Genomic DNA, 67,588 nt, shown 5'->3' with positions numbered 1-67,588 from the left:
TTTTTTGTTGTAGCCACAAAACGGTCGGACAAGTATCTTATGGATGCCGAACGGGCAACGCGCGTGTTCGTCGGCAAGAGCGGAGGGCGCAAGGAGAAGGGAGAGAAAAGCGGCAAAAAGTCGAAACGACGTGGCAAAAAGAGCAAACGCTATTCGGACGAGTCTGACTCGGAAAGCGACGGTAAGGCAACATATATGATCTTAAACGTGATAATTGGACAGCGATTTTAATGGGATATTTCTCTCTCTTTCTCTGTCTCTCACTATCCTCCCTAAAAAAGATCCCAAGCCGCTGCACGTGGTGAACACGGTGATTGAGCTACCGGAGGGTGCAATACTGTCCGACACGGAGGACAAAAACAATGCCGACCCGAACGATCCGCACCGGGCGCTCGACATCGATCTCGATGCGTAAGTCGCACCACCAAACAATCCCCCCCACTCTATTGCTAATTGTGTCCTCTTCCATCATTCCATAGCCCATTTGAGGACGATTACCCCCAGGAGATGAAGCGAAAGGCGGCCAACCAGCGCAGCGTGATGCTGCTGCGGGACAGGGACGGCCAGACCGCCAAAACCAACCGAAACCCGGCCGACGAGCATCAGTCCGGCGGAACCACCACCACCACCTCCGACAGTAAGCACCGGTCGCGGCGTCGTGGTACCGCCGCTGCCACCGAGCGGTCCGGCTCGAAGCACGCGGATCGAAAGCACACCGATCGGTCCGACGAGCAGCAGCAGCAGCAGGTGGATGGTGGTGGAGCCGGCCGCGAGAAGCAAAAAAAAAAGAAAAAGAGCGCGGGAAAGGAGCGGCCGGACGAGGCGGACGCGATCATGCTGATGATCGACGAGGAAACGCCGGCCAAGGGACGGACGACAAAGGAGAAGAAGAAGCACAGCAAGCCGCCCAAGGACGGGGTAGCGGCGGACGAGGCGGTCGAGGACGGGGACGTAAAGGAGAAGAAGAAAAAGCACAGCAAAAAGTCTTCGAAGCACCATCACCACCACCACCACAGCAGCAGCAGCAAAAAGTCGGGCTACGAGGAGATGCCGGTGCAGTCGTTGGGTGGCGTTAGCAAGGATGCGATTTAATGCCTTTGCCTTTTTTGTGTGTATGCGTGCCCACGTTCCCCTCCTCCTTCTCCTCCACTTGTGCGTACACAGATTTTGAGAGAAAGATAGAGAGAGAGAGAGACAGTGAGAGAGATAGTGAGAGATAGTGAGAAGAGGGACTAGAGATTGATGGTAAACAAATCGTGGAATGAAGCTGTAATGTTACAACTTATTGCTTGTCCCTTTAATTGTTATGTCCCGCGTGTGTACCAATGAGAGTGTGTGTTTTTTATCATTTTCACACACACACAAACACACACACATGCATTATCGAATTAACATGTTGTGTAAAATAAGCCGTTGAGTTCAGTAACGCGAATCAAAATTCCCCGTTTTTCGTTAGAACAACGCTTGCAAGCGAACAAAAAGAATGGTGTCAATGATGAAATACTCGCCCTCCCACCCCACACACGTGTTTTCAAAGGATCATCAAAAAAAAAGGAACAAACAGAAACACAATTTAAAAAGGTGTAAACACTCTGTTATGTGAGTCCAGTGGGTGGTGGGTTGCGGTTTGGTTTCTCTTCCCCACGCCACAAAGAACAACCAGCGTACGATCCTGATGCAGTTAGAACGATTACGCTAGGCGTCGGTTTCGTCTCGATGTTGTCTCATAATTAATATTGTATTGCGATAAATTAAATTTATTATTATTATTATTATCATAATTGCCATTATGAGATCTGTATTACTAATTAAAATGCAAATGCATCTTCCTTCCATCTTTCGATGCTGTTGTGTGTTTTGCTTGTGTGTATGTGTGTGATCAAACTGTTCATTTAATTTAGTAACAGAAAACAGAACGCGCGTGTGATTGGAAGCGTTATTGCCGTACCAGGCTCAGGCTGCAGGGGGTGCAAATATCCATCACTGCTTTCGATGGCGCTCTCTTTTTCCCTTTCTCTCTCTCTCTCTCTCTCTCTCTCTCTCGAGCCAAATATGAAGAAAAATAAGAGTTGTAAAAGATGCACTCCTCCCTGTAAAGAAATAAGCAAACGCAACTACATACACAACCCCGAGAGAACAAACATTGTAATAGTATGGAAGCGCTTCTTCGCCTTAGTAATAAAAGCCTGCACTCTTTCTTCTCTTCCTTCCATCCGCTGTTCTCCAATTTGTTCTATCCTCCCCTTCCCCCCGACACTGTGGAAAGCTGCGGAGCGAAAAACAAGCTGTCCGCTTAACACACACACACACCTACCATGGAACAAAAGAATTATGTTATTTAAAACAGATTATTAAAAAAATATATAAAGAAAAATCATCATTTAAGCTGTGTGCGTTTGATTTCTTTACTGAATCAATCTAAGCGTTTACCATTTTGCTTCGCTTCACTAAATGCATACCCTTGAGTGACCTTAACATAACAGACCATGTCGAGCTGCCAGACTCCTACAGCTCCCTTTTTTGTTTGCTCCTACCTCGATGGAAGAGGAGATATCGAGGGGTAGCCTCGGCTCAATACGGACTCTCTCTATGGACAATACTGTCCACCAGGCATTCAAGGCCGCTTTAGTTCGACGAACAATGTAAACAAATGGCCGAACGTAAGAACAACGCATACCGAGCAATGGAGCTACGGAATAGAACGCGGGAATGTGCAGAGGAATGTCAGCCGCAAGTAAAACGATTTCACCGCTTCAAGAAACACTCTTGGGAAGAGCAAAACATGCGGAGGGTATTCGAGCAAACCAGAGTGGTGGACCACGAACGAACCAACGAACGAAAGTTTTATCAAGCGATAGTAGGTCACCGAAACAACGTTATACTTAAGGTAACCTGCTGTCGCAACAAAAATGAGGTCTTCTCACGGTGGGCTCAGCACTTTGATGCATTACTCAACGACCAGACCCAACGAGCAGCTAGAGGCTCCACTAGCAAGGTAGTGTCATGCTATTGCAACCTAGCATCAACGAAATTCAAAGAGCTATCCGTCGACTGCAAAATAAAAAGGCACCCGGAACCGACGGAATCACAGCTGAACTGATCAATAATTGAGGGTATACATATACAAGAAGGGAGACAGGTTGGACTGCAACAACCGCAGGGGTATCACCGGGTTGAAAGTATATTTGAAAGTCAAGTCGAAAGTATAGTTGAAAATTATCAAATAGGATTCCGAAACGGAAAATCTACCACTGATCACCATTCGGCAGATCTTGGAGAAGATGGCAGAATACAGACACGAAACATACCATCTCTTCATTGACTTCAAAGCCGCATATGATAGCAAAGCCAGGGTAAAACTATACGACGCTATGAGCTCTTTTAGAATCCCGGCCAAACTGATAAGGCTAGTTAGAATGACTATGACCGACGTCACATGCCAGGTGAAGGTGGATGGAAAACTCTCAGGGCCTTTTGCTACCACCAAAAACCACCAAAGGTCTGCGCCAGGGGGACGGGCTTCAACCTATTCAACCTAGCGTTAGAGAGGGCCATCCGTGTCTCGAGGGTGGAGACTACGGGAACCATCTTCTATAAGTCAACCCAGATTCTGGCATACGCTGATGATATAGACATCATTGGTCTGCGGCTCTCCTATGTAGCAGAAGCCTACCAAGGGATCGAGCAGGCGGCAGAGTACCTTGGATTGCAGATAAACGAGGCAAGGACCAAACTGATGGTGCCAACATCAGCGACAGCGACCCTACTATCAACAAATCCAAACTTTGTTCCAAACAAACACTTTTGAGGCCACTCCAGAATTCACTGAGCTGAGTTGCGCGCAAGGATGCTGGATGCCAACCGGTTATTCTACAGCATGAGACATGGACACTGTCCAAATCTGACGAAACCCTCTTAACTGCGTTCGAGAGGAACACAGCCGGATGACGGATGACACAGCCTGTAAAGTCTTTTCAGGCCGTCCACAAGGACAGAGGAGGCATGGTAGGCCCAAATTGAGGTTACAAGATGGCGTGGAGGCGTCCGCCATTAAGGCCGGGAAATTATTGATAGAGCGAACAGAATGCTAGGATTTATACGCAGGCAGTCGAGAGAATTCTCCGACCCACATTGTCTTGTCGCACTCTACAAATCACTAGTCAGATCCATCTTAGAATACTCCTCAGTAGTTTGGTGCCCATCGTCGTCGTTATGGTCGAATAACATTGAGTCAGTGCAGAAAAAATCACCCATTTAGTGTTACGGTTCACACCCTGGCGTAATGTGGCAGCGAGACCTAGTTATCATGCTCTGTGTTTATTTTTTGGACTCGAGTCTCTCGCTACTCGTCGCGAAACGGCGCAAATCTTGTTCATGAAAAAATCATTCCACGTACCTGCTCGTAATTTAAGCAGCTATAGGCTACTAAGAGTTGACCAAACTAGACCTGCATATAGCGATAATGAACCTTTGACTGCGATGGCTATCAGATTTAATGCACACTGTGCGACACATAATGCGACTCTTTTGAGTGGAATTCCCTGTGTTAATCTGTATTTCTTTCTGTGATACTCTTTGCTATTTATTTTGTGCTGATGTATCATTGTACCGTGATGCTTTATGTTATTTATTGCTACCCCAGACAACTTAGATAGTTTATAAGATCAGTGATAAGGCCAATGATGACCAATCACTTAACAAATACAAATAACCAAATAAACAAATATCGGATGGGCAGATGAAGGCGCGAGACCGTGAGCGGTTTCGGACAGTCCTGAGGCAGGCCCAGACCGCAAAGCGGTTGTAGCGCCGGATAAGTAAGTAAGTAAGGTGGTCTGGTGACGATTAGAAGAAGGTAAGGCCTACCTAGTGGCAGTGAGGCTTATTTACAGCCTAGCCAGAGAAGACTGTGTGGTTTACTTACTAACTGAAAGACTTTACAGATCATGGTTTAAAAGACTGCGTAAGCGTTTTGATAAGGAATTCGAACTAATGGTTCACTTGGCGTCGTTTCTTTCGTACACTTAACATACACATTAACACACTCGTATCACTCAAACAGATGTAATAAGATTTAAACGGTTTTATTTCTTTTTTTTTTCTTTTGAAATTTTGTTAGCAGAGTTTTGTTTAACGTAACACCAGCGCAATACAGGGGTATGGTATGGATGTGGGTTTGTGTGTGTGTGTGTGTATGTGTGTGTTGTAGATAAACAAAAACAAAACTGTGGGTTTACTTTGGATGGGGTTCGTTCTAATATATACCTTTTTTTACTGCTAGTTTCATTCTCCCTCTTTCCTCTTTTGCAGTTTTTTGTTTGTTTGCTGAATCATACTTCTCGTCTTTGAATCGATAGCGCAACGAGCAGAGCGAGAGAAGACTACTAACTCAGATACAACAGTCGGCCACCATAAGCAGTGAAACTACTACGACGGTACAGCAGTGCAAGTTTCCTTGCGGGGGGGGGGGGAATGGGGAGCAAATTTTGTTTCCTAAATGCAACACACACTTTGAGTTTCGTATATTTGCTGCTACTAGTAAGATGTGTGTGTGTGTGTGTAGGTAAACCTAAATTTCAGTAAGGAATTAATAAATTTTTTTTATCTTCTCCTGTCCCTTTCCTTAATAGTCTCCTATGTCTTTCTTCCCAGAAGCTCTCTCACTCTCTCTCTCTCTCTCCTTCCTTTGCTTTGCTCTGCTGCGTTTCGTGCGCTTTCTTGTGCTTTGATTACTTCGCTCGGTGTGACTGGTGTTGCTACTGCTGCCGCCTTTCCTTCCTTCTCTTCATTGGTTCTGTAACGTTTTGTAAAAAAAAAATCACTCTCCTAAATCGCTATAAACACGTTTCTTCTTTTCTCTATCTATCTAGCTAAAACGTTACCCAGCGCGCCCACTTATGTTTTACCGACGCTCGTTGTTTTTTTCTTTTTCTTCTTGCAGCACAACTCTCTCTCTCTCACACACACACACACACACACACACACACACACACAAACATTTCCTTCTCCTCCTCTCCTGCTACTTACTCGATAGCAACCTTCCATTTCCCCCCTCCCTTGGTGTACAGGCATTTTGTTGTCTTACTCGTTTCTGTTTTGTCTATCATATATTGCATTTGTTATTAGTAGTGGTTTTGTGTTTAGTTGTTCGGTTGCTTCTCTGTCTCTCTGCTGTGTTTCTTTAGTCCTATATACTTGCAATTGCAAACATTGTGTGTTACAACCCGCGTTGCCTCCGTCCCCTCTTTTCCGTTCGCGATACAATTGGGTGAAAGTGTGAGAGAGATGGAGAGAGAGAGAGAGCGAGAGAAAGGGATAGTGCTGGTACAATGGGGGTGTCCTGTTCCTTTCTGCTTCCTGCTATTTAATAATAAAATCATTCCTAATTGTTTGTGTGTTTGTTTATCTTTTGCAATACTTTCCGGATTTCTTCACATATAACCCCTCTCACCTCTCTCATCCCCCCCCCCCTATTCTAGACGTAAGTGTGTTGTTACAAAATTAAGCGGCAATTGGGAACAGGGATAGGGATTTCTCTTACACGCTACGTGTGAAAACCAAAAGGTCGAACACCTCCCGCTACAACAAAGGTATAAATAATGTCTTTTTCATCTTCTGGTCTTGTCCGGTCCTGTCGGCGCGGCTTACCGCGTTTGTGAAAGGGGGAGGGTTGTTATTGAACTGCAAACTAAACTTACAACAACAACAAAAATCCTCTCATAGCACTATCACTATCTCCCTAGAAAAACACTTTTAGTATGGGTGATGAGATGCAAAACCTAATTTGCAATTGTTTTTTTCTTTTGCGTTTTATTTGCGGCCTGTTTCCTAATTACTGTTGCATTACAACGGTTCGGTTAATTCGGTTTTTCGTGTTCATTTCAGTTCATCTAAACAGAGAGCATATTATTTTACACTGCGTGTATGTAAATCATCACCAATGAGTGTGTCTGCGTGTGTGTGTGTGTCAATGAGAGAGAACGAGAGAGAGGGATATATAGGGAGAAGAGAGAAAGAGAGAGAGATGGAGAGAACAGAACAGAGTAAATAAGAAAAAGGAAACGTTTATATCACGATGGAATAATTGGAACAGAATTTAAAACAAAAATCTGGACTTTCAAACCACGCTAGCGTGATCTATAAGTCTTGTCTGTCCTAAGAAGCTTACTGCGATTGGAAGCGTAGCCTTCTTCCTCCCACAATATCCTTATACCCACCCCTTCAAATCGCATTTGTAGCTAATTACGAATATGTCATTTTTACATCTATATGCGCCTTCAAAGTATTTCAACATATTTAAGACTTTTGTCCGTCTCTCACTCTCTCTCTCAGTCTCTAACTCTAGCTTGTCTTCTCTTTCTCTTTCTTTCTTTATCTATCTTTCTTTTTTCTCTCTTTCTCTTTCTTTTTCTCTTACTTTTTTTTTTCTCTCTCTCTCTCTCTCTCACACACTTTCTCTCATTTTCTCTCTTTCTCTCTTTCTCTTTCTCCCTTTCTCTCCCTCTTTTTTCTCTCTCCCTCTTGCTTTCTCTCTTTCTCTTTCTTTCTCTCTCCCTCTCTGACCGGAGCTCCCATAGGGATCCTTATAAAGCGTCCCCTCCCCCATTTCGTCCTCTCATTTTCATACACTCACCCCACACACACACACACACACACACGCACACGTCTCATTCTAAAGAAATTTCTTCACGTCACGTCTCCATTCACGTATGTATCTATCACGTCCAGTCACGCGTATGTATATATATATATTTTGCTTTTCTCGTGTAGTTTAAGGTGTCGGTGCGCGTGTGTATGTGTTATTTGTTGTCGTCTTGTGTTGTCTGCTTTCACCATATTATCACGTTAATTTGCGCGCGCAGCAAATGCCTTTTGTTTTTTTTTTTTTCAAGTGAGTATACACACACACACACACGTGCACCCACACACACGCACACACACCAGCCCGTACCAGAGACGTGTTTTACAGCTACATTATTTAATGCAATAATAATAATAATCATCATAATAGTAATAATAATAATAATAATATCTTCCATAGTTCATAATAATAATACAACAGTAGTGGGAGTGATTTGCCGCATTTATCGTTAATCTGTCTTCTTATCGCTGAGTGTTCCCCTGTTCCCTCTACATTTTCGTATCACTCGCACACACACACATGCAACAACCCATAAAACACACATGCCAAAGAAAAATAAAACACACTCACACACTCCACGATACATTATCAACGTTTGTGTGTGTGTGTGTGTGTGTGTGTGTGTGTGTGTGTGTGTGTGTGTGTGTGTGTGTGTGTGTGTGTGTGTGTGTGTGTGTGTGTGTGTGTGTGTGTGTGTGTGTGTGTGTGTGTGTGTGTGTGTGTGTGTGTGTGTGTGTGTGTGTGTGTGTGTGTGTGTGTGTGTGTGTGTGTGTGTGTGTGTGTGTGTGTGTGTGTGTGTGTGTGTGTGTGTGTGTGTGTGTGTGTAGAGTTACAATACGCGACGCGCGATTTAGTGTGCCACCCAGTGGTCCTTGGCCGCGCAGAACCTGCTGGTTGTAAGGGATACTCCATTGCTAGCATTAGTTAATGTGATTTTTTTTTTTCTTCAAATTTACCACCCACCACTACTAATGCGCGGCGCGTCCATGTCCCGAAAACGCGAAGAAATTATGTATTCAGACAAGAAGATAAAACTAATCCCTAATGGATGGGGGGGGGGGGGGGGGAGAAGGATGTGAGGGGTGGGCGCGGCACGCAGTGCAGGGGGTAGATATTGAAAAATGAATGATTTTGATAATGGGGGCGTGAGTTTCAGGAGAGAATAGGGACGGAGAGCATGTCACGCAAAGCTTGAGACTCGTTGAAACGTAACATCAGTTTAAATTCTAGTTCTAGAACAACATGAAAACAAGCTCCTCTCTTCCAGTGCTGCTTCTGCTGCTGCTGCTGCTGATTTTACTTGCGATGGCTCAGTTTGGCCGCTTGTGACACCATCTCCTCCTGCGACAGCTTCGTACGGAACTCGGACATTAGTTCCTTGAACGCGTTGGCAACTTCGGCTAGCTGTGCGAATAGCTCCTCTCCGCGCTTGCAGTAGGCTAAAAAGAGAGCGAGCAAAGCCATACGCAGGTGGGGATGAGAAACTATTGAAAAGATCATATACAATGTGCATTTTTATACCCTAGAATGTTTATCGATAATGCTATGTTGCTAGCTTCCGGATTTATTAATTTAGTCGTAAAAAACTATACGTATAGATTCTGGTGTTCTGTTTTAAAACGATTAATTTGCCACAACCGTTCAACTGGAACCGTTGAAGATGTATCAAAATTATCAAAATATTACTAATTATGTTGAATTTTGGCCTAAATAGAATGTCAAATTTTTCTTCAGTAGAAAATATTAAGATCTACTAGGACTGTTTCCCCGGTCTTTGTGTTATGGGTTGCTTTCACTGTGCACTGTTTAGAGCATAAACATTGATGCTTCGAATTACTGTCTGCTACAGTTGATTGAACATGATCTGGAATGTCCGTTGCATAGATAGTGTCTGAAGAACCAGACCTTTTAAGTGATGGGAGCTAAGAATCGGACATATCCGATTCCAAATCCGTATTCAGAATCGATTCCGGAGCTAATCCCGATGCGAGTCAATTCCGATTCCGGAACCGCATCCGGATTCGGTTCCGATTCCGATTTCGGAACCAATTCCGGAACCGATTCCGGAACCGATTCTGATTTCGGAACCGATTCCGATTCCGAATCCGGAGACGATCCCGATTCCGGAGACAATTCCGATTCCGATTCCGGAGACGATTCCGATCCCGGAGCCGAATCCGGAGCCGATTCCGGAGCCAATTCTGGAACCGAGTCTGAAAACTGATGCCGGACCAACTATCCGGAATCGATAACAGAATTGATTTCGACGAAATCTTAATTTTTTCAATCATTAGACCTTTTTTCACGATGAAATCCTTACAATGACAAAAAAAGCAGGGAAAATAATAGTATAACGAAGGAAAACACTTTGACCATTGAGAATGTGTCACCAAATTGTCACATTTAGACTTCCATTTCCACTAAACAAAAAAAAACCCCCGCACGAACCATGCGCGGCTTGCTTACCGTCCTGATCGTAGTCTACCAGGTTCGTGAAGTTGTACAGCTCCTTCGCTTCGGGCAAGAATTTTTCCAGAAACTCGTTCACCCGCTGATGATTATCCAGCACCTCCTCCTCCTTCTGCTGCAAATCCGATATGGCCTTATGCTGATTGTACAACTCCATCGTCATTTCCTGTTCCTGTGAGGCACGAGAATTAGTAAAATGCCAGCCAGCTCCCGCATCCAACAAGCCCACTTACGTTGAGCGAGCGCAGCTGCTCCAGGTCGTTAAAGTTGTGCGTGCCCCCGTTCGACGGTTCGTCGCACTCGATCAGATCCTCCTCCGGGTCGACCCGGTCGTCCGGATCGACCACCGCCAGCTCCTTGACGCGGTACGCGTACCGGAGCGTGTTGAGCGTGTGCTCGCAGGACGCCATGCCGGGCGCAATCATCGCGATCATGCACGTGCGGAGGTTCTTGCCGACGAACGAGTCGCGCAGCACCTTGGTCAGCACGCTGCCACGGTAGGGCAGGTGCCGCTTGCGCCCGAGCGCCCGGATGCACTCCTTGAGCGACAGCAGCGATTTGTTGATCTCCGAGCTTTCCGACCGGGTGCGCCGGTCTTCCGACACCGTGTCGGCGCCCCGCTCGTTGCCGGCCAGATCGATGAACGAGAACTTGCCGTGCACCTTCGGGCTGCCCTGCACGCGCAGCGTGAGCGAGAAGATGGCGTGCGAGCGGGATGAGTTCGAGTTGGCCGCGGTCTGGCCGGAGGTGCGCAGGTTGCTGCCGCTGCTGATGATCGCCAGCACCTCGTCGACCGAGTTTACCTCCCGCTCGGTCAGCCCCACCACCTGCACCTGCTTCTTGCCATCCTCGAGCACGCGCGCCTTGTTCTTGTTCGCGAGCAGATCGTACACCTGCCGTGGAGGGGAAGAATGGTAAGCATTAGCGTTAGATAGAGAGAAGCCATCACCACCACAACATACGTACACTGCCACAGTAGATCTCGTAGAAGCTGGCCGACACGACGAGATTGTTCGACTGGTACTTGGGGCTCTGCATCAGCTCGAAGATGTCCCGCGTGGCCAGCGCGTAGATGCCGGTCATGCTGTCCTGCGACTTGCCGTTAAAGGTGCCGCCCATCGTGTGCGTCTTGCCCGACCCGGTCTGACCGTAGGCGAAGCACGTGGCCATCGCACCCTCGAACACTGCCTGCACCAGCGGTTTGGCGGTGTACCTGTGTGCATAAGAGAGAGAGAGAGAGAGAGAGAGAGAGAGAGAAAAAAAACGCCTTAATTAAAAATACCCCTTCCTTTCACCCTTCCCCAAGCGCCCAATCGCTTACATGTAAACCATCTCGTTCGAGCACTTGTCGTCGAACGTACAGTCGAAGCGGAACTTCTGATTGTCGAGGTACTTGGTGAGGTCGACCTTCGCCTTCGGCTCGTGCACGATCACCGTGTCCTTGTTCGGTATGCACACCACGTCCACCTCCTTGCGCGTCAGCTCGTTCTGGTTGAGCGGCCGCTTCCGGACGCACACCGTGATCTGGTGCTGTTCGACCGACTGGCCCTGGACCAGCGGCCGGAAGTCGATCGTGCTCTGGTACTCGCGGATCATGTTGATAAACTCCCAGTTCGGGTTGCCCCCGTCCTGGTTCATCAGCGCGTTCTTCTTCTCCCGCATCACCTTGAACATGTCGCGCTGCTTGATGCGGTTCTCCTCCATCATGCCGACCGTCACCACGCAGGACGACTTGCGCGGGATCGAGTTGGCGACAGCATTGTTCGCGTTCGCGACTGCCGAGGCGGGGGCGGCCGCCGCCGCTGCCCCTGCTGCCGGTGCGGTCGTCTGCTGCTGGCCGGTGGCGATGCTCGTTTTGCCCAGCGCCTGTGCGTTCGAGCGGATGGAAATAGTAAAGATGTAGGTGAGTCTGTGTGTGTTTTAGGCTTTTGTGGACGTAAGTACCTTTGGTTGCGTTCTGGTTTCCGCTGGTTGTTCGGCCGCGCGGTTGTTGATCATCGTGCTACGTCCAGTGTTGTTGCTGTTACCAAGGATCCGGGACGAAACTGCAAGCAAACAAGGACAACGGTCCCAATTGTATTAGGTACGTCAAACAACTAGTCCCTTGGAGTCGTATGGCTCCTCAACACTACTGTACTGTACTACAGACTGTACTAGCTACCTTCCCAACACATACACATCTACTGTACTTTCATACATAAGCAGGCGCAGGGAAGCAACTATCATGCATTGTGACACATTATATGATGAGCAGTAGCAGAAGTTACCACCAACTCCGCAGACACGATGTAACACAATATTAACACCAATATTTCTTCCCAAGACAGCGATCCGATTGAAACAACAGTTCAACAAACAATTGTGGTGTACAAATACATTACAGGGTTCCCTCCCTTGGATTTCGTAGGATTCGATTTATTGAACATTTCCTATTTTTTAGACCGATTGTTTGAGGTTTATTAAATTGAATCGTCGGAACGATTTAAAACTATGTGAGAAAATATTTATTTATTAATTTAAAATTGTCTGCCAAAGTGGCTCAACAAAGTGTGTACTAAATGCTAGTTGTCGAGAGGAAATAAGGTTGACGGGCACAGATTACATGGACTGGAGAAAGGAAAATCACGAAGACGTAAACGGAAACGAGACACTGGGACATTTAAGTCAAACAAATGGTAGAAGTTGTTGAACGCCGATAGAGCACGGAGAAAAGGATCGTTCGCGAGCTGTAGCGGGTCTGGCGGGATAGAATAGATAGGGGAAGTTGGTCACGAAGACGACGAGAGGGGGCATATAGAGGAATGGCGGATAGGAGGGATGGGATATCAAGTTCATTTAACAGGAGAGCTGAGATGAAACGTGCACGGATGTCTTTCTTCGATGGGGAGTAATCCAAGAAGACGACAACGGATATGAAGGAAGGGATTGATGAGAACCGGGAAGGAAGCGTCAAACAGCTACTCGAATGAACTTACGCTGGACACTCTCCAGCCTGGCCATGTCGAGCCTGAAGGAGACTAAGCAACAGCGGCGTATTCCAGGATAGGACACAGCAGCAGTACAGAGCAGTGCTGCAAAATGTCATGAGCATCACGAGATGTTCACCAACGAAAACAATGAACATTTCCGAGATAGCTTGATGCTCATTGCTGATACTCAATGACAGTGCGTCATGACATGCCGAAAAAGGCATGCGAGTGCTTGAGTCAAATGAGTAAAACTCTGGCTGACAAGCTAAGCTTAGTGTCGTCATAAGCATAATCATGACTTTTTCTGGCAGTGGACAGTGCTGCGAAATGTCACTGTTTCAGTCATCAACACTTATGACTGAAACGAAGCACAAATCAGATCACGTACACAACTGAGATGATCAGTGGCGATACTCAAACAGTTGGAGAATCAATCACATGCTTGGTGATATTTTGATTAGCACCCAACTCTTGGTCACTCACTTGGTCACGACATTTTTGTCGGCGATAATCACGACATTCTTGGAATGTCCCAGTGACTTATTGGTTTTGTTGATGACATGATCAACATGTGTATTAAAGAACAGCTTCTCGTCCAGCCACACACCCAGATCCTTTACCGACGATACTCGACGTATGACAGTATCACATATGGAGTAGCTGAACAGAATTAACGCGAATCTGGTAAACGAAATATCGCAACACTTATTTGGACAAAGGTGAAGGCTATTGTAGTTGCACCAAACAGAGTAGGAATTCAGCACAGTTTGAAGATTACCACAGTCAGTAGACGAGGACACCGGGAGGAAAATCTTGACGTCAAAAATCAGAGAGGCCCACGAAGGAATCTGACAGGCAGGTTGAAACTCTTACTCTATACGATCTTCCGCACAGATAAGGCTTAGACTATGACAGTAACCGACCTCCGATACCGAGTCTTTCGAGGTTGGCCATCAAAAGGTCAAGAGGTAAACGATCGAAAGCAGCCTTAAAATCCGTCTACACGACACATCAGTTTGTCGATCAGATATCGTATTTGAGAGAACAGGGGAAACCAGACACATAAGGTTGGAGGAGGTTTTAAGGATTTGTGGATCAAGGATTGGAGGACCTTGGATGGTGAACATAGTATAGAAATGGTGAGGTAGTTAGACCCTACAGATCGGTCCCCCTTTTTATGTATGGAAACCAACCACGCAGACTCCGAAACGGATGGAAAGGAACCCTCATTCATGGATCTTGATAAATGCTATAAAAATTCCCGATTATTGAGGAGAGCACATTGCGTACCCAATGTTAAAGAACGTTCGATTCTATATGTTTTTTTTTTCTTTATATCCACAATAAACATCTCTACTACTCTACTCTACTACTACTCATGGATCTTGAAGTGATACTGTCGGAACCAGGAGAAAAGGAGAGTTTAAGTTTGGTCCGGCAAGACAATACATAGGGAATATCCACAGCAATGTCAGTCAAGGCACCGCACGGTCGCCGGTATCAACGAACACGCTGGAGAAGTGTCTAGCGAAGAGGGAGCATTGTTCGAAGGGATTGGAAGCGGATTCATCATTAAGGGAGATAATAGAAGGGATCCTATGAGGTTGACGACGCGCATTTCTTAAACGCCAGAAAGCTCCGGGATCGGATATAATATCAATATGAAGGATGATTTAAAAAATAGTTCGGGAAACACCAAAAAAACCTATGAGGAAATCTATTACAATGTTTGCATATAAATAGTGGCCCAAGAAGATCATTGGAACAGTCATATTTTTGCTACCGTTTTCTTTTCTTTTAACTTTCTGCAATTTGTTATTTACAACAAGACAAACAGCAAAGCATTTGCGATTAATCCGTGTTGTTATATGCGATAAAATAGTCCTATTGGATGAAGAATCGAAATATCCGGTTCGAAGGAACCAAACAAAAAAAAAGTTACTGTGTCATAAAGGCAAGCCAGTTTGAAGCATATGGTTCAAACAAATTCTGCCGATCTGAGGCGACGACGCCCGAAAACCGGCTGCATCGTCCGGCACGCAGCAGCCCCCCGCGCCGACCGTAACCCTAATTTCCAACGCCCCAAACTCTATGCGCCAGCAGAACGCCACAACAGCACGGCAACTCTTGCACAGCTTTTCAAGCCACCCACTCAAAGCAGCAGTTAAATCTGCTCCCATTCGAGCAAAGGGTGGCGCGCGCAGGAAGCACGAAACTGAAAACTGGTTTACCCCCGAAAGCGACCGAGATGAAACGAGATGATGGTGTGACGTTCTACACAAACGCGCATCCAACATGAAGCACAACCGGCCGAACGGGCAATAAATCTAACGGATTTAGTGGAGCGTGCATATATAAATCAATACGCATTCCCACCACCCTTTCTCTCTCTCTCTCTCTCTCTCTCTCTCTCTCTCTCTCTCTCTCTCTCTCTCTCTCTCTCTCTCTCTCTCTCTCTCTCTCTCTTGGCGCGCGTGGTTTTGTTTTTGTTTGGAGCGCAGCACGGGGATGTGGTGACGGGCGTGCGCTGTGCCAGGGCCCCCAAAATCAAAACCGAAAAGAGAGTTCGAACGGGATAAAGAGCCAACACAGCTGATTAGCGGATGTGCTCCGCGGGTCGGGTTTGCGCCTCTTTAGGTCAAACGTTTGTCACGCGGCTCGGAGGGTTCCTCGCTTACAGCCATATGTGGGAAAAGAACGAAGCTTGCAGCACGGACGCTCGGAGCAAACAACAAACTAGATATGTCTCGCACCCCGCGCCGCTTTCTAGCTCAACCGAAGGGGTGGCGGCGGTTTGGTTGGGGAGAGGGTGGTGGGTCACGCGACATGATATTTTAAGGAGAAATAAAAAAAAACACAAACAAATTAAAAAAAAGGAAGGTATTCTAGACCAGCTTTTCCCAATCCCATGTCGCGAAGTAAAAGCAACAATCCCGAAACCCTTCGTGCTAAATAACCGTTAAGCGGCGTGCGAAAGAGAGAGAGAGAGATAAGTAGACTAAAAAAAACAATAAGTTGAGCTTCACGCGGCCACCAGTGTGGAACAGAGGACGAAGGTCCCCGCCTGCCCCGTCCCAGGGTGAAAGCAACAACCAACCCTGCCCCACCCACGGGAAGAACGTGCGAAGAAATTGGGAACAATAGAGGCTGCTGAGGCCAGGGGTGGGGGGAGGAGGGGGTTTGCTGTCACCACGATCGAACACGATGATGATGATCAGCCCCCGCGCGTTCGCCCGAAAGTCCCAAACCTGTTTGGGAATTGGGACCGGGACACAGCACCACAGGGCAAGCGAAGACATCCGACCGACCGAAAAGGTATAAATGAAAGTGGAGAGGCGATTTTCACCGTCAGAATATCGGCACGCCCTGGGTTGAAGAGACTGTGCTGCTAAAAAAGCATAAGCGTTTAAGGGTTTTTATAAGGGATCCGGAAGTGCCAGCTGGGGGTGTTGTTTTCGGCCAGCCAAACCGATCAGACAGAGAAAAGAAGGGCATTGTTAAACGTGTGATTATTAATCAATCCGCGCAGTGTTTGAGTGAGTGTTTGTGTGTTTTTGAGTGCTTAGAATAAGTATTTAATCCGCCCCTCAAAATGCAACGTGCGTCAGTGCTCCTATCCCTGCTGCTGCTGGTAGTGGTGGGTCGTGTTGCGACGGAAGCGGACCCAGAGTCGCAGGGACAAACAGTGAGCGTACCGCCGGCAGCACAGAGTCTCACCGATCCACTCCCGTTCGATGGTAAGTGTGAAATGGGGGTTTTGTTTTAGCCCCTTTTTCCCCTCCAACTCCTCTTCTTTACACCGACCACATCAACCAAACATCCGCAGAGCCCACGGTGGAACGGTTCTTCACCGCCGTTAAGAGCCAGCTGCGCTGCGGCTATCCCATGTTCGGCATCCCGTCGCTCGTACCGCTCAAGCTAAGCTACACCCTCAAGACGTCGTTTGATCTGCTTTCGCTTAAAAAGTAAGTAACGGCCCTGATCAGTACAGGCTACTCCTGCTGTTGTGTTGGCTGTACTAACTCATGTTCTGCTTCATGAATCTTTCGTTGCGATTCATTTATATGAACCATCAGCAATTCAAATCTCGAATCTCCATCTAAAGATTATTGAATCTCCAAAGATTCTCAGATCCATGAAGATTCATAGGTATTTGAGGATTCAAGAATCTCTGACGATTCAAGAATCTTTAGAGGTTAATGCTTATCTGATCTGATCTGATTATGATTCATGAATCTCCAAAGCTTTACAGACCCATGAAGATTCATAAATCTCGAAAGATGCATAGATCTCTAAGGATTCAAGAAACACTGAATATTCAAGAATCTTTAGATGTTAATGATCATCTGATGTGATCTGAATATGATTCATGAATCTCCAATAATTTACAGATCCATGAAGATTCATAAATCTCCAAAGATTCATAGATATCTGAGGATTCAAGAATTTCTGAAAATTCAAGAATTTTCATTACCTGATCTGATCTGATCTGATTATGATTCATGAATCTTCAAAGATTTACAGATCCATGAAGATTCATAAATCTCCAAAGTTTCTTAAATCTCTGACGATTCAAAAATCTTTAGAGGTTATTCATTATCTGATCTGATTATCATTCATGAATTTCCAAAGATTTGCAGACCCATAAAGAAGCATAAATCTCCAAAGATTCATAGAAATTAATGATTTGAATATTGAATTTGGGGTGCTCCCGTGGTATACTCTTATGGCTTAACATGCCCATCGTGAGTTCAGCCCCAAGGTTCTTTCGAGATCCATGAATCTTTGAGATTGATGAATCTTTCAATCCGACATTCGACTTCATTCAATCATTTCCAAGATTCATTGAAATTCATGAATCTAAATCAGTTACACCCAACATTATTGCTAATACCTATATCCCACTCATCGCCCCAGAATCAATGTGGTAGCGTCCAACTTTACCGTGTACGGGCTGAACGATTTCACCTGGGACCCGTCCCGGACGCGGTTCACCCGTACGTCCGCCACCGTGCCGCTCTCCTTCCCGAACGTGACCGCGTTCGCGCACACCTCGCTGAACGGTGCGAACGGTACGTCGTACGTCCAGCTGCGCAACGTCACCGTCCGGCTGGATGCGCAGTACGAGGAAAAGGACGACCTGCTGTACGTGACCGAGCTCGGCGGTTCGATTCTGCTCGAAGATGCGAAGGTAATTTACCAAAATTCTCTCTGTCAAACACCCAGACATACTCATCTCTCCTCCCTTTCCTCACTGTGCCAGGTAAAGATTGCCTCGCTCTTCCCGAAGAGCGCCAAGCTGAGCAAGATCTGGAACAAGGCGATCGGCAAATCGCTCCCGATACTGGTGGAGCTGTTCAACGGTGGCAAGCTGAAGATCGAGTACCTGAGCCGGCTGCTGAGTGGGGCCAAGTTCTACGCGATGAACACGATCAACAACGCGCTCAACACGCACGGTCTCAGCTTTGACCGGCTGGTCGAGAGCATGGCCAAGTTCGCGGACGGTTCGCCCGACTCGCTGCAGTGCGACGGTACGGCCAGCGACACGCTCGTCGGATGGCTGCGAGCGTAGGACGGGCACAAGTGTGTTCTTGTGTGTGTGTTCTATGTGTGAGTGTGCGTGTGTGCTCGTTTGCTTTTGCTAAAGGATAAGAGACTGCCACCCCAAGTGTCCCTCTCATTGACTCATTGACAGTGTCGCATGTTGTGTTTTTGTGGAGATGGCACACATGGGAGGAGGTGATTGTTTTCCCCCAATAAAGTATACTGTAATGCAATATCCCCCAGATGTAACACACACACAAACACGAACCGAACCAGTGCCGAAGAACTTACAACCTCAACTGCAAGTCAATCAAGGTGGCTATTATACGAGATGCGGTTTCATCATCCTTCAACCACTTCAAACCTTTGGACTTCAAAACTTCAAATTTTTTGATTCATGAACCTTAATCAATCTTTTATATGATTAAATCAATCTGAGATCTCGGATCGATAGATTCGTGAATTGTCTAAGGTTTCATTAATCACGCAAAAATTATCTAGAAATCTCGAAAGATTTATGAGATTCAACAACATTCAGAGATTCATGAATCTACAAAAATATTTGCGGAAGGTTCAGAGATCGATTCGAGGTAGAAGTGAAACTAATTTCTGAAGATTCTTATGAATGAATCTCAACGCATAATTCATGAGGCACAAAGCTAGTTCAAAGCAAAGCAGTGTTAGTTCCTAACATTTTCAAAGCTACAGTCTGGAGACCCCACTTGATGTAACGGATTTGGCTCCAGACAACAAGAAGCACACACTTCTTGTGAAGTTTCCTTTCTTGATCCGTAAAATTGGAGTTGATTGTAGCAAAAGGTGGCTTGTTAGCAAACCACCAATCTTTTGCTGTCGGACTCCACTACACTGCTGCTGCTGCTCCTAGCCATCACAACTTATATGTAGTAATGTATCCTCTGCATTTGTGTTTTCCACCTGACCCGAATTCAACAAAATTGCCCATATCACGCTGATTCACCACAATCCTTCCACTGTGTAGCAACAATATCGAAACGGGCTATTTCAAGATTGAAGGCTGTCTGCCGTCAGACCACAAATCGATCACAAATTGGTCCACCCACCAAAACTAGCTACGACGACGACGCCGTTTTCACCGTATTCAGATTATGACTCACAAGAGGCGTATGTGTGTGTTGTCTCCTCTGTTCTATCCACTATCTGCGCATTCGTTCCCACCCGGCACGGATCGAACCGAGAGCCAACACACATCATCAATTTTCTCTCACCCGATACAAACCCCTTCCGCTGAGCACCCTGGTTGACCGTAAAACGCGACAGACGATAAGGACACACGACACACGGCAACGATTGTCCTCTGCACCAGTCAACGATTCTGCAGCTACTGGTGGGCGCGTTCTCAAATGCTTCGCGCGCGCCTGTGGGAGAAGCAGCAGCAGGAGCTAGTGTGTCGGATTTGCTTGGGGACAGCGCGCGTCAACCGCGGGAAAGCACGGGGGAGTGTGTGATGACGCGCACCGAACCGACCATGAAGCAATTTCCTTATCCTTTTTCCCTCTCCCCGGTGGTTGCATATTGGCCGGCGCACAACAACGGCAGCAGCGACTGGACTGGGGAGAGAACCCACAAACGCTTCGCTTTAATCGTTTTCGCCTCGTTCTCCTCCTCTTCCAGGGTTCCCCCATTCTTCGCCTCGCAGGCTATGCCACGTGTTAAGGGGATGTGGATGAGGTCTGTGTGTGTGTGTGTGCGTGACCGGAAGGACCAGTAACTACCACCACACAACCACGGGGTCCCGCGCACGTTTTTTCAAATCATTTATGTTTTATCCGTTTTTCACATGGGGTGATGATGGTGGTAGTTGGTGGTAGTTGGTGGTAGTTGGTGGTGGTGGTGATGGTGGTGATGGTGGTGTGTGTGTGTGTGTGTGTGTGTGTGTGTGTGTGTGTGTGTGTGTGTGTGTGTGTGTGTGTGTGTGTGTGTGTGTGTGTGTGTGTGTGTGTGTGTGTGTGTGTGTGTGTGTGTGTGTGTGTGTGTGTGTGTGTGTGTGTGTGTGTGTGTGTGTGTGTGTGTGTGTGTGTGTGTGTGTGTGTGTGAACCAGAACCAATTGACATCCGTGCTGAGCTGGTTCTGGTGCAGACGTTGGCAACACACACCAGACCACATTCGATGGAAGCAAAGGAAAGGAACGAATCTGCACAACAAAAGCGTCCGCTTTTTTCCGCCTCATCATCCTAACCTCAAAGAAGTGCTTTGTGGTGTCGAGAGAATTGAGGAAACAAAGCAAAAAAAAGGAAAACCTTCACTGATTATTATTACACCCTGTTCTTTCCTTTCCGCTATCGTGTAGTAGAAGCAGTACACGATTGTACGTGCATGTCACTGCTGTGTCGGCAGCAGAGCATAGAAAAAGGACGAAAATGTGCAACAACGGCAATTATTGAACTAACCACACAAGCCACACTAACACACACACACACATATACAGCGTTTTTCCACAGCTCGTGGTCATTCGCATTTCAATGACCTTACACTGTAGCACATCGACTCCTTCCCTCCTTCCTACACTAGAGCGCTTATTACTTATTTCAGGTACGATCTGCGTTTTTTTTCTTCTTTTTCTAAAACCCCATTCTTTACCCCGACTAATGCTATTGCAACTTGACACTGACGAACGTGTTTCTGGGTCATAAAATGCCCTTCAAGGGCAGCGTTTGCGGAATAAAGAAGCCCTAATTGCTCAAGCTAAAACATGAAATTTCTGTCTGACCCGTGGAAATGGATTAAACAAAAATTAAAACAATATCGTGTAGCATTGTGTACTAGTGATGTGCTCTTTGTAGCGTACCTACGAGTCCGATACGACTCCGGCTTTTGTTAGTCCGAACTCCGGCAAAATTCGTTAGTTCCGGTTAGTTCTGACTCCGGCAAAATCTTTCAGAGGGGTCCGAAGTCGTCCGGAGTAGTTAGGAGTAGGAGTCATTCAGAGTCGTCCAGAGCCGATCGGAGACGATCGGAAACTTCGACTTCAACCACTTCCGGACGACTCCGGACGACCACGACTCCGAACGACTCTGAACGACTCCAAAAACTACTCAAGAACAACTCCGGAGAACTCCGGGCGATTCCGGACGATTCCGAACGACTCTGGATAATGATGAGCGGACTTACTCCGGCAAAATCCGTTAGTTCCGGTTAGTTCTGACTCCGGCAAAATCCGAACCACTAGCTACACACGGAGTCGGAGTCGTTCTGAGGCGCGCGGAGTCGTTCGCAGTCGTCCGGAGTCTTTCGGAGTCGTCCGGAGTTCATCCGGAGTCGTTCGGAGTAGTTTGGAGTAGGAGTCATTCAGAGTCGTCCAGAGCCGAACGGAGACGATCGGAGACTTCGTCTTCGACCGCTTCCGGACGACTCTGAACGACTCCGGAAGACTCCGGGCGATTCCGGACGATTCCGGAGAAATCCGAACGACTCTGGATAATCTATCCAGAGTTGGTTCCGAAATTATCGGAGTCGGATCGGAGTCGACTCCGAATTGTTGCCAACTTTACCCAACACTATTGTGTACATTTGGGATCAGTGATAGAGGTAAAGCGACCTCTGGCGGAAATGTTTGTAACACCAAGTGATTGTTTAACCTCCTATTGGGGCTCTTATTTTTTGGAGGGCAATTTTGTAGTCTCTTGTTATTCTCAAACCCCAGAAATGAATACGTTTTACGAAAAATTTTAGAATTTAAAGATTTTCCCTTAGAAAAAAATGCAAATACACCAAAAACTCTTCCCAAATAGTTGTGAAAGACACGAATCTAAGAGACCTGAGCCCAGTGCATCTTGAACAGCGCGTTTTGCTTATCCACTACAGGTCTTTGTAGCAACTTCTTCTCCAGGCTTTCATTTATGCCTTCCTTAGAACCTACTACAAGACCTCCCGTGCACCCCCTACTACTACTACACGCACACTACTACCTCTGTTAAGGGTGTATTTACCATTGGTGGTGCGTCCAGTACCGGACTGTTCCGAGCGCTGCGTCGGCCCGGTGTGTAGAATGGTGGCCCGATTGATGTTGGACGGTGCCGGGATGCTGGCGCCCTTGCCCGAATCGCCCCGTTGGCCTAGATAGTTGTTGTATCGGATGATCGCTTGCGTTGGATTCTGCACCAGTGGGTCGTGTTGATCGTGGATTGTGCGCGTGGTGTGGGTTGGTTGAAGAAGGAGCGGTGGCGTTGTCGTTTTGTTTTGTTTTTTTTCCGGATGTTTCGCCACAGAGAACCCAACGCCACAGGACATGAAAAATGAAAAGTAAACATACATTATTAGAATATTAGAAACACATTTGATTGCAACACATTCTTTCCACCTCCCAGCCGCGTTTCGTCTTCTTCTTTTCCATCAAAACCGAAAAAAAACAATATTTGCTTGAGTGTATTAAAAAAAAAAAAAAAAAAAAAGAAAGAAGAATAATCCACGGCAGGCACACTGCGCGCCGTGGTGTTTGTGTACGTGACCAGGAAAGTGGTTGTGTCTATCCCGCGCACTATTATACCGAAAGAGGTGAAAAAAGGCGTCAAACGTTGTACTAAAAAAGTAACCAAAAGAGAAAGAGAGAGGGAGAGAGACTGAGTGCACTCGTGCATTTTGTAAATAAAAGGCCAAAAACAATTGCTATAAAGTACCAGCAGAAAAAAACGAGGAAGAAACAAAGAGGTAAAAACGAGGAACGAATAAAATACACAAATACCATGCTAAAAGCAAAAAGCAACCAATAATGCCAAAAGTGTGTGTGTCTGTGTGTGGATGTACTAAAATACTTGTGGCAAAAGGACACCAAGCGGAATAAAAGTAAACTATCATCAATAGGCCATGCTGCTCAAAGCGTTCAACGTTCAAATCATTTCAAAATGATTTTCTTCTTCCCTCAGACGCCCAGCAGAAGAACGGATTCCATTGTTGGCATGCATGGTGGTGGAGTGCAGTATTATGCCAAGAATTATTAACTGTCAACAGATTCTAGTATAAAAGGAAGTTCTAACAAGAAAAATTAAAAACCAATCAGAAAAATACCAAAACACCAAACAGCCTAACAAACTGAAGCTGTGTATCTGAAGAGGGGTGCAAAGTGTGTGTGGTAAGGCTAGAAGTAAGCAAAGAAGGAAGTATTATTTAGCAAAGCAAAAACAAAACAAGGAGGCGAACAAAAATAAAAAACACCATTTGCACGAAAAAGTAATGCGTGTGTGAGTGTGAGTGTGATGGATTAGAGAGCAAGAGAAGGAGGTTAATATGATTAGCTAGAGACGCCTACCGTTTGTTCTGGCTGGGAAGTATCCTCTTCGTCCTCGATGGAACTCGATCGCTAAAGGGATGGATCGGGAAGGTGGGTATGGGGATGGGTATGTTGTGTGGGTGTGTTTTTCCCCCATAAGATTTTTGGATTTATTTTGGCAGTAGAGATGAGTTAGAGATTGAATTGTTTAACACCAGTTGATGATGACGCACAAGAGGAGGGACCGACGACACCGAACGGGAAGAGGTGTTTAGTGAATTATGTAACGAGCAGTAGGTAGAGTATCGATGTATGGTGGTGAGATGCGGGAAGGAAAAGAGAAACATACAACAAATGCGGTTAATTGAATGTTAAGACAACGAGCGGGCTCTGGGGGGCGGGAGGTATGTATTAAAGGGGCCTGGGCCGTTATACCACAACAGTACGTGTTTGGACAGCCTCCTGTTCACGAGACACAACAATCTCTCTCCTGCCAGCGCTACCTTGACCTGATGATGCTCCTCCTTCCGTGCACCTTTACGATCGTTGTTGTTAACATCCTTGCGGCGGGCGCGTGACACCCGCCGCCGCACCATACGGGCCGCGGCCGCCGCAAGCGAACGGTCCGGCTCGCCGAAGTTGACCTCAAAGTAGATCGGGAACATCCCTCCCAATGGACACCACACCACCCAAGCAGGGTAGGCTCACAAAATCACACGCAAATGTGAGCTGTATCACAAAGTGATCTTCCCGTTTTATTCGCTCTGGAAACGGCCAATGCAATATTAAAAACGCGTGCACTCGCGCTCGCATCCGGATTTTCACTGCGGTTTGTAACGGGTATTTTCCCGGCTATTGAAACGCTGTACCATCCTTTAGCCAACCAACTCCCTTTCCTTCCAGCGAGCGCGCTGTGCTGTGCGAGTATGAAAGCAACCAAAAATAGCAACAAAAAAAAAAAAAAAACCCCGGTTGCCATGGCGCTTCGCACAATGCCTCATTTTTTCGACAGTTTGTTGAAAAAACCTCACCACCATCACCAACACAAAAAAAGGATGTACCACCTTCCAATGGTAGCAAAAAAAGGAAAAAAAAATCGCGCGACGTTCCTCCACAACGCCCCAAAAAAGGAGGAAACTAACTATTTTAATTCTTTTTGCTTTTGAAGCTAAATTTGCCCCCTCGGTGCGCGCATGCTTGCGTAATCTCGCTAAACGTCTGGTTCCGTGTCCTCGCTCGTCCACTGGAGAGAGAAAGAGAGAGAGGTCGTCCTCTGCGCAGTGTGGCGCCCTCCCCGCAGCGGGAAACGTCATAGCTACCGGAAAATAACACCTGAGTTGTTTTGGCAACGGGGAGGGCAGGCAAAATAACAAGAAAAAATCCCCCGAATAAAACTGGGGAGTGATGGGGTGATTATAGGAGGTACACACACACACACACACGTCCAGGACTATGTTGGAGAAGCAATCGATCTGCAAAATATGCTACATTTGCCACACACCAGAAATGGAGCAAATAATTTAAAATGGGCATTCTACCGCTAAGAAAGTCTTTCTTCTAGCTAGTGTCCAGTGTTTACGACACACTGGTTGGTTGAGTTGAGATCATTGAGAGCTTATTGGACATGTTGGTGTGGCTTGCTTTTCGCTTGTTTTTTTTTTGCATATGCGCAGTGAGACCGATCGCCTTTTCTTTTCTTTTCCTGTCATAGCTAAATTAGTTGATCAACATGTTTAAAATCGTCTACACATCTACAGCCAAAATCTAGTGGGATTGATCACCCGGATCACTCATTGTGAAGGAAGGTGAGACTTTTGCCGTGCGCCGACACGACTGAGCTAAACTTCGCGTAAGCCTTATTTTGTGATAAAACACACTTATACCGTCCCTAACACTATCTGTCAAGCCAGCACAAGCGTCGATTTCGTACAATGTAAACTCAGGAGCGTATGTAGCTCTCTCTCTCTCTCTCTCCCTCATCCAACGCTTAACGGCATCACGCGCTCCAAAACAAGATTATCCACAGCGCGCCGCCCAAAAGAGTCGCCTTTTACTCAGATACCGGGCCCGATTGGGAGAAACACAAGCACCCTTCCTCTACAATGGGACAAAAGTACAGAAGAGAGCATTAAGCATCGCCGAACCGCCACCGGGGCATACTTACGCGTGCTAGGTTAGCGGGCGCGGGCGCGGGCGTTTTCTTTCGCTGCTTCGCCTCTTCCACCGTCGGTTTCGGTTCCGGCTCGTGCTGCTGCTGGTAGTGCTGCTGGTGCTGATGGTGCTGCTGGTGGTGCAGGTCTTGCTGCAGCTGCATCGTTCTGTTCAGCTCGAGCAGCATGTCGATCTCGATCTCCTTGCCTTTCGATTCGCCCCGCTCGTACCATTCCACCGTGACGGAGCGTGTGTCCTCGTGGAACCGTGACACGATCGCCGTGTGGATCCGACCTGGGAGGAAGAAGACATTAGAAAGCAATTAGCGAACGCATTGCACAGGCATATACAGTATCAAATGCAAACGGTTTGCGGTTAAATGGAAGGAAGGAACATTCAACAGGACAACATTACATTGCTTCCCGCGGCTGCACTGGGCACAGCGGACGTTGCTGCTGGCTGCCACTGCAGCTTCTTGGGCGTTCTTTTTCGATTGACACCTTTTCGACGGGGGCAGCTGGGTGGTGGTGCTGCCTTCGCCGGACGGTCCAGTGTTAGGTGTACCACCTGTTGCCGCCGTGCTGCTTGCTGCTGCTGCTGCTGCTGCGGCGCTCGCAACCGGTGGCCCACTGTCATCCGGGGCGGCGGCACCTTTTCCCACCTCCCGCTTGGCCGTGCGCTTGCCGCCGCCACCGAACAGTGTGCTGAGTCGCTTCTTAAACCACAGCATGGTGTGCTTTTCTGCCGAATCGATTTCCTCCGTGCCAAACAACTGCTGCCTGCTAGCAAACCTTGAACAAAACCGTAACACACAGCCACACCAATTCAACACACTCACAAAACGGCGGGGTTCACACGCAGGTAGGTCCACCGTAGCGAGTGTTCTCGTCGTTACTGGCGACCGGGAGTCGACTCGTAGTAGGCGACAGTGCCGCCACGGCGTTCGTGAATTCGGCAACCCGACCCTATCTGCCCCCCGTGCTCAACTGCGGACACGGTTGCACCGAGACATTGCCCACTTTCTCTCTCACTCTCTCTCTCTCTCTCTCTCTCTCTCTCTCTCTCTCTCTCTCTCTCTCTCTCTCTCTCTCTCTCTCTCTCTCTCTCTCTCTCTCTCTCTCTCTCTCTCTCTCTCGAGCAAAGGTTTCGTTCGTCACGAGCAGCTCTCCGTTTGGCGCACAGCACGAGTTTGCTGCTGCAGAGCTTATTAATTCGATCAACAGCTCTACCGATCATCAATATGTCTCTCGCGGGACGGACAGCGATTCTTCGATTGTTGCTGTGAGCGGAGCAGCCGGAAAAGAAAGATTTGGCGTGACCCGATGACACGAATGTGCGGCGATCCGTTGTGGCAGCCTTCCTGCACTTCCAGCCCCATCAACACCACCGCTTCTTCTCACTTCACACTCCGCACGGCGCGCGCTCTCTCTCAGGGTTCATATTTCAATTGAAATTATGCCTTTTTAGGTGGCGCGCGTACCAAGCGCGTTATCGAGGTTTTCTTATATTGCACACACACACACACACACAAACACATAGATTGATCTCTCTTTATACGGTGCAATATATCGCCGGACATGACCCCCTGCAACACACGGAGTGGTGTCTATGAGTGGGCGAAATGTGATGTGAAGACGATCGGCGACTCGGGCGACGACTCGCATCAATTGCGCCGCTTTTGCTGGGATAACAACGCTCCCCAAAAACACACTAGGGCTTTCCCGCGTGTCCAACGTCTTCCAATAGACGATGGCGACTGTGTGTGTATAGCTGGCGCGACGACCGCAGACTTGCCAACTGTGTGTCTGTATCCCTCCTGAAGGACACGCCACTGTGCTTCCGTTTCCTCCCATCTATTGCATGTGTGTGTGTGTGTGGGTTGGCGCAGTTGGGGGAGCTGGGAGTAGTTGGAGGACATCATCAGAACGACCCTTATAAATAAAGTTCCTTCTCCCCCTCCACCATCCGCTTGTGTGTTGGTGTGCTGTGCCCGCTGCCATGCTGCCGCCGCCGCCTTTGTGCCAACCATCCGTGAATCCTTATTTGGACAGCTGCGTGAACTCCGCTGAGAGGGTGTTTTTTTTTTTTTGCTTCTCTATTGCTGATGGTGCTATGGGGGGACACGGAGGGACCCCTTTAAAGCTTAAGGTGAAGGTATAAAACCCGCAACACAACCCCGGCCAACGACGACAGCACGCATCGCAACACAAAAAAGGGACACAAACACACACGCACAAACAACACATGATGTTAAGGACCTCTCTCGGGGGTACCTCGGTGTGTCGTTGGGTGAGAACAACCAATATAGCCATCGAGGTTTGGCCCGATCTCGAGGGGGGAGAACGCAGGAAGTGTCCCGTGCGCACTAAATGTTGTTGTTTCTTCGCCTTTTTCTCTCTCTCTCTCTCTCTATCGCGAGTTTTGTGTCTGTAGGTCGTCCTTGGTGATGATTTGTGTGTGGGGATGTCACTGGAAAAATGGTTTCCTGTTCGATTTTTATTACACTATTTCCTGAACATTATTTATTAACCGTCACCATTTCCCACCGTACCTCTACGAAGTGCACAGTAAAACGCCTGGCTCCCTCTTACTTCAATGTTTTGCTTTACTATGTAGCATGCTCGTGGGTGAGTAGAAAGAGTAACACCAACGTGCAAGAGAAAGTAAGAAGAGAACCAAAATGATCAAATTTTGAAAAAAAAAGAGACTGTCTCTCTGTCTCTCTTTGTTTCTCTGTCTATCTGTCTCTCTGTCTCTCTGTCTCTCTGTCTCTCTGTCTCTCTGTCTCTCTGTCTCTCTGTCTCTCTGCCTTTCTGTCTCTCTCTGTTTCCCTCTGTCACCCTCTGTCTATCTCTATTTCTCTCTATCTCTCTATCTCTCTATCTCTCTATCTCTCTATCTCTCTATCTCTCTATCTCTCTATCTCTCTATCTCTCTATCTCTCTATCTCTCTATCTCTCTATCTCTCTATCTCTCTATCTCTATCTCTATCTCTATCTCTCTATCTCTCTATCTCTCTATCTCTCTATCTCTCTATCTCTCTATCTCTCTATCTCTCTATCTCTCTATCTCTCGATCTCTTTATCTCTTTATCTCTTTATCTCTCTATCTCTCTATCTCTCTATCTCTCTATCTCTCTATCTCTCTATCTCTCTATCTCTCTGTCTCTCTGTCTCTCTGTCTCTCTGTCTCTCTGTCTGTCTGTCTGTCTGTCTCTCTGTCTCTCTGTCTCTCTGTCTCTCTGTCTCTCTGTCTCTCTGTCTCTCTGTCTCTCTGTCTCTCTGTCTCTCTGTCTCTCTGTCTCTCTGTCTCTCTGTCTCTCTGTTTCTTTGTCTCTCTGTTTCTTTGTCTCTTCCTTTCTTTCTCTCTCCCTCTTCTATCGATACATATTATTTCGCTTTCATTCGGCATTCCTCCCTTTCGCAGCTGCTGCTGTTACCGTTTTGTTACCGTTGCTCGGGTATAGTACTCTAGTTTTCCAATCCACCCTCCCTACTACACGTCTCCTCACCAAAACACATTACTACTTTGCCAGCTGGAAGGGCGCCGCCAGTACCAAAGTACCGCCACTGGAAAACAATATTTGATCAATAATTTACGGCGGTTGTACATTTCGCTCCCATTTCTCCTCCCACTATCCGACCATAGACAACGGGGTGGAAGGGGGGGGGGGGCGGGTTTGTTGGTTGCTGCTAGTCGCAAGGCATTTATTTTTCCTATCATAAACCCCCCCGCATTCGAGTTGGAGTACAATTTAATATATAATAAAACATTTTTTTTGCTTTCGCCGGTGCGGTGTCTTACTTTCATCAATCATTGAAAACTGTGCGCGCGGCTGCGGCGGCGTAGGCATTTCCATTTTCCAGGTGAAGCACACACACACACATGGTTCACACAAGAGCTTTCCAGCTATGTAATATGAGTCTTTTTGACTGACTCTCCGGAAAATAATTGTATCAATCACCAACAAACCAATTAATATCCAATCATATTTACACTAGAAATAACTCCTGAGCGTTAATGTCAATTCTAGAAGAATTATTTTAAAAAAAATAAAGGTCTGCCAAATACCCTTTTATGTTTTAAAAATTGCTTTAAAATGAAAAGAAGAAGAGATGATTCCCTTTTTTATATGTAATGCGTCACAAATAATACAAAAAAACACACAATCGATAGCGTTACAAAGGATTATTTTGTATTTAAATACTTTTAAATTTAAATTTAAACACTACCATTGCTTTCATGACGTTATCGAAGGAAAAAAAAACTGGTTTCCGCCACACAGTTTAAAGCCCTGATTACTGTGTCACCTTTGCAACAGTACGCAATCGTTATCAGAAGCCAGTATTCGATCGAACAGCACGTTACTCATCAATTTCACCCGCCACGGGCCGCGTTCCAGTCAGCGAAATCGACCACCAGACGCGCACTTCCGCATACCTATCTCTGTTCTTCCCTAAGCGCACACACACACACATGAGCGGATGTACAATAAGACACCGCAAACACAGCTCCAAGGGAAGCTAATTTATCTTTTTTTATAAACAAAGATAAGACAAACCCGGTGGCGGTGTCGATCCCGCAACATAGTACACGCTTGCATGGGGCGAAATTGTTGGGCCACCGTAGCACAGACGCGGGGAAGCCGCATGTATCACCGACAAAAGCAACCGAAAGAAATTCAGCAAAACAATCTGTATGCATTATTTTGCTCCAAACCGAAAGCTTCGCCGACCAATTGTGCACAATTGTGCTTGTTCTATTTTTCCTTCGCCCATTTTGATTCCGCGGGTTCGTGCTGGTCCCTCCTCAGCACGGTTCAGCAATTTGGTGAAAATTGGCTTTCAGGTGAGTGTGTGTGTGTGTACGCGACCTTGGGGCGCCACCACTCTCTTCACGCTTGATCCCTCGCTTCTGCTCCCGCTGCGCGTGTTGGGTTGCGCCAAAAGCGACCGTGAAGCGCTTTGCTATTTTTGGAGCCAAACAGCGCCAAAGGTGGTGCGCTGCCTACTATATGGGCGGTGTCCAGCAACGCTGCAACTGCATAGAAACACACAGAGCGAGAGAGAGAAAGGGGGGATGGAAGGAATATTACAAATCGGAAAAGCGTGCGACGGCAGCGTGGCGAAGGCACGGGGGAATACATTAAAGTGAGGGTTGTTTGGTAGCGAAAATGGCTTTCGAGGCTTTTGGCTGCAGTGAGAAAAGGTGAAAAGTGGAAAATTCTGCCACCTTACCCTTCATTGTAGGGGGTCGTAGGTCTCTCTCTCTCTCACACACAACGAGGGAACGCATTTTATGTAGTTTTTTGCATATTTTCATTTTCTGTCTATTATCAAATGCATCTAAAAGCAACGAATGTCTCGGTTCGTGCCATGCATTTGTGCTCGCGTCATCACATGCGAGGTGGTGACGGTGGAGGGTCACGGTCACGGTACACGAAGCCCGGCCAGATGCCCAATCATGGTAACTGGTCCTTCGCACGCGGCTTTATAAGAAGAAGGAAGCGCGCGAATGCGGAAAGTGATTCTCTCCTCTCCGGTCCGCGGGTCTAAAACTAGCTGTGCTCCCTCCTCTCTGCCCTTGCCCCTCTAAACCTTCCGCCTGTCACACGCCCGGTGACATTACCTTTGCGTTAGTTTATTTCCTTTTCGGTATGTTGCCCGCAACCCTCCCCACGACCTCGCCGCACCACAAAAACAGGACCCCTTTTTCCGGCCATTCAATGACATCACCTTCTACCTTGCAGTCTTTCCATTGCAGGCGGTGATGGGAGGTAGCGTTCGGGTCGTCTCTTTCCAATAATAACAAAAAGCGCGTCGTAAAAGTATAAATGTCATCAATTTTATGCAGCAAAACAAAAGGGAAAGATGAGAGGCTAGCTTTAAATGATAGGTAACTTTAAACAAATAAAGCATGACAAATAGTTACCATGTGGGCGGTTGTTGTGTGATTTGTAAGACGCGTTAGGAAGGTGTGGCTATTTTTTTTTATTGCTCATCAGTTAAAACAAGCCCACTGTCCGTTAGTTTTCGCTCGTCCTAAGGCGGGTGTGCTTCGATCTATTGGATATGCATTCCAATTAGATTGTTTTAAAGAGATATAAACGTTTTGCAACATTAATACAATTGCTTGCCACATAAGTTTGCGATAAATTCACCATCTTTATGACCATCTGGACACACAAGTCGCAATTTTGCTCAACCGTGGCACAATATTAATTCAAATACAGCCACGAATGCTTTGCTTGTAACCGATTTACATCTTAATTTTACATCCTTGTCCTTGGGGACCATGTGCGTAACGGGGTGTCACCCAATCAACACACACCATATATGCGCTTCGCGCATTAAGCTAGAAAGACTTGCCCCGGTGGTTAAGCAACGAACCTCAACAACATTCGTATTTAAACGGTGGTTATTAAGAGTAGCATTCTGAATGCACCAAGCATTTAAGATCTTAATAAATCTTCGATTTATAATGGCGCCATCTTAGGGGGATGGATAAATAAAATCATGAAAATCATTTTAAAAAAAATAACTAAAATCGTCATATTCATTTTCTAATTTCTCTTCATCTAGAAAATTGTTGTATTGGATTGGATTTGATGCGGGCAACTAGTTGAGCTAGTAAATTAAACTGTTTTTATTTGTTTTATTTTGTGTTCGATTGCTGCTAACGAGTTTATTAATGAACGATGCGGAACACAAACAGTTTCTCGTTAATTGGCGGTTTTTTTTATGTTGGCGAAGACTCTCAAAATCGAGCCGCTTCATTTGAGATGGAAACAAAGCATAAAACCCCTGTTTTTATTGCAGTTTTTTTTTTTCATACAAATTTGGAAGTAGGCAAAGTAGGCAAAAAACACATTTTTTGACAAAAACAGCGAATCGGAACTTAAAATATCTGCACGGCACGGTGGAAAAAGAGCAGCGAACCACAAACACCATGCTTGATTGTTGTTGATTTGTTTTCTTTTCTTCGTTGTTAATGAATTTAATGGCATTTGAAAATCCCCCCTACAACGCGCCTCTCAATCGTTTAAAATCGCCCAATATATTATAAAGAAGGGCAGCTTATTTTGATGTAATTGATTGTTGTTTTATATCCTCCCTCCCCATCCCCTTCTCATCTCATTCACGGGTATCGGATGCAATGGAAGAAAGTAGTGCTGCTCGGTTGGAAAATGGAAAATGGTGCTATAAATGAGGCGCGCCAACACTCACCAGTGAGCGCAACAATCCGTTCTACCACACTGCATTCCATGTGTATGTGTGTGTATGTGTCTGTGTTTGTATGTTCAACAGTGTGCTGAGTGAGTTTCCCCTCTGTCTCTCTCTCTCTCCCTCTATTCATTTATCTCAAATAAGTGGCGAGAAAAGTGGGGAGAGATGAAACAAAAGGGAAAACTGATCAAGGAAATTGCAGAAGCAAAAAAAAAAAAACAATTCCCTCCATCGTTCCACTTACGCGACACATCGAACCCCCTCCTCCACTCCCCTCTACGGTACAGCTGTGGTGGTAGGAGAGGAAGGAAGGCGACGCTAATCCATCGCGCGCACCGATAAGTTCATATCGCGCGCTCGGTTCACATTGGCAATTTTCCTTTCCAGTGACGTTTCCCCCCCCCTTCAAAAGGATTGATGAAGGGAGAGGGTGTGGCAAAATGGGCGAAGAAAGAGAGGAGGAGTAAAACATGAAAGAGAGTGCCGATACAACTGGTGCACCTCTGCTCCGGCCCTTCTTCCCCGGCGATACAAATCTTGACCAGAGACCACCACGGGACGCGAAAAACCAGTGTGTGTGCAAGTGTGGTGTTTGATGGCATTTTCACCACTCTACCAGCGTGTTGGGTTGGAAAAAGTGAAACAAAAATATGCCACAAACACACACACGCGCGCACACACTTTCGAATCACGCTTTTATCTTGTTTTGGTAGTGGTGGTGGTAGAGACCTGTAATCGATGGATGGTTGCAACGACAAGAGAAAATTTCTAAAACATCCCCAACTCAACAACGCAACGCGGGCAACAAAAAAGCAAAAACAAAAATAAACGGTTTGCAAACAAAAAACTGGTTTTGAAAAAGAAAAACTAGAAAAACTGTAAAGAGAACATCTAGGGTTTTCCAGGAGTTCTCATAGCTGTGGGACACTTTATTGACTCTTTCATACGTGAAATGAACTTAATGTAATGGGAATTTTACTCTATAGCACCCTTACTGGACAAATGTAATAGGAATCCAAGGAGTCTGTCCAAAAAGGGTACTATAGAGTCCAATTTCCAACATATGATGTTCACTTCCCATAGGAAAGAGTCAAGGAAGTATCCCACTCACATATGTATCCAAACTCCCTACACGATTATGCAACGATTGTGCACACGTCGACCTGTGCCGCAAACATTAAACTCGCCACACACACGATTGTAGCACTCGAGACCAAACAATCCCAGCAGCGCAAGCAGACAAAATCTTTCCATTGAATTGCCTGTCCCTCCCCTCCCAAACAGAAGCCAATAAAAAGGGCAAATTAAATTAACTAACAATTGGGCGGCACACAACGAACACGCAAAGTGCGAGGCGCTCTCTGGCATGGTGCAGTGCAAACTTAGTCGGCTCGGTTGGCAGGGACACCGGAGCAGCTTTTGATTGCAGGAGATTGATTGCAAACCCCTCCCCCCGGTGGGAAACGAATCTATTCGCGTTCGCGGTTGGTTTGCATCTGCTTCGAATCGTGTGTGTTTGCAATAATAGAGATGCTTACCTTCAATTAATCGTCATTTACTCAGCAAAATCAGTTAATCAATCAAAACTGGAACTGAATCACTTCCAGACTCAAGGACCAGGTGCAAATTTCGTTCCCAAATCGAAATTTCTATGCTATTTCTACGCGTGCACATGTACTGCCGGGTAAGGTTTATCGCATTGCAACCGGAACTGTACCGGCTCCAGACCCAGACCACCGGATCGGTATGAGTTCATTATAAACTCCAGAAAAGGTATGGGTTAATGATGGTTTCCACGGATGTAAATCCGATCCCAAGGATGGGTATGGGTTCAAGATTGGTCCAAGGACTATATAGGTTCAAGATCAGTTCCAGGAACGGTATGAGTATGTGATAAATTCTAGGATCGGTATGAGTTCATTATAAACTCCAGAACAGGTATGGGTTCATGATGGTTTCCACGGATATAAGACCGATCCCAGGACCGATGTGGATTCATGATCAGTTTCAGTACAGAAATAGGTTCAATATCAGTTCCAGATCCGATGTGGATTCATGATCAGTTTCTGGACAGAAATAGATTCAATATCAGTTACAGGTTCAATTTAGATTCATGATCAGTTTCAGGACCGAAATAGGTTCAATATCAATTCCAGGTCCGGTATGGATTCAAGATTGATCCAAGGACCTGTATGGATTCAAGATTGATCCAAGGACCTGTACGGGTTCAAGATAGGTCCAAGGACTATATAGATTCAAGATCAGTTCCAGGACCAGTCTGGGTTCAAGATCGGATCCAGGTCCGGTCTAAGTTCAAGATTGATCTAAGGACCGGTATGAGTTCAAGACTGGTCCAAGGGCCGATATAGGTTCATGATCAGTTCCAGGGCCGGTATGAATTGGTGTATGGGTCCAGGATCCAGGATCGGTATGGGTTCATGATCGGTTCCATATCCGGTATGGATTCACGATCAGTGTTAGGAATGACATAGGTTCAATATCAGTTCCAGATTCAAGTGCATTCATGATCATTTCCAGTTCCGGTAGGGGTTCCAGATTGGTCCAAGGACCGGTATGGGTTCATGTCCTGTTCCAGGTCAGAAAAAGATTCAATCTTAGTTCCAGGTCTGATGTGGGTTCGTAATCGGCCGCAAAATGGGTATGAGTTCAGTATCGGTTTCAGGACCAATATGGGTTCATGTTCAGTTTCAGAACCAATATGGGTTCATGATCAGTTCCAGGACCGGTATGAGTACGTGATAAATGTCAGGATAGTTATGAGTTAATTATCAACTCCAGGACAGGTATAGGTTCAAGATGGGTCCCAAAGTCGGTAATGATTCATGATCAGTTCCAGGATCGGTATAGGTTAATGTTCGGGTCCAGGTCCGGTATGGGTTTATGATCAGTTTTAGGACAGGTATGTGTTTATGTTCAGTTCCAGGTCCAATGTGGATTCATGATCGGTTCCAGTTCCGATATAGGTTCAAGATTGATCCAAGGACCAGTATGAGTTCAAGATTGGTCCAAGGACTATATAGATTCAAGATCAGTTCCAGGACCAGTCTGGGTTCATGATCGGATCCAGGTCCGGTCTAAGTTCAAGATTGATCTAAGGACCGGTATGAGTTCAAGACTGGTCTAAAGGCCGATATAGGTTCATGATCCGTTCCAGGACCAGTATGAGTTGGTGTATGGGTCCAGGATCCAGGCTCGATATGGGCTCATGATCGGTTTCAGGTCCAGTATGGGATCATGCTCAGTTTTAGGACAGACATACGTTCAATATCAGTTCCAGGTCCAATGTGGATTCATGATCGGTTCTAGTTCCGATATGGATTCAAGATTGGTCCAATGACCAGTATGGGTTCAAGACCAGTTCTAGGACGGAAATAGGTTCAATATCAGTTCCAGGTTCGATGTGGGTTCGTAATCGGTCTCAGGAGGGGTATGATTTCAGTATCCGTTCCAGGAACTGTATGAGATCATGTTTGGTTCCAAATTCGGTACAGATTCAAGATTGGTCCAAGGACTGGTAAGGGGTTCATGATTAGTTCCAGGACCGGTATCAGATTCAATATCAAATCCAGGACCGACATGACGTCATGATCAGTTCCTGAACCGGAATGGGTAAGTTATCGTTTTCTAGACCAGTATGGGTTTGGGTTTGCTTTTTTGGGGACTTTTAAGGGATCGTCATCAGTTCCTCATTTCACATTGAATTTCTAAGGCCAATAACTTTGACGTACTCTTCGGAGTGAGCGCAGTCCTGTGTAACCTGGCCAAATGAACTAATTATTCTTAAAAGCAAGCCAGAATTTAGACAATCAAGACAAATAAAATTGTAAACACGACACGTCATCATCTCCAACCACCCTCTGTACGCACGCACATCCGGCTTCGATTTCGATGGGTGCACCGAAAACTGCAGAAAACGCGAACGTCTGCACCAAACAACAAGAGCGCGAGAGAGCTCTCCCCCTCCTCTCCCCCCGCCGATGCTTCATAATCGATTCGGTCGTGAGCAAACAAAATAAATGTGCCCATTTTGGTATGCGCAAGTGTGACATCACCGTCCCAATCATCATCATCAGGAGACGGGACAAGCAAAGGGGTAGAGGAGGGCATTTTTTGGGCGTTTGGAGAACATTTTCATTGGCACCAGAAAACCAATTAAAAACTAGTTGAAAATAATTGAAAAATTCCCAAAATAAAGTCGTAATTCATTCGTTTCGCATGATTCGACATCTTCGCCTCCAGTCACGTAATTATAAATTGAAATGTTCAAAAACCATGCCCGCCAACACACACACACAGAGGCTGCTCTCCTTCGTTGTTAAGTTTAAAATAAAGTTTTAAGTGTTTGTGACTCATGTAACAATGTTGCAAAACACTGAGGGAGAGAGTAGAGCGATTGCGTCCATCTAAATCAGTTACACTACGACCAACCACCAAGTAAGCATAAATACATTTTTAATTATCCACTGTCAAACCCAGGATGGGAGGGGGTGAGGGGGAGTGTGGCGGGGGCTAGGTGGTCCACCTCTGTCCCCCATGTGCGGAATGAAAGTCGCTTAACGAATGGGAAAAGGCCGGCCAGCAGCGAACCATCGTCATTCGGAAAATATTTCGGTGACCGTGCGTGGAGGGAAGAAAAGCGACCAGCCACTACTGTGTGTTGTGTACAACGCCACCATGTGGTTGCCATAAACACACATGGGTAACAGTGGGTCCGTATTACACCAATAATACATTACACAATAATCGTCCGCACGTTCTTGCCGGTGAGTAATCGGCGGCTCTCTCTCACCCTCGATCGCCGTTTGTCCGTCGTGGTAAGGTCGTGATGAGTCATATGGACAACGCCAGCTAAGCGGTTTGCAGCATAGCAGCAGCGCCACAAGTGTGTGCGTACGTCATTACGAGGTTGTACAGGGGTTGCCGGGAAGGATTGAAATCGTGCCGCAATATGTGTTTCGTTCGCAAAAAAAACGCCATGATGGTCTCGACTGTCAAAATGATATGAGAGCGACACTCTCTGGGTACTTTAGTTTTACTATATTCTTACAAGAAAAATGTAAACATATAAAACAAGTCAAGCAGGTGTAAAGTCACATGCGTCTAATCAACATTGACACAACAGATAACTGTGTGAACCGGAACGGAAAGAATGATTAAACTAGTTTTTTCGATTGGCTTGTGTTCGGAACCAGTTCCAGGACCACTTACGTGACCAATTTTGGTTCCAGATTTGGGATCATATTCAGTATCGCTATTGGATCGGGATTAGTCCGGCAGCCGAGGTATGGATTACATCCAGAGGGTGCTATAATCCTCTAATTGAGCCAAATTCTTCAAATAAAATAAAGTACATTCCCAAGGTCACTCACATTGATGAAATATGACGCATGCAACAACGAACGTTGCATGTAGAATTTAAAAAAAAACTACTACAAGCAAGCAGTGTTCTTTAAGTATATTTCGAATACAGCTTAAAATCTATTTTCTAACAATTCAAATCATACGGGATTATTTTAAATGAAAAATAAGCTTAATATCATCGCCACAAACATCGTGGCAGAGAACGTAAATCATGAAAAACTACTAGAATTATGCTCACCACCATACAGCACACACCCCCTCCCTTGTCGCGAACTTTCTCAACCGATTTGACTCACAATCGATAAGAATAATGATAGAACCATCGAACGCTTGAGAGGATATTGCTAATGACCTCCGATGAGAGCAACCCTGTACGCACGGGGCATGAAGACGCGCAAACACACACGACGGTGTCCGTGGCAAAATGCGGAACGGAAGGAAGCGGCTCTGCTTTATCTGCGGTCACACTCTGTTGTTAGTGTGCTGGGTGGGTGCGTTTGAGTGTTTGTGTGCTCTAAATGTGTTCTCTTCCTTTCTCCAATCTCTCTCTCTCTCTCTCACATTCGGAGGGGTATAAGCGAACACACAACACCCACTGACGCTGGCTGGAACGCCAGAGTAGTAGCTCAGACAACACCTTTTACAAGCAGGAAACCGTCCGTCATCGCTTGGAACGTTCTCTAACCCTGCGATTGCGTTTGCTAGGCAAAGCCGGTTGCTGCGTGAGCACGTGTGAGAAACAGAAAAGCACACAGGAGCACAGGAGCGATACACACGCACACAAAAGACGGGACAAATGAACTGTTCGTGCGCTCGCTGCTGTTCAAAAAAGGAAATGAACTTCGATGCGATACAAGCGAGTATATATGTGACTGCGTGTGTAGCTGTAAGGGCGATGACGTCCACTGACCTTTTTCAATCGGGCGACTACTACACACTACGTGCCGGAGCACGCGACCTTCCCTTCCTCGATAACAGCACACACACACACACAGTCCGACGTGATAATGAGATCAGATTGAAGCTAGCGCGCGCTGGAAAGGTGTGGACAGGTCGTTGCCACTGACAGTGGCTTTACCTGGGGGCCGAGAACCTCATCGCCACAGTGGTAAACGGTGTTGAGATAGTGGCAGAGGCGAGAGAGAGAGAGAGAGAGAGAGAGAGAGAGAGAGAGAGAGAGAGAGAGAGAGAACCACCTGCTTGGTGCTATTGCTGCTATCATAGAGTGGAGATGGTTCGTTCTACCTCTCTGCTTCAAAAATAGCAAACGATCGTCTCCCACACATATATAGGAGTGTGTGTTTTATAGAGGGTAGGAGGGAGTCTTTTGGACGATGTAGAATGAATCAAAGCAAACGATCATCTAGGCGAATTAGTCGTCTTCTCTACATCAGACTCGATCTGTCAGGATGATATACCTCGACGAAGCCATACGGTGCAGACTCGAGTCGGATCAGCAAAACGGTGCAATTACACCTTCTTAATTCAGTCGTATCGCTATATCGGGTGGACAGCAGATCTTCCCCAGAGCGATGCACTAGGATAGTAATATCATCTGATGTCCCTCACATCCCAAACCCAAAACACCTGAAAGGAACTGAGGAGCAACAATGATCAAACGACGAAAACGACAGCAGACGACATTGGACAAGGTCGTCTGTGTGCCATTTCCAGGAAATTCCTTTGATGTTTTCCAATGAAAACGTCGCCATAAAAGTCAGCAATACTGTGCCATCGTGGCCAGAGCACCTAATTGGTCTCCCGAATAAACAAATAAACAAAAGCTGTTCACTTCTCTGGAGGCCTTTCTGCCTGCCTGGCACATCATTTCCGACGATGAGTTACGATTACACAACATTGCGAATCGGGTTTATGAATGAATTAGTAAACATTTTGCATGGATTGATTCCATTACCACGATTAGCGAAGAAAACTGTAGTGCCATAGTTGTTGATTTAATTTGAAGATTCGCAGAATCGGCAACACTCAGAACGAAGAGCGCCCAAATACTGCTGCTTCTAGTGTGTGTGTGTGTGTGTGTGTGTGTGTGTGTGTGTGTGTGTGTGTGTGTGTGTGTGTGTGTGTGTGTGTGTGTGTGTGTGTGTGTGTGTGTGTGTGTGTGTGTGTGTGTGTGTGTGTGTGTGTGTGTGTGTGTGTGTGTGTGTGTGTGTGTGTGTGTGTGTGTGTGTGTGTGTGTGTGTGTGTGTCTGTGTGTGTCTGTGTGTGTCTGTGTGTGTGAGTGTGTGTGAGTGTGTGTGTGTGTGTGTGTGTGTGTGTGTGTGTGTGTGTGTGTGTGTGTGTGTGTGTGTGTGTGTGTGTGTGTGTGTGTGTGTGTGTGTGTGTATGTGTGTGTGTGTGGATGGAGTGGGAGTTCCTGGGTGTCTGGGACGGGGAGACCCCCAATAGGTGGCACGGAAGGAGCAAACACGACAAAATTAAATCGTTTCACCTCCGCCTCCAAGTGGTCTGTCCACTCCAATCGTCGTCGATTCCTTTAACCGGGCGCCTGCAACGCACACAAAAAAGCAGGTCGCGCGGGCGCGCGTTGTGTGCGTTACATCTTAAAATGGCGATCTGGACCCCTTCCCTCCCTCATCCCGCCTAGGATAGGGCGACCGCCCTCGGCCAACCCTCGGCCATTTGCGCCCAAATGCAGGGGCGGCGTTCATAATAATTCTGCTGCTCACAATGAGCACGGCGGCGAGCGAGGGAGACACCATGATTCAAGATCGGGCGGCTTGTTGTTTTTTTTTTCGCGTGGGCATCAGCTCCGTAACCTTCCCATGGATTTCCTGGCAATGGAGCCGCGCTTCGTCGGTGGCGATATCCGAAAGCAATGTGTGTGTATGTGTATTTGTGTGTCTTGGAGACAGTTGCGAGATTTCCGCACAGATGTGCATTTGCCCGGAGGTTGCAGATAGAGCGGCCGCCAGCTGGCTCTCTTCTTACACGAAGGATCGCACTTTCTTTGGGGAGCCATTGCAGGAGTTGAGAAGATAGCAGAAGAAGAGGAGCTGCCAGCTGGGGAATGGCAGCGTTAAAACCGACGTTTTTGGTGACAGGCAGTGACAGGCGGCCAAGTAAAGCTTTGCCGGGGACAACGACGACGACGACGACGACCCCCACGCAATCGCGAGTGGTTCGTTCGAGTGTGTCCATATACTCAAGGCGATCGGAGGAGAGCCCCCCTCGAAGCATTGAAACGAAACGGACCTGAAGTTATAAATGTGAAACAAAGCAACGAAGGTGTGTGTATGTGTGAGCCCGGACATCAGAACGAGTCGAGATCAATGCACCGAAAAGGTAGTAGAGGTTTCTACTAAAATCTGGATGATCTTCCAATAATGAAGAATTCAGCGAGTGACACCTCAAAATCTTGGACCCAGAAGATGAATCATGAGCTTGAAGCATATCGTTAAAAAAGTAGAACCGAGATAAGCGAAAATGTGCTACATCTTCTTTTTTACTCCAATCTTCTTCTTCTTCAAGATACTGTATACACGCTACTCCGTTAGAGCTTGGCAGAGCTATTTCATTGGTTTTTAATTACTCGCACTACTGCCTGCAATCACCTGCGTGGCCCTATTACCGAGATCTCACAAAACTCGGCGGATTCTCTTTCCTTGTGTGTCTGTGTTGTTGTGTATGGGGCGCTGGAGGACGTCGGGCTATTCATAGTCCTTTTTTTAATGCCAGTACTACCGACACTACCACACACAGACACACACTACTAAAGTGTACACGAAGGCTACAGCAATGAAAAGCAATGGCGGAGAAGGCATATTTACACGCCGGTTAGGTTTTTCCTTCCCAGTTTTCTAACTGTGTCATGTGATTCCGGTGGTCCGCCATGGTCATCCTTGCGCTTCTGGATTGAAAAATCGATTGGCGTTTGCAGAGCGCAGTGGTTTGGTTGTGTGCTTTTGTATCGAGTGTTTGGCATGATTTCAGCCGCCAACTGTCAAGCTGCATAAAACAAAATCTGACTTTTATGGTGGAAAATCCCTACAAGATGCCCGATCAAACGAGTACGTATTAGATTCCGCTGTTTATCAACAAACAACAAATTCTTCCAACAAAGACCGGCTGGCGTGCAGTATAAAACCAAAGAGAGGACCTAACCAAATTCCGTATGCATCAGCTTCCGGCTACAGCGACATGGCTTTGGGAAAGGAACGTAAGGCGTAGTTGATGGAAATGAAGTTTTCGTCGGAATTGATTCCGACTAGCTCCGAAGTTTTCTGGAACCGATTCCGGATAGTAGGTCCGGAATCAGTTTCCGGAATCGGATCAGGAATTTGCTCCGGAAACGATTCCTGCAATCGGCTCCGGAATTGGAATTGACTCTGAAATTGGTTCCGGAATCGGCTTCAGAATTGATTTCAGAATCGGCTTCGGAATCAGAATCGATTCCGGAATCGACTCCGGAATTGGTTCCGGAATCTAAATCAGCTTCGAAATCGGAATTGGCTCCGAAATTAGAATCGCCTTCGAAACGGAGTCGGTGTTGGCATCTCCTTAAGAACAGGCGTTTGAGTCCAATGATACTACGTATTGATAGCTGCAGATTCCCGGATTAATTTCGTTTCTGAAACTTCTTAATTCAATTCAAAAACTGAATTTCTTGTCGGAGCTAATTCCATTTATGGTGTCAATCCTGCTTCCGTTACCGGGGCAAATAGCGATGCCCAGGTCAATTCCAATTCCGGAGCCTAATCTGATTACGGAATCGATTCTGGAGCCGCTTCCGGAATCAGAATCGGGTAGGTCCAATTCCGAGTTCTCACCACTAGTAAGGCGCTCTCACTTCTACCATTTCACACATGTCCTGCTGTTTTGTCGATGTTTGTTTGCGTATCGTACGCAGTAGTAGTGCAAAACCCAACACCTCAAAAGACGAACCGAATCGTGTGGGACGACGTGGAAACGATGCACACGCAGAGGAGAGGCGGCTTGCTATCCTCGTCCCTTTCGCGTGCTGGAAGCAGCGTACGGGAGAAAGGGAGACACCACGCGACAAAAGGGCTCGGCGCAGTGCGCCAACAATGCAACGCGAGAGCGATGCAGGCGGAGAGTGAGACACGACATGCAATTGCAGGTTTTTTTTTTTTTCTCCGATACACGCGCCGATGGAAGATTGTATTTATTTTCGGGGGCCATTCCTTCATTTGCCGCCGCCGCCGCCGTTCCGCCGGAAGATCTTTCGCTAGCCCAGCGCTGAACACTTTCTTACGCGCAATCCGGGAGACAAGGAAACAAGGAAGTGGAATGGGGAAATAAAGGAGGATTTTGATCAATAAAACAGCAGCACTTACCATCGCTACGCGTAATGTAGATAACGCTTCCCTTCTCGAACATCTCCATCTTTGCCGGGCGTTGAGAGCGAATTTGGTTATTGGTTTGATTGGTAAACTCGTTTTGGTGAGTGTTTGTTGTTGTTGTGGTTGCTGCTGCTAGATTGGCTTGGTTGCAGTCGTTTTGTCGTTTGTCGCGATTTTCGGCTTTCTCAAAGTTGCACAAAATCTCCGCACATACAGCACACGTGCACAAAAAGGACACCAAGAAGCACGTTCGCCCACATATACACACACACTCACACACAAAAATACACTGAGAGGCACGGACACAAACACACAAACACAGGCACACACACACACACGCACGCAACTCACTCACTCACACAGGACACTTAAAAGCGCACCACACCACTACACCACTGGCAGCAGATGGTGCGGTTTGGGCTGGTCGGATTGTAAAACTTGCGGGTTAGCAGCTGTTGAGGGGAGAGACGATAAGAACAGTAGAGAAAGAGATATCAATTATTAGTATTTAAAAAAAAAAACACACACACACACCAATACACTAGAAGGAGAGTCGAGAATGACGTCAAAACATCACGGACCTAGACTGAAAGGTCCACAAAAAATAAGAAAATAAAATCAAACAAAGCGACACAATTTGGCGTTTATGTTGCCCCTGGAGGCAGAGTACTTTTTTGTTTACGTTTTTTTTATGGCTGTGATAGCCACGACCCCCCAGGGAAGTGTATTTGAAGGCAAACAAGCTATTGTGTGATGTTGTTGATACGTTTGATGTGAGCATCAAACCAGGCTCAAATCTGGAAAACGGAGTGAACGATTCCGGCCGGAACTAGTAGTTCCTATGATACCGAAGTCGAAATTGGAGTCGCGAGTGCACTCCAGCGAGTACATCACTAGTGTGAACATTCAGAATCTAGCTCTGCAATATCTGCTGGGTACGATATACAGTGAACCCTCTCTTATTGGACACCTCTCCAATTTGAAAAAACCTCTCTTATTGGAACATTTTCCACAGTCCCTCGATTTCTGTTGTGGGCAGCCGTGCCGACCCCTGGACTTGCCGTGGCAGTTGCGCTGCCACCGGTCAACGTCCAGGAGGACGACCGTGTGTGCACACACACACTGTCGCACACATTAAGCGCAAGGCTTAGTGTGTGCCGCACGATTAGAGGCAGGGGCGCTCGGTGCGGCTGGTGCGCGGCCAACGGAACTTGTATATTTGAAGGTGTATTGTGTATTTTGTGTTTTATTATTTATTTTGTATGTTGTAATACGTGTAATAAAATAGCAAACTGCCAAACACAACAATTTCCTGCACATTTTTGTCCCTCTAATTTGAAAAACCTCTGAAATCTATACCCCTCTTATTTGTATATGGTGGCAATCGTATTGGCAATCGTGTTCGCAGTTTCCTATGGCAACAGTTAAGGCTGCATACTAAATGTTATTTCTCTGTCTTGTTTTTATGGAACTTTTATTCACTTTTAACCTCTGTAATTTGAAAACCTCTCTTATTCGACAGTCCCATCGCGAGAGTTGACCTTATTCATCAAAGGAACTGTTATTTTCGATTTGTGTTCTCAATTATGAATTAATAGATTCAATTAAATCCAAAATATGCGACTAAAGTTAGCAAAACCCTATGCAAAAATCGTTGAAGATCCTTAAATCCTTGAAAATGATTCCGTTCAAGGATTGTCTGATCGCACAAAAACACACGAAAGCTACCGGCACCGCTTACTGCTACTGCTAGCCGCCGCCAGAGGACCATGCGTGGCACCGAATACCCCGGCATGGAGAGCGGAAGAGTATGCCCTGGCGCTACCAACAACACCAGCTCCAAAATTATTTCGTTACTTTCGCGTTAAAATCCGAAAAACCGAAAAACCATTATATGGGCAGAACACCTCATACACCTTATACAGTCTGCCGTACACCACCATTTGTTGTTTCGTTTGTACCATTTTGTCGCCGTAGGCTTACGCTCACGGCCATCTAATGATCCCCGGGAGTAGCGAAGGGATCCATGGAACCGTCTGTGGGCAAAACTGATCGCGTTCAAGGACTCTGAGTGATCACGATGATGATGCTAACTGATACTTCTACTAGCCGCGGAAGGGGAGCAAGATTCGATGCTGGACACCGAAGGGATGACCCTTAAACCCCGCACGACAGGACAGGAAAGGAAAGCATCAGTGTCATCTCAGCATCGTATCACCATGTTTTTCGCTACCATTTTGTCGCCGTTCCAATCACGACCATTTTTACGACCAGCACACACCATCGTCCTTTCACAGCTTCCGTCCCTCACAAGTCCCGAGAACAGTCCAAGGCGGCAACAGCAGCTGCTCAGGGATGCCAACACATGAACACACACACACACACACACACACGCACAGGCACACTGCGTGTACGCGTACAGTTTAGTGGCAAATGTGGCCGAAGCAGGAAAATTCATCACCACATCGCACCAGAGTGGAAAGCAGCAAAAATGGTGGGGAGGGGGAGGGGGGGGGATGGTGTATTATAGCCATCGCTCCCGAGCCAGCTGGTTTTCTCTCCAGACCAGCGCGTCTTTTGGGCGAGCTGGAAAGAAAAGCCGCTACACACTCACACACGCACACACCTGCACACACACTCACACACACACACTCACACACACACACACACACACACACACACACACACACACACAGAGCAGACATGGAGGAGAGCGCCATCATTTGCTCGCTTTTCTTCCCGTCCATTTTGGAGCACACGTTTTTCTCTCTTTTTGTTGTTTTTTTTTGCCCGTTTTCTTCTTCGGCGCCTTCTCACGTCCATGGTTGTATTTTCCGGTGGCGGTTTTTTCTTCTTCTCCATTTTTCATTTCCCTTCAGCAGCAGCAGCCCGTTGGTGAGCGGTGGCAATCGGGAGAAAAGCCAGCGGCGCCCCACAGCTGCTCCACTGTGTCGCTTTTCCCACTCACACACACCACACACACACACACTAGGGGATCGCCAACGCACCCAAAAATCCAACCAGTTGAGAAGAGACGGAGGGCCGCAGGGAGTGGGCCTGGCGCTGAGGACGGAAGAAACCATGCAAAAAAGAATCCATCCGTTCTGCCCCATCTTTCCAACCCTGTGTGTGTGTCGGGCCCAAGAATGGATTTGGTGTGTGTGTGCGATGCTGGATTGTGTGCGGAAGAAATACACACACACACACACATACACAGAATGAAGTGTGTGGAGCCGCCATCGCCGTGTTCTGCCATTGCGAGAATGCAGAGCGCGCACCCGAAAGAAGAATGAAATCAATCCGCCGCGAGCTACTTTTTCCTTTTTCCCCTATTTTGGCTACCTGCCCGCTACCAACAGCCACACACACACGAGCGCGGCGCACACAAACATACACATACATACAGTTCCAAACGGAGCGGAGGGGCGATTTTTCCTGCCTGGAAAATGTCGCACACACACACGCACACTCAAACGAGTCGGTGCCAGGATTTGTGCAAAATGTTCCTGCTGTTCTGGCTGTTCCCGACCGACCGACTTTTACACACAAGCGCACAAAACCATGGGCAGCCAGAGGTACGCGAGAGACTTACCGTTTGCTTCCTTGTTCACTTGCGTCGACCCACATCTGCCTGGTTTGAGGCGTACGAACAGACTGCGGCTGCAGCGCTACCGTTCCGGTGTAGACCAAGGTGTATGCATGTGATTTGACAGCTCTCTCTCTCTCTCTCTCGACTTGACAGCTCTGTTCCGACAGAGCCAGAGTGGCCAGATTATTTTTGCGGTTTTCGGTAGGCGCATCAAAATGTTATCGGTAGTTTTCAGTAGGAGTTTAAGATTTTTCGGTAGTTTTCGGTAGGCTTTGAAGTGTTGAGCAGGGGGGGGGGGGTTGCTGGAGATGGAAGCTAATCTGTGGATCAAGTGGAATCAAAAATATTGATTTCGTCGGACGCCGCATCCGATTTTATCTGTCAAACTAAATGTGTGGTTTTATGTAGGAACAATCTCAACTTAATTTTTCATAATCGTTATATTATTAAAATAATTCAAATAATCGCAATATGATACGAAAAAGCGTTTTACAGCACGTGCGATCAAGCACAGACACGGGCCTTAGTTGTCTCTGTTGATCTTCTGGTTCTGGTTGCTAGTGATTTCCATATAGAGTTTTATACATAAAGTGATTTGGGAAATGGTTATATGACTTTTTGGTTAGTTTTACGAAAAAAATGATTTTTGGTAGGATAAATGAAAAATCGGTAGTTTTAGGGGGCTCATCTGTGAATCGGTAGGCATATCAAAAATCGGTAGGAATACAGATAAATCGGTATTTCTGGTCACTCTGGACAGAGCTCCGGTGTTCAAGGTGGCTGAATGTATGACAAGGTGAGGTTGCTCAGAGACAAATAGATATTTCTCGACTTGAAAGAACTGGCTCCGTTGGCTCCGTTATTAAAATCCCGGGCGGGGCTGGTGAGGAATGTTGATAATCTTGTACAAAGCCAAGCAGATGTCTCGCTAAATGTCCCCCAGCAGAAGCAATAAAATTTAACGTTTTTAATGCATACATCTTGGGCTGGACGAAGCGACCGCACTGTCTGGCAGCTGTCGTTGCGTTCAAATTGCGTCACACACACACACACACACACACACACACACACACACACACACACACACACACACACACACACACACACACACACACGCACACACGCACATACTGGAATGACAATTTCAAAATGAAAACCGTTTTTTTTCAATCACCACGCATCGGTTTTCTGTTCCAGCTTGTACGTAGCTGTTTGAATGTTGATGAGTTTTTTTTTGTGATAAATGCTATTTAACGCGAATCTTGGTGGTTCTTCATGTTTACTTTTCGTTGCTTTTGTATTTTTATGAGGACGTCGTGCAAGAAGAGGCGAAAGAACTCCGTTGGAGGCAAAGCCTCTCTAAACTATTCCAACAACGATGGCTTGCAAGGCCCCTCCCCTTACCTTCAGTCTCGTCGTAGGGTTTACGTTAGCTGGATATTTAGTTAACCATGCAACCCATCCATCCAAGGGGTTGGGTTTCCCCGTATACCCAAGCTTGGATAATTGACCCTTGCTTGGAGACATGTTACTCTTCTGTACGACGGGGGCGTATTGAGTTGGAGTAGGGGATGGAGAGCTTATGTTAACCTTCTACGGGTTCCGATCAGCGAAATATTGTTACCACACTGCCACCATATCAATGCAACGAAAACGAAGTACCTACTGGCTGGAGACCATCGGGGAGGTCGTGTAATAGTTGACGGCGACAATCTCAAGGTAGTCAAGGAGTTCTGCTATCTCAGGACGGTCGTTACTTCGGAACAACGACATCAGCAGGGAAATCCGGGGACGCTTTGTGCAGGGGAATCATTCTTACTATGGGCTTCACCGATTGCTGAGATCCAGAAGACTTCGAGTCCGCACAAAATGTGAGATATATCGTACATTAATTCGCCCGGTGGTCCTCTATGGACCATATTTGGCGGTGTGTTCGAGCGTGGAGGAGGAGGATGAACCACAAGCTTGCTGAGCTGTACGGCGAAACGGGCATCCTGACGGAGGCGAATACTGGCAGGATACAATGGTTGGGGCATGTCATGAGGATGCTGGACTCATGTCCCACCAAGAAGATATTCGACAGCGATCCCCAGTTCGGCTTGATGCGCAAGGGAGCACAGTGAACTCGATAGCTGGATCAGGTTTGAGGCGAGACCTGACGGAGATCTGCATGGATGGGAGGCTGCAGTCAGAGACCGAGAACATCCTGGAGAATGATTGTTGCCCGGCCCATGTCACATCGACGTGCTCTATCGCGAGCAGGCCTACAAGAGAGAGATATTAGAAGTTTCGTACGGATCTTCATTACCAATGGATCGATATGCATGATATCGCAATAAAATGGTCTCACGGAACCAAATAGATTCCAACGTTGTAAAGCCTTAGACAATTTTGTGATATCTATTGAGATATGTGCAACAAGAGCCGAGAAGTCAGTAGAAACAAAACAAAACAATCGTGGAATTCAGCTGCGCCTTTTGCTTTGGGCGGTAGTTCATTTCCATTTTTTTCCAGGTGTGTTATTCATAAAGTTCATTGATTTCATTTTCCTATTTCACTTTGTAATCCTTCCTAACTAGAGAGTTGCAGGAATTATGTACCGTGTTGCTATCTGTTCTTCGCTTTTGCTATCGCTTTCATTGCTCATCATACTTGAGAAGATTGATTGGGAGGGGCATGTGGGTGGCCAGCAGCACCCACTTTTGGTTGCCAGAATTGCTAGGACATTAAACACACATGGCTTGCCTCCACGGTTGTTATTACACTTTGTCCCTACTGTGGTGAGTGCCGCTTGCTAATTGATTCCTAATTCCTCCCGTTATTGCCAGCAGTGTGGTGGTTTTGTATCAGGTGAGTGGCTTTGTTAACACTATATTCGTATAGCTTGGTCAGTTTTATCCTGCGCACCTCCATATCGATGTGTGTCTGTGTTTGTTCTGCGTGGGTCGAGCCCTAAAGAGGAAGCTGAGCATAAGCGGGGGGGGGGGGGGGGGTAGAGAGTTAGCTGGCTGAATTCACATTCCTTATGCAAAAAAGATCCTACCCCAGTTATCCTACTCCTTTAGTTCATTCTATTATATTGTTTTGTTTCCTGTTGGGCGTAATTTAATCTCTTACCACCCGGCTCTCCCTCTCTCCCTTCGCCTAACGAGTTTTTTCTCTCTCTCTCTCTCTCTCTCTCTCTCTCTCTCTCTCTCTCTCTCTCTCTCTCTCTCTCTCTCTTTCTCTCAACTGCAAACGACGAATTCAACGAGCATGAAACTTAGAATTCAATTGTAAAGCATCTCGCACATTGCTTCCCGTTTCACAGCAAAGCGCGCCCAGGCTTGGATCCTTCTAACGCCCTTTGCTGCACCGTGAGGATTGTTTTGGTTGCGTGTTCGGTTGTAGGTGGGGTTTGTGCGCACGTGCGTGTGAGTGTGTGTTTGATGGTTGACATGGCCGACCCCGCTTTGCTTTCCCTAATACACAGCGCGCCAGGGGTTATCTACTATATTGGCTACTTAATCTTAAAAGAGCGCACATCGACACACGCACACACACACTTACAGCCCACTCGCTCGTCACCCACACCCGCGCCTAATATACCGTACAATGGTAATTTGCTTTTCGTTTGCTTGTTTGTTTCACGTGTTTGTTTTGTCTGTTTGCGTATTTATATCCCTTCTTTTTGTTTGTGTTCGGTTAGAAAAGGCACAAAACCGCTGATTACTTTTTACTCGCGCTACGGAAGCGTGTTTCTTCCGCAGGCCTCCGCCCCCCTCCCCCCTCCTCTGATACACACGTCTCTCGAATGCTGCTGGTGAGGAGACGGTAGTGGGGGTTTTCTCCTTCTGCTTTTCCCTGATCAATGTTTATCTCCCCCTTTTTTCCCTACATCACATCCCATACAAACTGCCTTTTCATGAAACGTGGTCAAAGCCAGCAATTTCTTTAAGTCTATAATTGAATTAGTTATTCTACATTTCTCTACCAGCCAATACCTCTCTGTTTGTGTGTGTATGTGTATCTGTGTATCCACAACAGTACAGCGCGTAACATAAATAACCGTTGAGCGATGAACTGAACGGGGAAGAGATAAAGAGATGTGTACACGCACAGGCACACACATACATGGCAGGGGGGCGGGGGCACGGTGCGTATGATGTTATTTTGGTAATACTTTCATTCCCTTGTCACTTTCTTTTAGGCTGATAAAAACGTAAAACTGCCACATCGAGCATCGCCCTTCCGTCTTTCGCCCTTCCGCTTTACTTTTCGCTGAGATACTGGTTCGACCGATTGTCCGTGGAAAACGACGGCTTTCAGCACACGCTGCCGGGTGCAAAAAAAAAAACCGGTAAACAAAGGTAAACGTAAAGCATAAAGGCGGCCCGGGTGGGAAACCGACACGCCCGCGTTTGGAGCGTTAAAGGGGGAAGCCATCGTTCAGTGCGGGACTGACGCCGCCGTTCGGCTTGCCAACGGTAACGCCGCCTGCACCCGCACTAACGCTGCTGCTGCTGCGGTCACCGGTGCCATCGCTGGTGGTGGTGGTGGTGGTGATGTTGTTGGATTTTTTGTGCTTCTTCGACTTGTGCGCCGAGAGCGACTCCTGCCCGCTGTCCGTGTTCGACTCGCTGTCGCTGTCGTCGTAGCTGCTCGAGCTGGAAGACGAGGAGCTGGAGTTGCTCGAGCTGTCCGACGCGACGCCCGTGCTCTGGCCGAGGTCCGTCTCGGACGCGATCTTGGCCAGGTCCGGCTCGACCGCCTGCAGCACCTTCAGCCACTTGCTGGACAGCTTCGGCCGGCCGCGCACGGTTTTGTGCCACACCACCGGGAAGTTGGTGCGGCTGCAGAAGTTTTGCGTCACCGCGACGGTATCGTCCAGGTTGAGCACTACGTGCCACCAGCCGCCCGGGACGAACACGGTTTCGCCCGGTTTTTGCAAAATTTCCAGCTAGAAACGGGGCGAGAGGAAAGTGATGATTAGTCGATTGGTTTGAAAGGGTTCTCTGCATGGACGCAGCTACGCTACCGGTTTGCAGTCGGCCGGCCAGTCCGGCTGCTTGGTGCGCGGATAGATTAGGCTGAACCAGGTGATGGCTTCGTCCCGCTGCTTGCCCCCGATCGAACCGGTCACCTTGAGCAGCTCCTTGGGCGTGTGGGTCGGAAACAGGCACCAGCGCTTGTGGCCGTGCACCAGCGCGTTCCAGGCGCTGGTGCCGAGCGGATCGATATGTATGCCGGTGCCAGACCGGGCCGGACCCATCACGAACCAGCGGTACGGTGGCCGGCGCACCTCGCCCGCATGCTTGAATAGATCGTCCCGGAAGTAGAGCGGCACCTCGTAGTCCTCCAGCAGCTTCCGGCGTCTGTGGTGCTGTGGAAAGCAAAGCAACCCGCAACGCACGCACGTGTGTATGGGTAATGGGTGGAAGTTCCGTAGTTCGGGTTGTTTTTTTTTTTGGGGGGGGGGAGGACCTACCTCACCGAAGCTGCTGTCGAATATGTAGAGCGGGCTGTCGTCCGTGGTGGTGCGCATGTACTCGACGTAGTACTTCATCTTCATCTTGACGCTGTAGCCGTCGTTGTCTTCGCCGCACTTGAACTTCTGGTTCCGGTACTTCTTGGCCAGCCGCTCGAGCGTCCACTTGTGGCCGGCCCGCCACCCGTCCTGCATGCCCTCGATCACCACCGGCTGGTAGATGCGCTCGAACCGCTCGATGAACTCCCGCGCGCTCACCTTGTCCACGTGGATGCGCTCCACGTTGTCCTCGAACTTGCTGAACGTCTCGAACGTTTGATGGTAGCCCAGCTGCACCCATGCTGATCGGTCTGACAATTCTATTTTTTATGGGACAAGAGAGAAAGATAGAAATAGAGAAAATTTAAAACAATGGTTTTTTTAAAATATTCATGACAATATCCAGGCATAAACCGCTTCTTCTCTTTTTCAAGATATCGCGTTTTGTCTGTTTTGTTCCCAGAACATTTCTTAAGAAATACCTCTTGAAATGGCAGAATATAAATAGTACAACATATTATTCCAGATGTTATCAGAACATTTGGCGCCTACTGCGGTTTAAACGGTCTACTCAACTCGATTGTAACACAAAATACTTTCATGGAGCAACTGAACCATATTTATCTACTCAAATCGAGTTTGGAAATGTAATAAGCTTAGCAAACAATGTCCAATCCCTGCTATGTAGAGACAAAATGAATCAAGTCACCGATCAGATTTGTAGGTCTCCGGTGATGTTTTTTTTTTTCAAGAACCAAAGCACAGTGGAGAATCTACAAAATGAGCATATGTTTGTGTAAGTAAAACATATAGATGTATAAATAAATAAATAAAAAAACCTATAATAGGGAAAATCGACTTCATTAGTGTCTAAAAGTAGACAAACACGAGCAGCGAAATTGCTGATATAAAACTAAAATAATATCGTTGAACAGGACCATTGGAGCATTTTTTCAATGCGACCTTTTCACCATTCGGGCTGTTACGAATATATAAAAAAGGTGAGCTTTTAACTACTCGAGGCTTACACATTCCAGTTACATGTGTCTGTATTATCCAAAAAGTTTTGCAAGCCCTTTACTTACACATAATATCTAAGTGTTATGGGTTAGGTCATAACACATAATTCTATCGAAAATGCAATCGTATCATTGCAAGATTCTTGAGTCTTTCTTGCTGTTTAGTACCCGGAGTTAGATTGAAGATAAGAAGCTACCAAGGACAATGGATGAGCAAAAATACATCTGCATGTCCGACCAAACTTCACTTCAACTTGTACATATCGTTTCTGATCGTAACCACTAAGTGCGTTAGTTATAGTGTTTTAAGTACAGACAAGTCTAAATCCAGTGCTGCAAAATGTCACTATCAATATCATAAAATATCTGACAGAAACAAAATTCATGTCAGCCTCACGTACTCCATTGTGATGACCGGAGATGATACTCAAAACGATTGGTGTGACGAATACATGCTTCGTGACCTTTTTACGACCATCGCTTGGCCAGTCACTATGTCATGACTTTTTATTCATGACAAATTCCAGCTGAAACAAAAACATGTCAGCGTCACGAGCTCTAGTTGGTACGACCATTGGTGCATGATTTTGTGCAACCAGCTCTTTGTCAGTCACTTTGTCGCGACAATTTCAAGCATGTGATTGGTCCACCAACTGTTAGAGTCTCACCTCCGATCATCTCAGTTGCGTCCGTGAACTGACTTGAACTTCGTTTCAGTCATGAGTGTTGGTGACTGAAACGGTGGCATTTGGCAGCACTGTTCACAGCCAGGAAACAAAGTCATGATTATCCTTGCGCCGGCATTAAGCTCAGTTTGTTAGTAAGAGTATCGCGTTGGACTCAAGCATTCGCAGGTCGCGTTCAGCATGCCATGACGTACTTCCCTTGAGTATCACAAATGAATATCAAGCTACTACGGATATGTTCATTGTATTCGTTGGAGAACATTTCGTGATGCTCATGACATTTTGTAGCACTGCCTAAATTAAAAGGGCTCTTTTCCTTCTATCCTGTATGTATGTATGTATGATTTCCTGTAATCATACAATATCCGAGTAGCATTGCTGTAGTTAGGCTACCTTACAAGGATTTTAACAAACGATCGTTTTCGATAGCGTCAGTCTTGCATCTGCCTCGTTGATTCTTCGAGATAGCAACAGTTGGTGTACAACAGACACACACACACACACACACACACATTTCCGAAGAAGAGAGCAAAACTGCAATGAAAAATGATTCATTAAATCCAATATGCCACATTTTCAATCTCCTGTGTTTGCCAAAAAAAAAAGCAGATACCACCCCTTTGAAGATCTCTATGTTTTTTTTCAAATCCAAAGCCCGTGTCTGCTGGTTGGTGCGAATGTTGTGCGAACGAACCATCCAGAAGGTTTTGAGAGCGCGCGCAAGGTGGTGTTGCTTCGATGGCGGGGGCGCGAAGGGTGCATTTCAAAGTCATCCGCCAGCCGCTAATCCTTCTTGAGAAACGTCAACACACACACACGCACACCAACACTCTCGCAGAGACATTGCAATGTGTTATGCTGCTTTGTATCGGCCGTGTGGATTCCCCGGAAAACGGGAGCCTTCGAACGGCAAATCCCTCGCATCTTCACCCTCCACCCGCAGCACTGTCCCACTCACAATGTAAACCATTAACCAATGCACACACATACACACACGGACAGCAGCTTCCCGATGCCATGGGGGTACGTACCAGGTCTTGCTTTCCGCTTAACTTCCCGGACGCGTTTACGGGTACGATGGGACAGCTTGACGGGTTCGGCCATCTAATGCAACTCGGTGCCTCGGTCGATCTCCGGCGGTCGTCTGATGGTTGCCGTTCACTAGATCCAACGCACACGCACACACACACACTTTCCCGTTGATCGATTGCACACTGGAAGACTGGGGCCGCTCGGGCAGTACAGTGGTGGTGGAACGGATGACGCGCGGCTAATTGCCCGCCTGGCCTGTCCGCAGCTGAAACCACCTATCAGGGGATGCTCCGGCAAAAAAAAGCAAAACTGGATGGCGCGTGGGTGCGTGTGTGCGTGCGCTTGCAGAAGAAGGGAAAGGGGAAAGAAAAGCGGAACGGAAAAACGAAAACGGAAAACCCGACCGGAATCCGGACCAGACAGTTGGTAAAGTAAAGTCTTTGCACCGTCGGTTCTGCACGCCCGAGGTTCGAATCTTCAGCACGCACGGCTCACACTCCGTTGTGTCGGGCGGTTGGAGTTGCTGTGTGTGTGTGTGCGTGTGAGATTTTTGTTGTATTGTCTGTGCCGTTCGCTGTTTGTTGAACAATTTTCACTAGAATGCTTTGATCGGGTCCCAGCGGCTGATGGCGTCTGTCACAGCGCGAACGGCGCTGACAGTTGACAGGCTGGATCAAAGGGATGGCGGTATGCGTTAAGCAATTGTCAGAAATGTATGTCCGCGTCAAAGACAACTGAATTTAACGACCATTTAACGGCTCGGTATTGTGTTCTTTGCGACGTACGCGGGCAAACTTCTGATTGTTTGAGAATATCGGAGCAATTATCGTTCTCGCCCTAATCGTTCTACTGTCGGCTATTGCCGCACGAACCAGTATGGCGAGTGGAACAAAACGGACTAACCCAACCGCTTCAAATCGAAGCCCATGCTCTGCTGGTTGTATAAAAAGAACTCTTCTCTTTCACACATAGGTTTGTGTCCCGGCTAAATGGCGATGAGAGGTCTGAAAAACTGTAAACTGCACACCAATTTACAACAATGCACGTGAAAAAAAAGGTAGGTAACAAATTCTTTTTGCATGCCTTCACAATTAAATTACTTCAAAATCAACTCTTGGAATGGAGTGTTTCAATGCAACGAGACGCATTCCGGCCCCGTGTGCGGTGTTCACACGTATTGCAATCTGTTATACGTGTGTTGGTTTTTGTCCAAAGCACAACTAGAAAACTCAAACCTACAAAAAAAAAAAAAAAAACTCAAGCGAACTTGCGGCGGTGCTGCGAAAAACGAGCCTACTTTATAACAGCTGTAGAACAGTTTGGCTGCATCCGCTACCTTTGGTATTTCTGTAGTCTTCACGGTACCGAGCGTATTTTTTTTTTTACTTTTTCTGGTGGATGAATTTCAAAACTAGTGTCTGGCTATGACTGTTGTATTTTATTTGTAACACAATAATAAATTTGGTCTGGTATTTTTTTTTAATAATTAGGTCACTGTAAATCCAAGCCCACTAGTGATACATGCAGGCCTTCACCGACAACGGCTGTTGTGCCAAATAAGAAGAAGGTTATTAATTATTGTGTTATTCGTATAATGATTGATATTTAATACATACCGGTCCCGGAACTGATCTTGAACCCATAACGATTCTGGCACTGAACACACATTCATAAAGGTTCTGGAACTGATACTGAACCTATGCCGGTCCTGGGACTGATACTATACTCATACCTTTCCTGGTCCTGATTCTGAACCTATACTGGTTATGGAACTGATCTTGAGCCCTTACCGGTCTTGGAATTGATACTGAAATGAAATTGGTCCTGGAACTGGTAGTAAACCTATATCGGTTGAGGAACCATTTTTAGGGATTATAAGGAATGGGAAGAAGAGAGTGAGAGAGAAAAAGAGAAAATAGTTGTATCAACAGCGAGAGAAGGACAAGGAATAGAATTGAAGAAAATAAATCGTCAGTTGAGTTAGAACTGTCAGCTGGAACACATATACTGTGAGTGCGTGGCGTATTAATGAGATCCGAAAAGCGTATTTCCTCCTCCGGTCACTACACCATTCACTATCCCATTCCGGCCCTTAAACTGATCACTAAGCAATATCGGTCCTGGAACCGATCATACACTGTTACTGTATCTGGACCAGTTCCATATTAGGAACAAGTCATATGCCTACGGAATCAGTTCCTAAATCACGTCCCTAAATCAGTTCCAAATCATTGGTTACAAATCATTTGCAGTACTGGGGCTGAGTTTCAAGGACGAGTCTTAGAATCAGCTCATTTTCAGGTTCTTTACAGGGTTTCCCACGATTTATTCGTTGGTTCCCATCAATTTTTTGTGGGTTCCCACGATTTATTGGATTTCCCAGATTTTTTGGTCCAATGTATTGTATTGATATCCAATCGGAATACCAATAAATTATGAGAACGAACCAAAAATCTATGGGATACGACCAAAAAATCGTGGGAACGCACCAAAAAATCATGGGAACTGACCTATAAATCGTGGAAAACCCTGTAAAGCTAGGACTGGAATAGCCTCGGGGCAGGTGAGCTAGGATCTGGAAATAGGACCTAGATCTGTACCTGTACGGAACCTGCGATAGGCTCGGCAACATATTTTTGAAATGGAACCGTTGTGAACCAGTTTTTTGTTGTGGGTTTCAGACCTCTCATGCCAGTAATTCAAGCTTAAGTAATCCTTATTTTTGTGTGTAAATTTATCTAGAAAAGCTAAAGCAATAGAGTCACTGTATTGATGCTCATTCAACATGCAATTAAATAAAGTTTACGCACAATGGTAACTAAAACTCCTTATCACTCTTAATGTCGACAGTACAATTGTTACTAACGTCTTGCTACTAAAGACAGGAACGGCGTTGGACAGCATGGTGCGCTTAGAATGAATTTACGAATGGCATTACTCATAGTAGATGAGTTTTGAGAGCCATAATTAAGAAATTAGTAACGAATGAAACCCCCCCCCCCCCTAACGTTTGTTAGAAGCGAAACATAAATCAGGACCACGTGGCAATGCGTTCCCTAGCAACGTGTTTTTGATTACCGCATACTTTCCTCCTGACACTTGTTGAGGGAAACGCATACCCAACCCCCTTCACACTGGAAGCTTTTTCTAGCATCAATCCACTTAAAGCTCCTGCCGTAAAAACACCACTTTCCATGCAAACGCACAGACGAGAGTCGGTTCGGTTGCGAATCGCTGTAGGAAGTCTTGTGCTGGTCTGACCGCCGCTTGTAAATCTTCCCGGGCTTCCGCTACGAAAACCCTTCCAACGCAGGAAGCCGCCGGACGAACTGTAGCTTCCAGTGAAGGCATCGTTTGCATCGTTACGTTACGTGCTGAACTGCGAGTGGGAAATAAATCACTGCACTGAGCCTCGCTCACACACGGCTGCAACTACTAGCTGCAGGTGTAGCCGACGAGAGGCGTGTACCTTCGCCCCATCGCTCAGCGGCAGACGTTGCCGGTTTGCCGCTTTGCCGCGGCCAAGAACCGGGGTCGTGTTTGACAGAACTTACGATCGGTGCGTGCCGCTGACAGCAGCCGTCGGTAGCACCCATAAATATGCAGATTAAATTAATATTAACCCCGGCGGTGGTGCATGCAAGGCAATCGCGCTAAGTAGCTGTTGGAAAAGGTGTATGCGTTAAAGGAAAAATATGGAATGTAAGTTAGAATGCGCTGGACATGAATCTAATAACAGTAACTTTAATTGTTTGCAACATGAATGTTTAAAGAGCGATAGGTTTGTTCACAAAAACACTTGAAAACGGATATACATACACACCAGTGACCTAGTTCAGAATGGAAACACAAAGCTCCTCCAAGGAGATGTGTCATCGTCATTCGTCTGATTTAACTGTCTTTAAAAAAACATTTGCTAACTGGCAGCTCGTCGTTGAGAAGAACCGAACACCTTCTGCTGGGTGGTCAAGAAAAGGGAGCAAAACTTCACTGGCTGTGTACTATACACTATAGAAATACACTATAGCTACCCCTATCAGCTCCCACACTCCCGGGAAAGCGGACGACACCAACAGCTGACAAAAGTCGCCCCGGAACAGTGCGCTGTAGGGATGGTGTTTCTGCATCTAGCAAAAAGTTTTTTAACAAACGTGAAACTTTTCCCAAACGCTAGTAGTAAATGCTAGTGGGTGTTGCACAAAAAGGGGGAAACGAAAGTAAGGAAACCAAAACGAGTGACGAGAGCTGAAATAAAACGCTTCCGTGCGAGGAATAAAAATAGACAGCCGTTTTGTGCGAGCTGCCTGACGGATTTGCCCGCAGTATGTGTGTGTGTATGGAAGCTATCCGGAAACAGCGGGACATGGGCAGCTGCCCGAGAAAGGAAATCAAGTTGTACCAATCAAAAGTTCGACCCAAGTCAATGGGGAATTTAATTCGCTGCAATAGTTTTTCGCCGAGCGATGCGCCCGGGGAACTCGCGGAAGTTCGGTGTACTTTATCGTTCCGCCCGACTTTGTTTGACAGTTGATCTCCTGGGATCCTGGGTGGTGAACAAAAAAAGGATCGGTAAAGGGATTTGCTCCATTTGAATGGAATACAGAGGGGGTCGTGGGTAACAAAACAAACTTGGAAGTAAACGCTCTAATTGGTTCGCTTTGTGACTGACAGCTTGAAGCTGTTGGCAGTGCGAAAGACTCTCAGGAGCAAGTATCTTGCTTAGTATTTTAGTGGATGTCAATGTGGATGTCAGTTTTGAGATACTCTGTACTCAAGATGTATTGCAAACTTGGCTAGGACCATGATCCAGTTTTGTGGAATTCACTATACTGAAGAAGGTTGAAGTACTACGTGTACTTCAGAATTGATGTGAATCAGCTAGGTTTGGACGATGGGGTATTAAAACTTACCGAAAAGGCCTTGGAAGCCTAGTCTCTAGTATGTGATGCTCTAGCACTTACCAATTTCTTGCAATCATTCTACTATAATGATCGATATCTTCAACCACTTTGAGCATATCCTACAAGAACTAAATCAAAATGTTCTAAACTTTGCGTCATCGGCTGCGTTTGTTATGCTAATGTTTGTGTGATGCTGTCAATTACGCTGTCACGAAAGTGAGCAGACACACCGGCACACCGTTAGCTTAATTTCGAGCCTACCGTTTTCGTATCGCGTTACGGTGTAGTCCACGAAGATGGTGGTAAGAATACCGACCAGATGTAGCCCTTCGCGCGGTACAGTGTGTGCGCTGTATGCAGGTATGACTGCTGAAATTCTATGTGTTTTTTTGATATATTTTTCTTTTTGCCGGAGACATTGCTTGAATATTAATATTAATAAACCTTGTTGACGCTACATTCCAGGAACATTCTATAGCTATATTTATTGCTGAAACTATAAACAAAACCAAAGTAAAGCCATATCACTGGGATAAACTTTGGTAGTTGTTGCTTAGTATTTCTTCTCGTAATATTCAAAGCTCATCCAATTCTTAGGGTATGGGTTTTCATTGCTAACCCTACAAAAGAATTGGAAATTGTTTTAATAAACTGTTAAAGTAATCTAAACTAGTTCTCATGGAAAAAAGTAAAATCATATTTGATTTGAATCAAATCGTTACACCGTTGCGGGTCCGTTCTGGGGATTCTTGGGCAACGAAAAATAATAATAATAAATACATTTTTAAATACACTCAGCACTGTTCGCACAGCACGCACTGTACCGGGTCCAGCTGGCGCAACGGGCAGGCTGCTCTTATTTCGAAGCCTAGGCGCATTGTTGCGTGTCACGGTCCACCACCGCTCGGCAGGGCTGGAGGCCTCCCGAGCTAGCAACGTCTCGCCAAGCCCCAAGCACCCATGTAGAAGTAGAACAAAGGAACACATGCAAACAGGCTGGAGGGTTGAGGGCATCCCAGCAGCATCCCGCATGCGGCATCGGAGGCAGAGTGGGGTGGGCCGGCTTCCTCCAGACACTTCGATGTGGGCTGGACCAAACTCTGGAGCCCAGAAGCGCAGGCCGCGGGCCTTAAAATGCCCGAGTCCGAGCAGCGGGTGCTGAGTGATTTCACGGAGCGTGGCTAATGAAAGCTTATCCGGCTTAATTGAAGAGGAGCCGGGTAAATTGAGCCGTGCCGGTGCCTGGGAAAGAGTGGGGGAGGGGTGAGGTAGCATAGAAAATAGAACTCTATAATTTTCGAGTGCTAATTAAAATGTATTATAGCACCCGGGCGTTAAGTAGCGGGATGATGACGCTTGGAAAATCAAACTCTAGCGGAATGCTCGTGCGTCCGGGACTTTGTGGCTGAGCAGGATGCAGCAGGAGGAAGAGGAGGAGTAAATATAAATAAATAATCGTACCGGTGGTTTCGTGAAAGAAAGGGGGTAAAAAACGGATTGATGGTGAGGAAGATCTTTCGCGAATGAGAATGGGTCTAACGGGTGTATTGCCCTTTTCAGGTTTGCAGGTGAGCATGCCCGCCACCGTGGGCCAATCTTGGAAGTAACCAGGGCTTTGGCGAACCTGACAATTGCAATCGGAAATTTGAAACCGCAGCAGAACTCGCGCAGAGACCTTATCTGGTATGGAAGAAGGAGCGTGAAGCTGTGATGTTGTAAGGCGATAAGAAATGTAGGGCGTTCTCACGGCGCATACCGGCAATTAGCGGCGGGAATGTACAATTACCATGTTAATACAAACCTTTCAAAAAGGGGTCTAGCCTTTAGATCTCAATCGTTCACTATCTGCCAGACCTTTAAACAGCATCTGTGTGTGTGTGTAAATAACAGCAGTTTTCTCTTTATTTGGTAATGCTCAGCAGAAAATCATAAGACGCAGTCAAACTGCAGTGTAGCGTAGAAACTGTAACCTCCAAGACTCTAGAAGTTTGGAACATCGTAACTTCAAAAATGCAAACAGGTGGTACCCCGGGCTTTCACTCCCTGGTGCGACCTCTCTATCCACTGGCAGCACATTAGCATATCAGTGCCGGTATTAAAGTGACTGCCCGTACCCTGTTCCTCCTCCCAGTCGCGACTTCTGGAAGCGATCCAACGGAGCGGAAGGTTTTTGCTAGCTTCCAGAAATAAAAATAATAAAAAGCCAGACGACGAACCTCGCTGGTTCTTCAGATCTTTCTTCTAAGCACTCAGTTGACTCGTTTGCCGCTCCAACGCTTCTTTTGCATCGAACTGTGTGTGTGTGTGTGTGTGTGTGTGTGTATTGACTACTGATAAATATTTCAGATCCCATTCCAGCCTGCCCTTCGCCGTCGCTAACCTTTCCGTCGGGCCCGGGACACACCTTTCTCCCTTGAAGGTTTATGAATTTGGGGGATACACTCCTTCTGGAAACTGTTACTGCTTGATGTGTGCTGTGTTTTTGCCTCTTTGTTTTCGAAATATTACCGCCTGTGCCATGGCGACATGTTGGCAGCTTGCAAAGCTTGCGAAACCACGGTCGCGGCCGCTGCCAAAAAGATGCTCCAGGGGCCAAAAGTCCGTCCCTAAGCGGAGCGCGGCAACACCTCCGAGGCGGGAGGAGATAGAGAGAGAGAGAGAGAGAGAGAGAGAGAGAGAGCATGGATGGCAGCGGAAAGAATATGTAAAATAATAATAATAACAATAATAATCGTATATGCGCACCCGTCAGCCCACTCGACATTGATGACAGGGTACATTAAAAATCAATTTGTGCCGTTTCAAAATATGTGTGTAGGGAAATGCTGAAATGCGGCCAGAACACGGGCTATGTGCCTAACGTCGTTCTGTGGATAAGGTTGAGGGGGAGATACGTCAGGACGTCCCGGAGCGGTGGAGCGTTCGTGGAGCGCGTCATCTAAACGATAGCGAGATGGAACGGTTTTTCGGGCAAAAGTGAAGGCCGACAGCACCACGCGGCCGCCGTCATCCTCTCCAGCGGTTAGCACGGGGACTCGGGACACCGGTTTTTGAGCTCGGGCATCATTTTTTACGGCTTCCTACCACCGCGGTTTATTAATGAGGTTACGGTCTGCGCGGATTGGCGAGCGATTGTTGGGCTGGAGCAGTCCGGCCCGGGTGGGGAACTTTCTCTGTTTCGGGACACGAGTCGGGCCCGTCGGTCAGGATCTAGGTGGCCAGGTCAGGTAATTGTGTGGGGGGGGGGGGGGCAAGATTCGAGAAGTTGAATGTTTGAATGTTCTGCAGCAGTTTTGGTAGTGATGAAAGATAAATCATCTTATTGGGGAAATGATGCAATAGTGAAAATGTTGAGAACTTCTGATTGTGACTAAACGGGGCTACGAGATATGGAAATGTTAAAATATTCCTATAAAAAATGGAACTCCATAGCTTGTATTGCCATTTTCGGGGGGGGGGGGGGGGATGGTGTTCCTTTTTAACGGTTGGAATAAGCTCACTCCAATGTATCGATTGTCGCCCGTCTGTTGCGTTGGAATCGTTTGGAATACATAATTCCACAAGTACAGATTGGATCACCTACTAGATCTATATTGTTTCAGGATTTCGCTTGAAGATAACTTCACCTTCCCTAGCTTCTAAGTTATCCCTAGCTTCTCAAGATTTTGGGCTCAAACTTCGCTTATTGCTTAGGTACGCTAGGATATTCAAGATCCTAGTATGAACTATAAGCGTGGTACGTAAAACGGCTGCCTCAGATAAATAGTGAAACATCTCCAAGAAGTCTCCTCTTGCCTTTTTTATTGTTTCCAAATTCTTCCACCCATGCGATTTAGTGAAACAGCGCACAAAACCTTCACTACAATCGAATACACCGTGCGGGCAAGGTCCTTGGGCATGTTGGAGTCGCATTTTTTCTCCCCTTCCTTTTCAAAGCAAGCAGGTTGCAAGGCCAGTGCAACGTGCTTGCTTTGCAAAAGTATGCGATGCGCACCCACCCAGAAGAACACACTTTGCATTCCAATCTTGGGCCTCGAACATCCCCAGACAGCGATAAAAAAGGGGGAGCGAGCAAACGTACAAGACCTTCGGTAAAAGATAGCGAGCAGCTGTCACACTGCTCTGCTCTGCCACGTCCAAAAGTGGGCTAACGGGGCCTCCGAAATGTTCCACCTTCAACCTTTCCAGGCTTCCTGTCTGCCCGGTTCAGAAAACGAACCAAATGAACTTTTCCCTTCTTGCCTTCGCCACAGCAGGCCCAGGCTCTCTTCCTTCGACTCCAACCAACGCGTTCTCGATAAGCCGAATTATAATTCATGAAAATTCAATGATGCGAAAAATTTGAAGGAGATAAAGTTTTCCATTCCAGTTCCGGACTGCTGCATATGTGGGAAGCAGTGTGCTTTTTCGAGCGTTTTGTGTACGCTGGATCATGCTCGACTTTCAACCAACTTCCTTCTCCTCTTCCTCTTTCTTACGCTGCGTCTAAAACTTTCCTTCCTTTTGCTCGCTTCGAATTTCTTTCTCCTGCGGTACGTGATTTCTTCTGCTGCCCACTCTCTCTTTCTCTCTCTCTCACTCTTTCTCTCGCTCTATTTCTCTCTTTCCCGGTAGCACACCCGTGTTCGGAAAAAAAACCTCAATGGTTTTCCACGACGATACCGTAGCATTGTAGACGCTACCGATGGCATAATGGAGTGTGTTTTTTTGTACGTTATTTCTTACTGCAGGATGAACGAATTTGTGTAACATTTTTCATGCATTTTTCGTTCTTGCCCGACCTCAAGCGACAGCCGCCACGCTTTTTTTTCTTATCCAACCGTTTCATTGGATTACGCATACCGACTGCCGGTTGTGTCAGACCAGCGAGCAGGAAAATTTAACTACTGCAAACGACTAGGCGCTGTTACGGTTCGATTCCACTGGGGCTGGAGTTAGTGTTGTACCTACTGGTTAAAAAGAAACGAAATGATTGAGTTTTTAAACTTTCTTGGAAGTCGGACTGGGGTCATACTAGCTCCTCACTGATATATGCGAAAGTTATCATTAGTTTATCGCACAAATCAGACGTGTATGACAACGTTTCTCACGGTAGAGCAAAATTTAGATAGAATGTTCTTCAGTATATACAGGTTTGCGATCAGTATATCATGCGATGTACTGTCTAAGCCTGCCCTCAGCTTAGTGCATTCAAATGATGTCCCATTTGATCAATCATTCGGAAGTAAATGTTCATGTAGTCCTGCTGAAAAAGCGCTTGCTGATTTTACGGCCATGAAGGTCCTTTCTCCACAGCCAAGAAGTTGGAGAGCATGGTATAACTTTGTACTCAGACGCAGAAGTTCAGCATGCATGAGCATGATACACTGAAGACCTGGTGATTATACGAAACTGTAAGATTATCTCATACATTAAAAAGTTCTTTTAATACAGCCATTAAAATATACTTGTTGTTTAGACAATTCTGATATGAATATCTTCAAGTGTTTCCTAGTTTTGTCGTGCCTTTAGCCTGTAAGAGAGCCTTTGTTTTAGTCACGATGCTTTAGGAGCTGTACTCAGGATGTTGAACATATGAAATGGTACCTATCTTGAACCTTGGAGGCTTGAATGTACTTGAATCTGGATACCCATGTAATGCTATAAAAATCTTTCTCAAATGGTACAAGTGTCGTAATACGTATACTGGTTTTTCCATAACCTAGTTGATGGTTGTTATTGGAACGTATGTGGTAGAAGCTGAAATATTGGTCAGTTTTGTACATTGATTTCTGCGAGATTCAATCCCGAGATGCACCGTTTATTAGAGCCTCACATTTAATCACCTGCACCATAGGTTCATTCGGAGAAATATTCAAAAAAAATTGATATCCTTTTGAACTCGATTTCTCATTAAAGAAGTGCGCAATTGTGTCACCATTACGATAGAACAAAGTGATCGTGAAAACGTTATTATTCTCAGCTCGATTGCATTACTGTGTTGTATCTACAAAATGGGTGTTCTAAATCAGAACAAAAGAATAACTGTGGATCTTAATTTAATCCCGAACACGAGGGAGCTTAAAGAGAAAGAGAGAAATAAAAACAGTATGCAAAAAAAACCAAAATTGGCGATTGCATTTTCACACTTGGTGGATTCGCTGTGCAACGATACGCCGGAATCATTGAATCGAAGAAACGTTGTTGCTTGTTTGTTACGCGCAAAGAAGTTCGCAGCAGAAACTGACAGGTGAAGTTAAGGACAGTGAGAGAAAGAAAGAGAGAGACACCAGAGAGCGTTAGAGCGGGGCAGAGGCTTAAGATAGGCCCCAACCGGTGGTTTGAAGGCTGTAGACCTACCGCAAAGATTCGCTGGCAGCAGATTAAGTGCACACACTCAATGCCACAAACGTCCGGAGGAGAAAAAAAAGCGCCCGGTGCGGTCTCAATCAGTCTGCGCTGCGAACTACTGCGCTAGAGGTGGAAGTACGATGAAGGCACGGTTTGGAAATGACTATCAATTAAGGGCCTGGAAGGTTGATTGTGTGTGTGTTTGTGTGCCTATCATTTATCCCGAACGCTGCAGCAGATAACGGCACGTCATGGGCAGGAGCATCGGAGGGCTATGCTTTACGGAACGAGGGAGCGAGGATTAAGCATTCGGAACGCTTTAGAGATGACGGTGGAGCGAATTTGCGTACTGTATGAATGGTTCTTTTTTCGCTGGCAGAATGGAATGATAACTCCAGAGCGCTGGATGACTTCAAAAATAACGATTGGAGTCTGGAAACTTTCAACCTACCAAAAGTCGTTCTTTCCTGAAAGATTGTCTTAGGCACCTCTCTTCAGTAGTTTGCGCCCTCTCTGCCTGCTTAGAATAGTTCCCGCGTGACCACCAGCTGCACCATCCATTCGATCCGTTCCTG

General features: G+C 46.5%; 4 protein-coding genes across 7 annotated transcripts in view; 2 read left to right on the top strand and 2 right to left on the bottom strand.

Annotated features, from left to right (window-relative positions):
- Positions 1-2,374, top strand: part of LOC120905717 (AP-3 complex subunit delta) — a 10,157-nt gene extending 7,783 nt beyond the window's left edge. Inside the window, exons 8-10 of the mRNA XM_040316740.1 lie at positions 14-181; positions 282-411; positions 480-2,374. Of these exons, the coding sequence (XP_040172674.1) occupies positions 14-181; positions 282-411; positions 480-1,092 (911 nt within the window). The 3' untranslated portion in view covers positions 1,093-2,374. The remainder of the gene's footprint in view (positions 1-13; positions 182-281; positions 412-479) is intronic.
- Positions 2,375-8,380: 6,006 nt separating this feature from the next.
- On the bottom strand, positions 8,381-47,635 carry LOC120906040 (kinesin-like protein Klp10A). 3 transcript variants are annotated; one of them, XM_040317438.1, is made up of 11 exons: positions 47,543-47,635; positions 43,945-44,402; positions 26,035-26,315; positions 23,910-23,960; positions 22,594-22,759; positions 12,056-12,156; positions 11,433-11,977; positions 11,078-11,324; positions 10,345-11,004; positions 10,109-10,283; positions 8,382-9,081 (listed from the first exon to the last, which is right to left on the bottom strand). In XM_040317438.1, exons 2-11 carry the CDS (start codon positions 43,991-43,993, stop codon positions 8,939-8,941), a joined length of 2,418 nt encoding a protein of 805 aa, XP_040173372.1. In that variant the 5' UTR covers positions 43,994-44,402; positions 47,543-47,635; the 3' UTR covers positions 8,382-8,938. The 3 variants fall into 3 exon arrangements, with proteins under 3 accessions (XP_040173374.1, XP_040173372.1, XP_040173373.1); XM_040317439.1 differs by lacking the exon at positions 23,910-23,960 and having other exon boundaries at positions 8,383-9,081; XM_040317440.1 differs by lacking the exons at positions 26,035-26,315; positions 43,945-44,402; positions 47,543-47,635 and adding an exon at positions 24,374-24,550 and having other exon boundaries at positions 8,381-9,081.
- Positions 16,306-18,859, top strand: LOC120906041. Its single transcript, XM_040317441.1, has 4 exons — positions 16,306-16,817; positions 16,907-17,045; positions 17,998-18,271; positions 18,344-18,859. The coding sequence occupies exons 1-4, from the start codon at positions 16,673-16,675 to the stop codon at positions 18,650-18,652; spliced, it is 867 nt and encodes a 288-aa protein (XP_040173375.1). The 5' UTR covers positions 16,306-16,672; the 3' UTR covers positions 18,653-18,859.
- Positions 47,636-49,999: 2,364 nt separating the features above from the next.
- On the bottom strand, positions 50,000-56,417 carry LOC120906248 (bifunctional arginine demethylase and lysyl-hydroxylase PSR). Of its 2 annotated transcripts, none has more exons than XM_040317772.1 (4): positions 55,782-56,417; positions 53,007-53,365; positions 52,557-52,901; positions 50,000-52,478 (listed from the first exon to the last, which is right to left on the bottom strand). In XM_040317772.1, exons 1-4 carry the CDS (start codon positions 55,852-55,854, stop codon positions 51,948-51,950), a joined length of 1,308 nt encoding a protein of 435 aa, XP_040173706.1. In that variant the 5' UTR covers positions 55,855-56,417; the 3' UTR covers positions 50,000-51,947. The 2 variants fall into 2 exon arrangements, with proteins under 2 accessions (XP_040173706.1, XP_040173708.1); XM_040317774.1 differs by lacking the exon at positions 55,782-56,417 and adding an exon at positions 55,144-55,627.
- Positions 56,418-67,588: the final 11,171 nt, after the last annotated feature.

This window comes from Anopheles arabiensis, chromosome X, assembly GCF_016920715.1.
Source record: "Anopheles arabiensis isolate DONGOLA chromosome X, AaraD3, whole genome shotgun sequence".
In the NCBI taxonomy this organism is placed as follows: domain Eukaryota; kingdom Metazoa; phylum Arthropoda; class Insecta; order Diptera; family Culicidae; genus Anopheles; species Anopheles arabiensis.
The sequence above is the reverse complement of the archived record's forward strand: the minus strand, read 5'-3'. Positions and strand labels throughout refer to the sequence as shown.

Excerpts from the sequence above, each read along its gene's own strand:
- LOC120906041 (XM_040317441.1), top strand. The coding sequence starts at position 16,673 with ATGCAACGTGCGTCAGTGCTCCTATCCCTGCTGCTGCTGGTAGTGGTG. Across the intron at positions 16,818-16,906 it reads CGATCCACTCCCGTTCGATG|AGCCCACGGTGGAACGGTTC; the intron begins GTAAGTGTGAAA and ends AAACATCCGCAG. Across the intron at positions 17,046-17,997 it reads GATCTGCTTTCGCTTAAAAA|AATCAATGTGGTAGCGTCCA; the intron begins GTAAGTAACGGC and ends TCATCGCCCCAG.
- LOC120906040 (XM_040317438.1), bottom strand. The coding sequence starts at position 43,993 with ATGGAGATGTTCGAGAAGGGAAGCGTTATCTACATTACGCGTAGCGAT. Across the intron at positions 11,005-11,077 it reads ACGAGATCTACTGTGGCAGT|GTGTACGATCTGCTCGCGAA; the intron begins GTACGTATGTTG and ends CCTCCACGGCAG. Across the intron at positions 9,082-10,108 it reads GGTAGACTACGATCAGGACG|CCTACTGCAAGCGCGGAGAG; the intron begins GTAAGCAAGCCG and ends CTCTCTTTTTAG.
- LOC120906248 (XM_040317772.1), bottom strand. The coding sequence starts at position 55,854 with ATGGCCGAACCCGTCAAGCTGTCCCATCGTACCCGTAAACGCGTCCGG. Across the intron at positions 52,902-53,006 it reads TCGACAGCAGCTTCGGTGAG|CACCACAGACGCCGGAAGCT; the intron begins GTAGGTCCTCCC and ends TGCTTTCCACAG. Across the intron at positions 52,479-52,556 it reads GGCCGGCCGACTGCAAACCG|CTGGAAATTTTGCAAAAACC; the intron begins GTAGCGTAGCTG and ends CCCCGTTTCTAG.